Source organism: Rhineura floridana, chromosome 6, assembly GCF_030035675.1.
Source record: "Rhineura floridana isolate rRhiFlo1 chromosome 6, rRhiFlo1.hap2, whole genome shotgun sequence".
Taxonomy (NCBI): Eukaryota; Metazoa; Chordata; class Lepidosauria; order Squamata; family Rhineuridae; genus Rhineura; species Rhineura floridana.
This window is the reverse complement of record NC_084485.1, coordinates 149,800,252-149,872,340: the sequence shown is the minus strand read 5'-3', so window position 1 is coordinate 149,872,340 and position 72,089 is coordinate 149,800,252. Positions and strand designations below refer to the sequence as shown.

At 41.5% G+C, this 72,089-nt stretch overlaps 2 protein-coding genes across 6 annotated transcripts in view; one reads left to right on the top strand and one right to left on the bottom strand.

Moving 5' to 3' along the window:
* Window positions 1-11,613, top strand: part of DHX9 (DExH-box helicase 9) — a 29,591-nt gene extending 17,978 nt beyond the window's left edge. For all 3 annotated transcript variants that reach the window (XM_061634071.1, XM_061634069.1, XM_061634072.1), the window contains 10 exons: window positions 84-157; window positions 2,749-2,901; window positions 3,768-3,928; window positions 4,808-4,919; window positions 5,262-5,423; window positions 5,567-5,694; window positions 6,399-6,628; window positions 7,666-7,781; window positions 8,464-8,664; window positions 10,719-11,613. In XM_061634071.1, coding sequence (XP_061490055.1) covers window positions 84-157; window positions 2,749-2,901; window positions 3,768-3,928; window positions 4,808-4,919; window positions 5,262-5,423; window positions 5,567-5,694; window positions 6,399-6,628; window positions 7,666-7,781; window positions 8,464-8,664; window positions 10,719-11,046 — 1,665 coding nt within the window. In that variant the 3' untranslated portion in view covers window positions 11,047-11,613. The remainder of the gene's footprint in view (window positions 1-83; window positions 158-2,748; window positions 2,902-3,767; window positions 3,929-4,807; window positions 4,920-5,261; window positions 5,424-5,566; window positions 5,695-6,398; window positions 6,629-7,665; window positions 7,782-8,463; window positions 8,665-10,718) is intronic.
* Window positions 11,614-27,155: 15,542 nt separating this feature from the next.
* On the bottom strand, window positions 27,156-47,113 carry SHCBP1L (SHC binding and spindle associated 1 like). 3 transcript variants are annotated; one of them, XM_061630578.1, is made up of 10 exons: window positions 46,751-47,113; window positions 41,567-41,716; window positions 40,332-40,546; window positions 37,555-37,641; window positions 36,985-37,203; window positions 34,983-35,088; window positions 32,178-32,337; window positions 30,817-31,067; window positions 28,810-28,932; window positions 27,157-28,654 (listed from the first exon to the last, which is right to left on the bottom strand). In XM_061630578.1, the coding sequence occupies exons 1-10, from the start codon at window positions 46,979-46,981 to the stop codon at window positions 28,418-28,420; spliced, it is 1,779 nt and encodes a 592-aa protein (XP_061486562.1). In that variant the 5' UTR covers window positions 46,982-47,113; the 3' UTR covers window positions 27,157-28,417. The 3 variants fall into 3 exon arrangements, with proteins under 3 accessions (XP_061486564.1, XP_061486562.1, XP_061486561.1); XM_061630577.1 differs by having other exon boundaries at window positions 46,712-47,110; XM_061630580.1 differs by lacking the exon at window positions 28,810-28,932 and having other exon boundaries at window positions 27,156-28,654; window positions 46,712-47,113.
* Window positions 47,114-72,089: the final 24,976 nt, after the last annotated feature.

Below are 72,089 nucleotides of genomic sequence, written 5' to 3'. Positions count from 1 at the left end.
CTCCCTTATGGACTCTAGGCAGAGGATAATAGGCAGTCCTAGGTGATCTTGTATTCAAAATAAATTTCTGTTTGTCTTCCCAGGTAATTTTATCCACCAACATTGCAGAGACCAGTATTACCATCAACGATGTTGTCTATGTTATTGACTCTTGCAAGTGAGTTTTTGCTCCTCTTGTTTGGTTTGTTCAGCAAAATGCGTTCTGTGGTGTTATGTAATGTTGCCCTGTGTGCCAGGAAACGTAGGCTTCAAGAGCTTTGTTCACCTTTTACTGTTAAGTACCACCAGGTTAAATAAACATCTAGAGGAAAGGTGAAGATTGAGGGAAACTCGTGTTTCCTACCAGGTGGAACACATAAATAAGCGTATTTGAGGAGATAGGTGTATGTAGGGTGCTTGTTATGTGTCAGGGCAGCATGGATGTGATGCGGCAGCAGGATAGACGAGATTTAAAAGAAAGTGACTGGGAAAAGGATACTTGAAATGAGAGGCTTTTCTCCACTAGTTCATAAAATACAAATGAGGTATGAGGCAAGGAGAAGACTTAACACAGCTTGAAACTATACTTTATAAACTTGTATGGGAGCAGGACGGGCAGTATCGTTGCAAGCTGGGTTCGTCTCTCATTAAATGTGTCATGTAACAATGGTACTATACATGTGCACAAATTAAGAGGATGCATGAAACATCTGGCACTGTGAAGCTAATTCTACAGATTCCATCAGGCTTCTACATTTTTGCTCATCCTGGCAAGTGTACCACCGTGCTCTGGTGAATGTGAGGAGGAGCCTGCCTTGGAGCAACTGGGGATTATCCATGGCTATCCCTCCCTCCCTTGTCCCAAGGCGTAAGAAAAGCTGGGAGAGGTTCCACTGCTGTGTTGTTGAGTTGATTAGAGTTCCTTGGCAATGCAAAGGTAAACCAGCAAGCCCTTGCCCTTTCCTGGCCTGGAATAGGAAGGGGGGGAGCTGGACGGGCTTGTCTGCTGCTGGTGGGTGGGCCCATCATATTAAGCCAGCATGTTCCCCATTTTGCTTTCCTGCAGGGAAGGTAGGTGTAGGAGGCCATTATTTGGCTGCTTGTCTTCAGAGGTGCTTGTCCTCTGCCTAGCATCATCCAAACAAGCAGGGGTGGACAGTGGCCAAGAACTTTACAACCCCTGTTTCTGGCACTCTCACAAAGGGCAGCCCAAAACGGTAGGCCCCTTATCTCCAATGGCAGAGGCCTCATAGAAGGGCCATGGAGGAAGATCTTGATACCTTGGCTGGTACCCAGGTCCCAAGCTGCTATGGGGCTTTGAAAGTTAAAGCCATCACTTTGAATGGCTTCCCATGAGAGCACAAAGGGCATGCTGAGCCTCAGTCCCACCAGATGTGCCCTCTTCACCTGGTTGTATACAATTGCCTTTGGGTTATCCTAAGAATAATGTAGGAAATTGAGCATTCCTTTAAAATGTTAAAAACTGTTACTCATCGTGGAGTTCCCAATATTTTTTTAACCTAAAGCAGCTTTTCAGACTGCAGTCTCCATTGGCAAACTGGTGTGAGAGAATGGGGGGGGCATCTGAATACTGTCATCTTCACCAGTTCCCATCTTCAAATTGACTCGACCTCTCCTCCCCTTCCCAAGCTTCTTTTGGCCACATAGCATACCTGTTTGTTATACTCTGAGGGGCTAAATACAGCTTGGGGGGATTGGAAGAATCTACACTGACTTGGCAAACTGAGAAGGGGGGGGAGAGAGAGTTAAGATACTGCTTCTCCCTGTACCTGGAAACTGGGCCACTGTGGCTGCTACAGATTTAAAAGCATAAAAGCTAAAGCCAAGAGGCTTTGAAGTCGTGTGTAATTTCAGCCTTGGAAATTTGCTGGACTGCCTATGAATAGTTCTTAACCGCTCTGCTCTTAAACTTCCTCCTGCTTTAGAGTAGTATGGCAATCTGGATTGGGTACCTTTGCTGCTTAGAGATAGAAATCAAGTTAGGCTAGCTATGTCATCTTCTGGAGGGGAGGGGGGTAAAGAACTCCTCTCCAGTTTAGGACCTACCATTTCTCCAATTTTAATTCCTTCTATCCCATGCTATCAGTTGTATATGGTTGGTTTGCTAAAATTATATGTTAATCCCCCCCTTTCCTGGTATATTTATACTGCAGTCACTGCCACTTTAGTGGCTGATCTATAGCTGTCTCCTCGTCCTAAGGCAATATTTCCCCATTTTCCCCCCATGAACCACTTGAAAATTGATGAGGGCCTTGGCAGACCACTTAATGATTTTTCTGCCTGTTGTAGCAATTGTAATGTGCTGTGTTCGATGCTGTATGGTTGTTAATTGTATTTCAATTGCTTTTTTTATTTCTTATGTATTATATTCTATTGTATCCCATAGAATTTACTTTGTAATACAGTAATGTACAATATAGGAAATAAGAGAAGAGATTCAAATACAATTAAAATCCAGTATGAATGTGCAGTCTCCCATCTTCCACCACAAATCCAGTATGAATGAAGCTTGCAGGCCACAGTTTGGGAACCGCTGCCTAACACATCACAAGCCACGCTGTTGTTAAGGTGTCCATAAGGGAAGATCGGAGAGCTCCTTAAACCATCTCAAACTTGAACGATCCTGGATTGTATTACAAACTACCTCTGTGTGCTAACGCCTTGAAAGGTTTTGAGCATCTGATTTTACTTTGCTTTGAATTCAGTATTTGAGAACTTGGGAGTTATTTTTCTAACTTAACTTCCCAGACAAAAGGTGAAGCTCTTCACTGCTCACAACAATATGACCAACTATGCCACTGTCTGGGCTTCAAAGACTAACCTGGAGCAGCGGAAAGGACGAGCTGGCCGTGTCCGTCCTGGATTCTGTTTCCATCTCTGCAGCAGAGCTCGTTTTGAAAGGTAGGGTTGCGCTCTGCCACTCCATAAAACAGTTAAACTGAACTGGGAAAACCAGATGAACTCAACCCCGGAGAGATGAGGTAATAGGTACAAATTGTGTTTCCTTAGGGTAGAAATAAAGAGGAATGGTGGTAGCCTGTCATTTAAACCTGCACTGTTTTCAGTTAGGCAATTTTATATTCTATATTTGAAATGAACTTGTTCACTTTGCTATTACTACTACTCTGCAAGCTTCCACTAATGGATTGCATCTCCTCTACTCTCACTAAGAGCCAAACTATATAGGCATATCTGTTAAGTACTCATCCCCCATGTGCATGTTTAACTTTTAACAAGAAAAATGAAGAACGAGAGTACCACCACCACCTTAGCTCCCAGCCTCGGCTGCTTGGAAAAAACCTTCCTGCCTGCCTGATGCCAGAAGTGAGCTGACAGGGAGAAAATGGCTTAACGCAAAAGAGGATGGGTACCCCACACCCCCTTCATAGCCTTACTGGGGAGTGTGCGTTGTAGTAAACACACCACACACACATACCACACCTCTGGTTTGACTCTGAGATGTGAATGGGGACCCTGTGGCTCCCCAGATGATGTTGAACCCTAACAAGTTCTGTGTAAACAAGAGATTATCAGCTAGGCATCTACACAAATAAGCACCCCCTGCTCACACTTCTCTTTAGTTTAGTTCACATTTTGGGGAGCCCGAGAAGGATTGTTACACTGCTAAGCAGTAAGCTCTCTTGTGGCATATATAGGTGGTTTTAGGGATCGGTTTTGGCAGGAGTAGAGAAAATAAAAGTATTAGTATTATTACCAGTTGACATGAATATGTCCAAAATCTTTTCTCCTCTCCATTTTGTCTCCAGGCTTGAGACTCATATGACTCCTGAGATGTTCCGAACACCGCTACATGAAATTGCTTTGAGCATCAAACTGTTAAGACTGGGAGGGATTGGACAGTTTCTTGCCAAAGCTATAGAGCCACCCCCTTTGGATGCAGTGATTGAAGCAGAACACACACTCAGAGGTAGTTGGCTGATTCTTCCTGTCAGTCAGCATAGGAGGTAGTCTCCCTCCTTAAAACTCCCATGTCATACATTCTCTTATATAGTTTATTATACACACACACGCATATATATATATATATATATATACACATACACAGATACACTCCGTAGTTTATCATCTGATACATCTGTGAATTGGTTCGTGCAGTTGTTTTATACATGTTTCTTGCCTCTGAAATCTTCAGTTTTCTCCACGATATGGCAGCTAAGTCATTCACTGGGACTCAGTGGGGTGAACATGTTTTAAAATCTTAATTTACTCCTGCTTTATTTACAAAAACAAGTACTTGTTTTAACCTGTAAAGCCCTAAATGGCTGGACTGTGATGTGCAAAGGACTGCTTTCTCCAGTACAATCCTGACCATTAGTTGAGAGCTTCATCTGATTGCTGTCGCTTTCAGAGGTGAGATGGGTGGATACCGGGAAAAAGCCCTTTTCTGCGGTAGAGTCGCTAACCTCTGCAGCCTGTGTATATTGACTGTTGTTGAAAGAAGAGGCCTTTTTTCCAGTATCCTCCCTTCTAACCTCTATCAGATTTTTGTCATTTTTTGGTAACAGTTTTCAATTATACATTACATTTGCTTTTTTTATATTGGCTATTTTTGGTCTTTTTTCCACTTCTCATCAGTTCTCTAAGAATTGTCATGGTAAATTCAAGCAAGGTCCATGTAGTCCCGCATTTTATTTCCAACCACAGCCAGCCCTGATGCCTTTTTGGATGCTTGCAAGCAGGGCTGGTAGGCAACAGCTCTTCATTTTGATTCCATCAGCTGTGCAGATGAATGAACGATTACTTTGAACCCAACAGATTTTCTAATGCACACTTTTTATCTTTTCAGAGCTTGATGCACTGGACTCCAATGATGAACTGACACCTCTTGGGAGAATTTTAGCTAGGCTGCCCATTGAACCTCGCCTTGGAAAAATGATGATAATGGGATGCATTTTCTAGTAAGTGCCATTTCGTAAGATTAGAAGTATGTGTGAATTAATAGGAGGACTGAGTATGATTGTACTCTAAATGAAAAGGTGTGAATTCTGTTGGAGATCAACTTAAAAAAACATGAGACCAAATATTAATCTATGTAGATGTTATTTAAGATCCAAACTTGGGAAAATGAATGGGCTGAAATAATTGAGGCTAGCCTCCCCCTTTCTAATATCAACACCAGTGAATTCTCCTGTACATTATGACTGTTAATAACATAGTTAGGTATCTGGTTTTGTTGAAGTGGATCTCTAGCTGTTAGTAGCAAGGCCATGAGAAAATTCATTCTGTGGTTTCTGTTTCAGTGTGGGAGATGCTGTATGTACTATCTCTGCAGCCACCTGCTTCCCTGAGCCATTCATTAGCGAAGGGAAGAGGCTGGGTTACGTCCACAGGAATTTTGCTGGAAACCGGTTTTCTGATCATGTGGCCCTGCTGTCAGTTTTCCAAGCCTGGGATAATGCAAGGTAAATTGATTTAGGACAGTATAAGCTGTGAACAGCCACATTACCTACAAGGCATCCTGCTTTCTATAAAAAGTTCAGCGCATCAATCTTTACTGTGGAGTGACTTGCAAATCAGTCTGTCTTGTCCATTTTTCCTTTTGCAGAATGGGTGGGGAAAATGCAGAAATACGTTTCTGTGAGCACAAGAGACTCAACATGGCTACTCTTAGAATGACGTGGGAAGCTAAAGTGCAGTTGAAAGATATTCTTGTCAGTTCTGGATTCCCAGAAGGTAAAATGCCGTGTGAATGTAACAAAACTTGAAAAAAGTAATTTCAAGATTGGAGGGACTGAATATTGGGAGACCAGCCTAATAAACAAATATGTGGCAGTGCAGACCCATGATGAATGTTTCTGTCGCACATGATTTGGTTAGAGGTTTTTTAACACTTGTAACATTTGAGATATGGAGAGTCACCTGTGGCCATGCAGCTTGTATTGCAATGGTTGGTGGCAGGGGATGCACTCTAAAATGTGGCCCAACGTATCTTGTTTTCCTCAGAATTTAATTCCACCGTTCTAGATTAATTCTCCAGTAGTCTTAATCCCATTTTGGATTGAATTACATAAACACATAGGGAATTTTAAAATGTGAGACCTCTAGACATGCAGTTGCTAGATCTACTGTTGCTATATTAGGTCCCCAGCTGTGCTAGCTGCTTCTTCCTGATTGTATTGTAGGGAAGGAAACATGGTTTTCCAAGTAGTACTTCAGTTTTAAAGGAAATACTAAAAAAATCCTAAGTATTTAATTTCTCCATTGCAAACAAATATTTTATATTTGTAGAATGAGTGTGTACTTTGAGTTTACAACACTCAAGAAATAGATGTGAACTGAAAATTCAAATACTTAAACACTATTCAGCTTGAATTATTAGGTTTTCATTACTTTGTGCAAGATGCAGAGGTAAGGCAACTTTCTGTTTTCTTTTCCAGAGTGTTTGATGACCCAAACATTTAACAACAGTGGACCAGATAATAGTCTAGATGTTGTCATCTCTCTCCTGGCCTTTGGCTTGTATCCCAATGTTTGCTTCCACAAGGAAAAGAGGAAGATTCTAACTACCGAGGGTCGCAATGCACTAATCCACAAATCTTCTGTTAACTGCCCATTTAGTAGTCAGGACATGAAGTACCCGTGTCCATTTTTTGTTTTTGGAGAAAAGGTAGGCAAATGTGAAATAAATGCTGTGTTATCAAATTAGCATGCATGTTTGAGTATGGTTTTAAACAATAGGAGTGGTATGGTTGCGTTTGTTTTTTAATGAAAATTCTGTGACTGCAATGTGAGAACTTTCACAATGCCATCCCTGCATTGTCTAAGACATGGCCTACAGCTAGAGAGTTGAGACCCACTACGGTGTTGTAGCATGATCTAAGGCAGGTTGCAATAGCAGTACTGCCACCATATAAATATTTAGTAATAAATTAAGAAAGGGGGCACCAAATGTACACTTTTAAAGGTGGGTCCTGGGACTGAAAAAGTTGAAGACTACTGGGTATTCTGCTTATTTTGGCATTAAATGATATACGTAAATTAATAATTCAGGGAACCTGGTTTAGAATAATAAGTACAGCGTTCTTTATCAACAAGTAATGACTTTAAAGTCCAGTTGAAATCCAATTTTGTGGTATTATGCTACCACGTCGCTAGAGCTTTGTAACTTTTTAGTAGCTCTAGGTTTTTATAGCCACGGAAAGAAATAGTCTTGTTTCCCACTGTAGAAAATACTGAGCACTTAGAATAAATTTTATGCATTTCTGGAAATTAAACTTGAATAGGTGTGATTTCAGTATTTGAGATTTTTAGGGCAAGGGAGGAGGGGAGCAGACAGACTAGTTAGGGATAAAGCAAATCAGAAAGACATAGGAGCCATTCTTCTCTTGGGACAGTTTCAGTCTTCTCATTGTCACTATGAAACCTTTTTGTATTGTTTTATATAAGCCAGAATGCTGTCATGGGGTTCTTAGTTCAATGTAGTGCTAAATCCAGGGTCCCATCAGCACAAGGATTACTGCTAGAGCCATGGGACTTTCTCTGCTCTCCTCCCCCATATGCCCCCAAAATCTGTTCTGCTGGTTCTCCCAACCCTCTGGAGCAGATTTGGGGTGTTAGTAGAATACTGCCTATGATTTCATATCATGCACCATAATGCATGCTGCCATAATCCACACAGACCTCTGTATGTTTCTCTATCCACAGATCCGGACACGAGCCATCTCTGCCAAAGCAATGACCTTAGTGAGCCCTTTGCAGCTGCTTCTCTTTGGCTCCAAGAAAGTTGTATCTGATGGAGAGATTATTATGTTGGATGACTGGTAAGAACTTTTGGCTGACTGTGGATGTTAAATGCATGTGGGATGACTGTGAGGTACAACAGTTGGTTTCATAGCCTAAAAGGGCTGTATAAGGAAGTGTAAGAACAGATACATTTTGTTGGAATGTTATCTTAGTTTAAAGGGAGATAATAATTTGTTTAGCAATTGTCACTTGTTAATTTGAAATCTTGAGGTACTCAGTGAGAAGCCGCGTTCCTGCTCTTGAATCTTAACAAAAGCCACTACGCTCATGAAATTAATCTTGCATGTCTGCACCTTTGTACCAGTGTGAATACTAGCAGCGTTTCTTCTGCAGGAAAGCCTTTGACATCATGGTTTGTGTTCTTAACGGAATGGTTAGGGTCTGGTCAAGTATTGATCTGTAGTGTTGAGGTATCAGATGTGGGAGTGTAAGAGAGAAACCCAGCAGTTATTAAAACAGAGTTTTGAAGGCATAAAAAAACCCTTAAAAACAAAATTTGCAGTTGCACTCCCTTTCCTGTCAAAACGGCCCCATCAGAATTCTCAGTTTTCTTACAAAGTTTCAGTTACCAGACTTTATTGGAGAAAATGATAATACAGAGTTGATACACAACGGGTGGAACTGTTCTGCTAATTAAGTGGAAAGTGCTAGGTATTCAGGATGGATATATTCATTTGCTAAATTGCCTTCTTTCTTTAGGATCAAACTGTGTATGCCTCACAGTGCAGCTGCCTGTATCGCTGCCTTGCGCGCAGCAATGGAAGCCCTTGTAGTGGAAGTAACTAAAAATCCAGAAATCATCAGTGACCTAGACCCAGTGAACAAGCACATGCTGAATGTAATTTGTGAAATCTCCAAGCCATTATCTGCTGGCATCAACCTCACAGGAGGCACTATGAGGTTAGCTCCAAGTTATGTGCCCCCCCCAACACTCTTGAAACTGCTCCATCTTTTGTCCCATTATAGTTACTTCTGATTTGTTTCCTTCTTTTTTCCTGGTTTTCTTTCTATGTAGTTTCAACAGTTGGACGGGTATTTTATTTTATATAAATATTTTTTTCTTGGTTGCATGGCTTTGGTAAAAGAAGTCCCCCCCCTGCTTTTAGGGAACACAAATTGCTAGACTTCTTCTGTTTGCATGTGTGCACATGTCCATAGAAAGAAACCTCTTGCTTTTCAAAACAGTAGCTGCATTGGTCTGATGTACTAAAAAAAAAAAAAACCCTCTGTATACTTATTTGAAAGCAACCCCATCAGACCCAGTGGGGCTTATTTCTGTGGAAACCTATATAGGATTGGAAATTCTAATCTTGAGTTAGCCATGATGAAAATTTGAGCGGCATGATCATTAACTAATCTGCAAGAATCTAGAACAATTTTGTCTCTGGCATGTGGCCCCTGACAGATTACCCCCAATGGAATGCAGGCCTCAATAGAAAAACATTGTCCCACCTGTCTTACAGTTCTAATGCAGTATTTTCACTTGTTTAAATTTCCTGAGATGCAAAGGTGTTTTAGCCAGAAATATCGCAAAGATCAGCTGGAATAAATGGGCAATATTCACAGTGGAGTCCACGGGAATTCATATTGGAAAACTACTTAGTTCAGCTGGCCTTATTTGTGGATTAATACCGAAATTTCAGGATAGTAAAATAAGCAAATAGTATAGAAGACTCTGAAAGGGTGTCAGGGTGGTAAGTCAAGAAAATGGCAGATGAAATTTAATGGTAGTAAGTGCAAATAATGCACAGTGAAAAAATCCACTATTTTTGTTAAATGAATTGCTTGTAATTATTGGTAAAAAGATTATTAATCAAGGTAAGACGGGTGATGTTGATGAATAGCCTATCAGTTAGGAAAAGGTGTTTACACATTCTGGATAGGGTTGCATTTCCCCTTAAGCACCAGGTTGGAGGCTTAGAGATATGGCTTGGTCCAGGAGTACTATGGATGTCTAGGCTGCAGCAGTAACTTTCTGGGTTTTTCACCAGCTTTAGCTAGGATTCAGCTGCAACCCCTACATTGAGACAAGTGATCTGGCCACAGTTATCCATGTCCCAGAAATGTACTTCTGGCTACAAGTTTATTTCCTAGCCCAGTTCAAGGTGCTGGTTTTGACTTTTGAATTCCCAAATAGTCTGGGACCTGGGTATCTAAAAGATCACTTTCCTCCATATCAACCTGCCAAGTAATTTAAGATAGTTGTTGAAGGACCTTCTGTGAGCATCCTGACATCGAAAGTTAGGTGGGTGGCTACCAGAGAGAAGGCCTTGAGTGTGATGGCATCCATATTAGGGAATTCCCTAAGCATGTGCACCAAGCGCCAGATGACATCAGTCCTGTTACCTTGGGCTTTTACCTGATCCCTTTTAATTGGCTTCTTTTTGTTGCCTTTACTGTGATCCTTTGCTTTTTTTTTAATGTGGTTTTACTAAGGTTTTTTTTTTGTTAAGCCACCTTGAAATATTTGTTATAAGGCAGGATGTACATATATCTCATAATAAAATTCCTCAGGAATTATATTTTTGAGTTATAACAAGGACCATTTAAAAGTGCGTGCTGCAGTGAAGGGTAAATACAGCGTTACGAAGAAAAAATAATTAGGGTGATGGATGTTGCCATGCCATTATGTTCTCCTATGGAACATGATGTGCATTTCTTTTGCCCCAGCTCAAGAAGGTACAAAAAGACAATGCTGATACTTTAGGGGAGGATTAAATAGTTGAGGCTTCTTAGAGAGGAGAAGAATGTAATGTAGAGGAAAAACTTCACCCTTAGAATAAAATATTTAAGTGTCTTGAAATGGAAAGTTAACAGGAAGGCTATTTCTTTTCATGTTTCAAGTTATCAATGTGAAAAAACATTTCCTAGCGTAAGAGCCATAGTAATATATTTTTAGGGATTGTACACAAACTTTTATAGACATGAATAATGGTTCTCATTTTGTTTCCTAGGTATGGCGATGGGCCTCGTCCACCCAAAATGGCTCGATATGACAATGGCGGTGGCTACAGAGGAAGAGGAGGTGGCGGCTACAGGGGTGGATATGGAAGTGGAGGTGGTGGCTACAGGGGTGGATATGGAAGCGGTTATAATTCTTACCATGGTGGCTCTGGGGGAAGGGGATATTCAGGTGGTGCTGGGGGAGGTAGCTTTCGAGGTGGTGGTGGTGGTGGTGGTGGTGGTGGTGGCGGCGGCTTTCGAGGTCCAGGAGGGTACCAAAGTGGGGGAAATAGAGGAGGTGGGTTTAGAGGAGGATGGGGTGGTAGGGGTGGATACTGAAGAAACAATAGTACCACCCAAATATGATGCATGATCTTGTTTTCTTTTGTATATTTCTTTGCTTGTAATGTAGAAGTGTTTCTCATCCTAAAGTTGGAAATAAAAAAATAAACCCCCAAGATGCTGAAAAACGTGTAGTTTATTTTCAAAAAAAGCCCAATGCGTTTCAGCTGCTGGATAATCTGGCCTTCGTCAGGGGCTATGATTAAAATTACAAAGACACACTACATTATTACACATATAACACAAAATACATTGAAATATAAACTCACGTCTTACATAACTAATCTGTACAAAAATTTTACTTACATGGACTGGTCTGCAATGTTCTTTTCTAGCAAAGTGGCCGAAACACTTTGGGCTTTTTTTGAAAATAAACTACACATTTTTCAGCATCTTGGGGTTTCCCCCTTTTTTATTTCTGGCTCTTTGGGTGCTTGCCACTTTCTGTTTTTGGTTTTCGTCCTAAAGTTGACAATAGATTGAAACATTGATTTGAGTTCTGATATATATATAATATTCAGATTGTTACAATAGCATTCCATAATGTGTTCATTTTGATCCTAATAAAACAAGTTCTTTTTGAATGGATTGATGTACTAGACAGTGCTTCATTTTGACATCTCTAAATGTCTGACAAATTTTTGTACTTGCAGGAAATTCAGGACTTGCCAGTGAGTTTACCTGTCCTTTTCAAAGCTGATATGATCTGTGTGGAGCCTTCCATACCGAGTCCATGAGGCAGAATTTTAAACTATCTGCTTAAAATATTCTGCTTTTCTACGCTAATATTGTAATACACAACAGTTACAACCCCCCAAATGTCAGGCAGTTAAGAATAAAACAGCATCCCTTCCATTGTATACTTGCCAAATCAGCTAGCACCTTGCCTGCCAATCCAAAAGACAAACAAAATGTTACACCTTGCATACCTTTCATATAGTAAGCATCAAAGTAGAACTTTGGACCTCAGAGGGAAGAATGTTTCACAGCATGGGGTAATCACTGTAAAATGTATACTTCTAGGAATTACAGTTCTGCCTGTGTTAAAATATAAAAGTTAGTATGGAGACTCACAGAGGGAGGGAGAGTCTCTATCATATGTGTTTTCCAGGCATAGTGAGACTTGTCAAAAGACTTTCTATCAGTTTTCCCAGTAGAAACATTAAGCTAACCAGCAGGTAATTTCAGGGATCCCCCTCCAATCTCTCTTTAAAGATTGGTATTACGTTTGCCGCTTTCTAGTCCTTGGGTATGGAGGTAGGTCTGAGGAATAAGTTACATATTTTTGTTAGAAGATCAGCAATCTCATATTTGAGTTATTTGAGAACTCTTAGGTGGATGACCCCTGGACCTGGCAATTTGTCAGAGTTTTTTTTGTCTATTAAACCTAGAACTTCATCTCTTGTCACCACTGTTTTCCTCAGACGCCCTTCTTGCAAAAGTCAGTTCAGGCACAGGGATCTGCCTTGTATTATTGCTTTTGTTTGCCGCCCTGGACTCCTGCTGAGAGGAAGGGCAAGATATAAATTAAAAAATAATTAAATAATAAATCCTCCACTGTGAAGACAAATGCAAAGAATTCATTTAGCTTTGCTGCAATCTCCTGATCTTGCTTTAGCATGCCTTTGAGTCCCTTGTCATCCAAGACTCCAACTGAATCCCCAGACGGTCTCCTACTTTGAATGTTTTTTTTAAAAAAAATAATTGGTTTTTATGTTCTTAGTAATGTGCTCCTCAAATTCTTTTTTAGCATCTCTTATTATCTTCTTGCCTTTCTTTTGCCAGAGTTTATGTTCATTTTTATTCTCATTTGGACAAGACTTCCATTTTTTGAAAGAAGCCTTCTTGCCTCTAACAGCATTTTTTTTACTCTGCTTGTTAACCATGCTGGCATCCTCTTGGTCCTGGTGGTACCTTTCTTGATCGGCAGTAGACACTCCAGTTGAGCTTTTAATGTGTTTTTAAACAACTCCCACACATTTGGAGTGATTTGTCCCTCTTGACTTTGCCTTTCAACTTTATTTCTTTCTAACCCCAGCAATCATAGGCAAGACAGACGTCTCCAAAGGTGTTGGGGGATCCCAGGAGCATCAGCTCTGACTTCTCTAGCCACAGCTTCCAGATACTGGTTGAGAACCAAGATGGTAATTTGTGGATGCTTTGTACAAAAAAAGAGTTGGGGGTCAACAGCGTGCTAATAGCTTCAGATGGTAACTCCCAGCAATTTTATGTAGATCTCAAACATTGGTGCCAATACAAACCCTGTGCAACACCACCTAATAACTCAAGAAGGTTTCTCCAGTTGCTCCCACTAGCTGTCCGGACATGAGAGGAATCAACCCAACAAGATGTTTAAGGTGATGGAGAAGAATATTGTGGAATGCAATATCAAAATTAACATAATCAACAGCTGCATTGTTCCTTTCAGTCTTTAGATGAAGATAATCCAACAGAGCAATTAAGGCTGGTTAAATTCCATAAGTGCAGGATAGGATGCATCATTCCACACTTCCAGAAGCAAGCTCTACCATCACACTTTCTAATGAACGGGAGATTTTATATGGGCCTATAATTTAACTAGTTCCTCATTACATCATGATGGTTTGGGAGGAAGATTAGTCTCGCATGGATATCAGAGATTTTTTTTTTTTGGTAATAATTTTTATTATTCAAATTTTCATAAAACAAATCAAACAACAAAAACAATACAACAAAAATAAAAATAGATCTTCAAGACGGATTGGAAATGCCTAAGCTTCAACAAGACTTTGCTCCTCCTTTCCTGTTGAGACTCAGTCCTTTCTCTGCTCAGAGCACATTCTGTGTGGTCTCTTCCTATCTTTCCTCACTGAATTTGTTTGTATTATTCTTACTCTAGCTTAACGCCTTTTCCTCCTCACTTTCCCATTTTCTTCCTGCTACCTGTTCTCTCATTCTATCTCCTGTTCTTTAAAAAACAAACACTTTTTCCTTACTCTCTCCCCCCTCTGTCTGCCTCAGGAAGCAGGGAGAGGCTCGGTTCTTAAGCAGTAGGGAAGCCTGATTCTCAGCTGTGCTTGAAGATGCCTTATTAAAAAAGAAAAGCTGCATTTCAGTGTTGGAGTAGCGCTCGGTGATAGCAGCAAGCACCCATGCGGGAAGTACTCAGGTGGCTGCCATTGTGAAACTTCCTTTGCACCTGCCATTTTGTTTGGAAGATACAGGCGAAGGTCCTTCCTCACAGGCCTTGGTTTCCAGCGCTTTGGAAGGTGGAGTAACTGAGGCCTTATCACTCAGCCTCAATCCTGACCAGGTGCCCAGTGCTCAAATGGCTGCAAAGGCAGACCAGAGTGAAAAATTGGCAGCAGCCATGGAAGGGGCAATTCAAGTAGTGTCGGTCCCTGCGCCGTCCCTGCCCCTGGCAGGGCAAGCACATTTCCCCCAGCAGGCTCAGAGAGAAATGGAGTTCCTCTGATCTGATAACAACTGAACCATTATGGGTGAAAGAACCCCCCCCCGCCTAGTGCTGCCCTCTTCCACTGTCCTAAGAGCATTCCCTGACAAGATTCCTCCCTCGCAGTTGGCTCCACTGAACCTCTTGCAAAGCGGCCTTTCCTCCCCATTTCCCTTGCTCAGCAGCATAATTTGTGTCAGTGGTTCGTTTTCCTTCAGCAGGCCCTGCTATCACAGCAGAGTACAGGAGACTTTATTGGCTAATATGTCCTCTGAGGTGCCAGGGCTCCTACACCTAAAAGACCTAATGCTGATTCTGCTGTGGCTGCTACAGGCAATGGTCCAGCCCCCACACCTGCCAAATATGTGTTAGGACCAGGCATTGCTTAAAGGGGCATTCTCACTCCAGGTGGAAAGCAGCCAGGCAGGATTAAGAGATATTTCCAATACTTCTGACTTGTCAGGGCATTCAACTACTGGTCAGCAGTTAGACACGGTCAGCAATTCAGACCTTGAAGAAGGTGACTGGAACGGTGACTCAGATCTTGATAAGTTAGTTTCCATAAGACTGTTCCACCATTCTCACTAATTACCTCTGTTTTGTAAAGTGCTGGCTGTGTTAAGATTTAAATACTGATCCTCAAAGGCAACAAAAACCTGTGTCTAAGAGTGCCACGGTTTTTCCTGACTCTTAAGCCATCTTCAGGGTGTATTCCCCTTCCTCCCCCATTGAAAGCAATGGTACAATACCAATGGTCTTCATTACATTAAAAAGATAACCATACTAGAGCCTGAGTTTATGAATCAGCTTAGGACTCCTGCTGTGAACAATCCTGTTGCGCAGTTAGTATCTTGGGTGTGCCTTCCCCAGGACGGGGATGCCCAGCTCAAGGGCCCCAATGAACGCAGGTCAGATCAGGCAGTAAAGTGCTGTCATGAGGCCATTGCATTGTCTATTTGTGCTTCTATCTCTACTTCAGTGTTTGCTAGGGCGACCTTGTTATGGATTGATGACCTGCTTGATAATTCTGAACTGGATCCTGTTAGAATGAGGAAGACTTGAAAATATCCCGTGCCACCACTTTCTTAGCTGATGCCACCATGGATTCCATGCAATTTTCTTGCTATACTATGGCTGCTGAGGTAGTCATCTGTAAACATCTGTGGCTCACACACTGGGATGTAGATTCATCTTCAAGGGCCGACCTAGCTTCTGTTGCCTTTGCTGGGGCTAAACTCCTTGGTGAAGCAGCATTGAATGATGATCTGGTCGACACTAGAGATAAAAGGAAGTCAGCGCCATTGCAGAGGAAAGATGACCGCCATTCCCCAGACACTCTTTTGCATCCTCTAATTCCTTTTGGGGCTATCAGCCTTCCAATCACAGGTGAGATTTCCAAAGTGTTTAACCTTCCTGGAACAGCTCATATTTCCAAGAGGGATCTCAAGCTGCAAATCCCACCAGAGGTCCCACCATCCAACCTCACCAGGGACACCAGCAACAGTTCTGACTCCTCTTTCCTGCCTCTGGTGGGAGGGAAGCTGACATAATTCCTTCCCTGGTGGCAAGCTTCAACTAAGGACATCTCACAAGGTTACAAGATTCAGTTACAAGAGTATCTGCCTGCCAAGTTCCTTCCCTCTCCCATCTCCAGATCTCCACTGTAACATCAGGCTGTCAAGCAGGAGATTCAACACCTTTCGGACATCGGAGCCATAGAAGCTGTGCCTCCAGGTAAGACTCAGTGCTACATTCTTTTTGGTCAGGAAGAGGAACGGATCCTGGCATACAGTACTTAATCTCAAATTCCTTAATTTGGAGTCTACAAAAATTTCTGGATAGAATCCCTTTTGTCTGTTTGGGAAGCACTTCAACCACTGGACTTCATAGCCTCCAGAAACCTCAAGGAGACCTACTTACGTATGCCAATCTTACCGGCTCCTCTGCTTTGCCTATGACAACCAACACTATCAATACTGGGCACTCCCTTTTGGCCTGTCTTCTGCACATTATTTACAAATACTCTGCATCTTGAAGGAATACATTCATCCCTACCTGGACTTCTGATCCATTCAGCAAATGTCACCCAGGCTCAGGAGGACGTCCATGTGACTCTAGCACTCTTAAAGGACTGTGGCTTCTTAATAAACAAGCAGAAAAGCCATCTAACTCCATCCTGTCAGCTACAGCATCTCAGGGCTTGGCTGGATACCGAAGCGGGATCTATGTCTCTCTCATCTGAAAGAGTTCAGAAAATCTTACCCCTGCTGTCTCCCCTTCTAAGGTCCCACTCAGCGGATATGTTCGTCCTAGCCCAACTGCTTAGGATGATGAGCTCAGCGATAGGTCTCACACCATGGGCTCATCTTCATGCAAGACGCCTGGCAATGGTTTCTGCTGACGTTTCAAGAAGACTTAGCCTCCAGTCACCATCAACGCATCATTCTACCCAGGACAGTGAAAGAGTCCCTCAGGTGGTGGTCTATGGAACATCATCTAAAGAAAGGAATCTGTCTTCAAGATCCTCCATGGTCAGTCATCACAACGGATGCCAGCCAAACAGTACGGGGAGCCCACTGCCAGGGCCAGTTTGCTCAAATGGTCCAAGTGGGAGGCCCAGAAAAGTATCAACTGGCTGGAGCTTAGGGCAGCCCACTTGGCCCTTCGCCACTTTTAGAACATCCTGGATCTCCTGAACGTCCTGATCAGCACAGACAACACATGTACCAAAGCTCATTTGAATTGCAAAGGTTACACTCAATCTCAAGCCCTTCAGGCTGAGGCAACATCCATGCTACCTTGGGCAGAGACCCATTTGTCATCCATCAAGGCAGAGTACATCCAGGGAAAACTGAACACATCTGCGTTGGCAGAGTCTCTTCTCAGAGGAGTGGACCCTGAATCAGGATGTGTTCCTGAAGCTGCAATGCTGTTTCTCAGTCAACCTGTTTGTGTCACACCTCGGCCACCAAGTCAAGTGCTTTTTCGCAGGATACCCAGACCAAGGGGCAGAACAGGTAGATGCTGTTACAGCTTCGTGGCCCAAGGGCCTGCTCTGTACATTTCCACCACCACCAGATATGCAGAGTGGTAAAGATGATCAAATGCAAAAGGGCCCAGATAGTGCTGGTGGCTCCGCATTGGCCAAGGCACCCCTGGTTTTCAGAGCTAGTACATCTCTCCATATATCCTCCATTCTATCTTCCATTGTGACAGGACCCTTGTTGCATCCAGATTGGGAAAGGCTAGTTAGCCATTATGTAAGACTAACACTCTGTTTGTGTCCTTTCACCCTACCATTCTGGGCAAAAAGGTTACTTGTTCCACACTATTTGAGGTGGATTAAAGCCTGTACATCTTTGGTGTACAAAGTGCTTCACTTACCTTCTCCCTTGAACATCACAACACACTGCACCTGATCAACAGCCATGTCTGCAGCATTCCTCACTAATGCTCCCATATCTGAGATCTGTAGGGTGGCAACATGGTCCATGCGTTCATGAAGCCTAATCATAATTTAGACTTACATGCTTCTGCTGAGGCAGCTTTTGGACACAGGGCTTTACAAGTTTTAGTTCCATCTGTGTCCGAAGCCATCCTACCCTAGGGCCTTAGTCTTGGAGACCTCTGACATCCACAAGGAACAGTTGTTCTTATCATAAACAATATTTCTTTGTGGATGTCCAGAAGGCTCCAAGACCCACCCTACTTGACTACCTGTACACATCTTTTTTGCCTCGGAGTTGGGACAGCACCCGGGGTACTGTCGTGTCCAGGGCTGGACTCAGGAATCAGACCAGTTGATGAAAGCAATTCAGTTTTTATTAAAGTGATATCCAGACAGAGACTACGTCTCCTCATGAAGCAACACAATACACGTGTCCTGCGACATGCAAGAGAGTTGACAGAACAAGGAACTCACATTCATCCGGTCTCTTAAGGAGGGGGCTTTTTGGCGCGAATTCTCTCACTCCGCCTCAACATACTTTCATCCACGCCCCTTCTCTCTCTCCCCCTTGCGCGTTTCTGCTGTCTCCTAGTCCGGGGTGAAGGGGGAAGCTCTGCCCCCTCCTCTTCTGAGAGTTCAGACTCGAGGATGGGTGAGAGCAGGGGGGCTTGGCTTAAACTGTCGAGCGGGCTTTTCTCTGGCTGAGGACGGAGTTGCATTCCCCCTCCTTTCGCCTCTAACTGTTCTGGTCTGGTAAGGGGGGTGAGCGTGGGAAGTTCCTGGGAATCGTCTGTGCCTGGAGCTTCAAGGTCTTCACTGCTAAACAGTCCTGTCTCTGGGACTTCTCCCCCCTCCTCTTCCTCTAATGCACACAGCTCTGGGAAAGTGATCTGCTCCTCATCCTCATCCTCTGAAGTGCTAGGGCCCCAATCCTACATCCTGACACCATCCCCTCTCTCATGCTGTGCCCCCCCTCCACTGGTCGGCGTAGGACGATGGGGAAACCTTTGATGGAATTATTTCACTAATTCTGGGGCGTGCACATCCCTCTCATTTTCCCATGTTCTGTCAGCTGGCCCATACCCCTTCCAGTGAATTAAGTATTGTAATTGATTACGCCTCTTTCTGGAATCAAGAATCTGTTCCACTTCAAACTCTGGTTGTCCATCCACTAGAATGGGTGCCCCCGGAACCTCCACTGGTCATAAATTGCTGTGAGGGACTGCTTTCGTTAACAAGGAGCGATGAAACACAGGATGTATTTTGAAAGTAGCTGGCAGCTTCAGTCTATAAGCCACGGGATTAATTTGTGCCTCTACTTCAAAGGGCCCCACCCGCCTGTCCTGCAGCTTCCTATATTTGCCTGGCATCTGAAGGAAGCGAGTGAACAACCATACCTGGTCTCCTGGTTGGAGGGGGGCCCCCTCTCTTTGGTGCTGATCAGCAATTCGTTTATACTCAATTTTGGCATCGTTTAATTGTTGTTTAAGTACCTGCTGCACGGCCTGTAGTTCCTGTAGAAATTCCCCTGCTGCCGGCACAAGCACACTCTCTGTACTGCTGGGGAAGGCTTTGGGATGGAATCCATAGTTAGCAAAGAAGGTTGTTTGCCCAGTGCTAGTGTGCAAGGAATTATTATAGGCAAACTCTGCAAAATGCAAATAGGAAACCCAGTCAGTCTGTTGATAAGACACATAACAGCATAAATACTTCTCTAGAACCGCGTTCAGTTTTTCCGTCTGCCCGTCCGTCTGGAGGTGATGAGCCGAAGAAAGTTTTAACTCCGTCTGCAACTGTTTCCAAACTGCTCTCCAGAATTTAGCTGTGAATTGCGTTCCCCCATCCGAAACTAAGCTATTTGGCAAGCCATGCAACCGGTAGACTTCCTTTATGAACAGCTTGGCCATCTCTCTAGCCTCTAAGGCCCCTGGGCAAGGGAGGAAATGTGCCATCTTTGTAAGGGAGTCCACGACGACCAATATGGCCGTCATTCCTTGTGACTTTGGTAAATCAGTTATAAAATCCATGGATAAGTCCTTCCAGGGTTCGTTCGGAGTAGGGAGGGGCTCCAGCAATCCAGGGGGTCTTCCCGTGTCTGTTTTCACCAGCATACAGACAGAACAGGATTTTACATAGTTCTCAATGTCTCTGCGCATTTGGGGCCACCAAAAGTCTTTGGCTACATTCTGCATGGTCTTAAAGATGCCAAAGTGCCCAGCTGTGATAGAATCATGACATTGACGCAAGATTCTGAGTCTTAAATCCCCCTTTGGCACATATCTGTTGGCTTTAAACCACAACAATCCATCTCTCCAATGGAAGCTTACTTCTGGATCCTGACTCTGTCCTATCTCCTGAATATACTGTTGCATGCCTGGATCCTCCTCTTGAGCCCTTTTGAGCTCTTCTTCCCAAGAAGGCTGACAAGATCCCAACATCAGCTTCTCTGGCGGAACAACGTACTGGGGTTGGTTGTCAATTTCTCCTCCTTTGTATTGCGGTTGCCTGGATAGAGCATCTGCTCTCTGGTTTTTGGCATGGGCATGGTAAGTAATCTTGAAGTTAAACCTGGCCAAGAACTGCAACCAGCGTATCTGTCTCTGGTTCAGCTTTCGAGCCGTCTGTAAACTCTCCAGGTTCTTGTGATCTGAACGCACTTCTATCTGGTGCTGAGCTCCCTCTAAATACTGTCTCCAATTTTCGAAAGAATCCTTGATGGCTAGTAACTCCTTTCCCCACACTGTGTAATTCCTCTCCGCATCCGTTAATTTTCTGGAAAAGTACGCGCAGGGTTGTAGCTCCGTTCCTTCCCCATTCAGCTGCAAGAGAACTCCCCCGATGGCAAAATCTGAAGCATCCGCTTCCACGACGGAAGGACGGGTAGGGTCGGCAAAACGCAAAATAGGCTCAGAGGAGAACTTTCCCTTCAGCTCTTCAAAAGCGCTTGCAGCGTCCTCTGTCCATTGAAATTTTCTTTTTCCCCTTAAACAGTCAGTGAGAGGGGCTGTTAACTTGGAAAAGCCTGGAATGAACTTTCTGTAATAGTTGGCAAATCCCAAAAAACATTGTACATCCTTTTTAGTGGTCGGTTGCCCCCAATCCAATATACAACTCACTTTTTCTGGGTCCATTTCCACCCCTTCTGCTGAGATGCGATATCCAAGAAAGTCCAAAGACGATAGGTCAAACCCACATTTCTCTAACTTAGCATACAAATGGTTCTCTCTCAGTCTTCCCAACACAGTTTTCACATGCTGATCATGGTCTTCTTGGTTCTTTGAAAACACCAGAATATCATCTAAATAACAAATTACATACTTGTCCAGGAGGTCTCTAAACACTTCGTTCATGAACTTTTGAAATACGCCAGGCCTTCCACAAAGTCCGAATGGCATTACCAAATATTCAAATTGATCATAGGAGGTCAGAAGTGCTGTCTTCCATTCATGTCCCTCCTTCATTCTGATCAGATTGTATGCTCCTGTTAAGTCCAGTTTCGTGAAGATTTTTGCAGAGCGCAGTCGGTCTAACAACTCCGAAATCAGGGGCAGCGGATAGCTGTTAGGAATAGTGATTTGATTTAAGGCACGGTAGTCATTACAGGGTCTGAGCTCACCCCCTTCTTCACGAACAACAGGGGCGCTCCAGCGGGGGACTGCAAGGGACGTATAAATCCTCGCTTCAGGTTTTTCTCCAGAAATTCCCTAAGTGCCTCTCTCTCTTTCTCTGTGAGTAAATTCTTCCCGATGGAATGCTTGCTCCTGGCACTAAATCAATTGCACAGTCATAAGGGCGGTGGGGGGGGTAAGATCTCTGCCTCTTTCTCATCAAACACATCTTTAAATTCCACATACTTCGAGGGAAGGGTCACTTGTTCGACCTCCTGCACTGCCCCTGCCAGGGTGTTTTTGGTTCCTTCTGGTTGGCAGTTTTCATGGCAATACTGAGAAGTGAACCATACCACCGCATCCTTCCAACCTATCTTTGGGTCATGCTTGGCTAACTAGGGCATTCCCAGAACCACATCAAAGTTCGAGAGGTCTGACACATACAGCGAAATGAACTCTTCGTGCCCCGGGATTTGTAGTTTCAATTCCTCCGTTGCTCGCGTTACCCCCCCTCCTTTCAAGGGTCTCCCATCTATGGTCTCCACAGACAAGGGAGTCCAGTTTCCACTGGGAAATTCCATAACGCTTTGCTAGCTCTGCATCAATAAAATTGGTGGTCGCTCCACTGTCAATCAGCGCTGTGGAGTTAAACATGACCCCTTTGGGAGTTATAATCCGAATGGGTAGCACCAAGACTCCTTTTGAAGGAAGATTTGCCACCTGAGGCCCTTTGTACAACACGGCCCCCAGTCCACCGGCCTGTACGTGGACTGGGTTCTTTAGTTTCCCGCTGGCTCTGGTTTTTTCCCTTTCAGTTCGCAATCCCTAGCCACATGGTTTGGCTTGGAACAGTAAAAGCAGAGACGTTCTCGACGTCGCCTCTCCTTCCGACAGCTTCGGCCTGCCCCCCCCCCCGTCCTTCGGTTGCGTTACCTGGTGTTCCTGGGGTTGAAAGGGTCTTGCTGCGAGATGCTGAAACTGAGTATCTCTGGATCTCCTGCTTCTTTTCCAGGCGCCTTCCTTCCAACCGGTGATAGATCTGTAAGCACAGTCTGATCAGTCCAAGCAGATTATTTGGAGGGATAGTTCTAGCCAAGTCATCCAAGATTTCAGGACTCAGTCCACTCCTATACATAAACATCAAGGCTGCATCATTATAACCAGTTTCCTGGGACAGAATTTTAAAAGCATTGGTGTACTCCGACACTGTTCCTTTTCCTTGCTTCAAGGTGCCCAACTGCCTAGCCACAGTCTCAGCCCTTTGAGGGTCCTGGAACAATCTCAGTCATGGCTCGCATAAATTCTCTATATCTCCCCAGAAGGCCATCCTTTCTGACCAAGTACGGAGTTACCCATTTGGCAGCTTCTCCTTCCAAGAGACTGATCACGAAGGCCACTTTGGCCACATCACTAGGAAACTCTGCATTCCTGATGTCCAAATACAATTCACATTGAGCCACGAAAGTAGAGAGCTCACTCTGTCCCGCATATTTTGGTGGCAATCCTATAGGAATCTTCACCACAGTGGCCTGAGGGGCTGTTCGCATCTGATCGATCATGGTTTTCAAGGTCTGATTGTCAGTCTTCAATGTCCTGACAGCCGCTAACAAGATTTGAACATCTGCCTGTAGATCCGCCACAGTAGTCCTCAGTTGTCTCACTTCCTCCGTCTCAGAAGTGGGATTTGTTCCCCCTGCTCCCTTTTCCATCTTGTCACGTTCAAGCGGTGGGAGCGTTGAGGGTGAAATAGGTGGTTCTGTCAATCTGTCGTGTCCAGGGCTGGACTCAGGAATCAAACCAGTTGATGAAAGCAATTCAGTTTTTATTAAAGTGATATCCAGAGACTACGTCTCCTCATGAAGCAACACAATACACGTGTCCTGCGACATGCAAGAGAGTTGACAGAACAAGGAACTCACATTCATCCGGTCCCTTAAGGAGGGGGCTTTTTGGCGCGAATTCTCTCACTCCGCCTCAACATACTTTCATCCACGCCCCTTCTCTCTCTCCCCCTTGCGCGTTTCTGCTGTCTCCTAGTCCGGGGTGAAGGGGGAAGCTCTGCCCCCTCCTCTTCTGAGAGTTCAGACTCGAGGATGGGTGAGAGCAGGGGGGCTTGGCTTAAACTGTCGAGCGGGCTTTTCTCTGGCTGAGGACGGAGTTGCATTCCCCCTCCTTTCGCCTCTAACTGTTCTGGTCTGGTAAGGGGGGTGAGCGTGGGAAGTTCCTGGGAATCGTCTGTGCCTGGAGCTTCAAGGTCTTCACTGCTAAACAGTCCTGTCTCTGGGACTTCTCCCCCCTCCTCTTCCTCTAATGCACACAGCTCTGGGAAAGTGATCTGCTCCTCATCCTCATCCTCTGAAGTGCTAGGGCCCCAATCCTACATCCTGACACCATCCCCTCTCTCATGCTGTGCCCCCCCTCCACTGGTCGGCGTAGGACGATGGGGAAACCTTTGATGGAATTATTTCACTAATTCTGGGGCGTGCACATCCCTCTCATTTTCCCATGTTCTGTCAGCTGGCCCATACCCCTTCCAGTGAATTAAGTATTGTAATTGATTACGCCTCTTTCTGGAATCAAGAATCTGTTCCACTTCAAACTCTGGTTGTCCATCCACTAGAATGGGTGCCCCCGGAACCTCCACTGGTCATAAATTGCTGTGAGGGACTGCTTTCGTTAACAAGGAGCGATGAAACACAGGATGTATTTTGAAAGTAGCTGGCAGCTTCAGTCTATAAGCCACGGGATTAATTTGTGCCTCTACTTCAAAGGGCCCCACCCGCCTGTCCTGCAGCTTCCTATATTTGCCTGGCATCTGAAGGAAGCGAGTGAACAACCATACCTGGTCTCCTGGTTGGAGGGGGGCCCCCTCTCTTTGGTGCTGATCAGCAATTCGTTTATACTCAATTTTGGCATCGTTTAATTGTTGTTTAAGTACCTGCTGCACGGCCTGTAGTTCCTGTAGAAATTCCCCTGCTGCCGGCACAAGCACACTCTCTGTGCTGCTGGGGAAGGCTTTGGGATGGAATCCATAGTTAGCAAAGAAGGGTGTTTGCCCAGTGCTAGTGTGCAAGGAATTATTATAGGCAAACTCTGCAAAATGCAAATAGGAAACCCAGTCAGTCTGTTGATAAGACACAGACTTCAAGGTCTTCACTGCTAAACAGTCTTGTCTCTGGGACTTCTCCCCCCTCCTCTTCCTCTAATGCACACAGCTCTGGGAAAGTGATCTGCTCCTCCTCCTCCTCCTCCTCTGAAGTGCTAGGGCCCCAATCCTGCATCCTGACAGGTACCCCTTTTCCCTTTCTAACTCTTGATCACGTGTCTGCTGTTCCTTAAGTCTTTGTAACATTCTGTTAACCATAGTGTTCTATGTTATGCTAATGCGTTCTGCTCTTCTGCATGACTGTTTCCCCCCCCGCTATTATTAATTTTCCTGTTGAGATTGGTTTTCTCTATACCGTTTCATGAAACGGGACTTAGCCTCAACAGGAAAAGAGGAGTGAAGTCTTCTGTTGAAGTGTAGGTGTTTCCTGTCTCCAAGCTCCAGGGCAGGAAGCACAACCTGTCTTGGAGCCCTCTGGATATCCACAAATACCATTTATGGTAAGAAGAACTGTTGCATCACTGCCTTATTGGGAGAGGCCAGAACTCTCTTCCGGAGAGACATCACTATGGTCACACTTGAGTACACCTACTCCCCAAATTGACTCTGGATGGCTTTCCCCAGCCAGGATGGGCAAGAGTCTAAATTACATATGGTAGCCTTCACAACAAGTATCTTGTCAGCCTCTATGGGAGGCTAGACCAAAGTAATTCAAACTACAGCAAGCAGGTTCCAGTTTGAACTGTGGTGACAAGTTGGAAGAGAGCAGAGAGCTTTTATCAGCAAAGGATCATGATAAAGTATCACAATGGACTCTCTATGGGATCATACTTTAGGGTCCGTAAGTACACAGAAGAGCTCTGCTGGATATGATTCAATTGAGACAGTGGAGAGGAACGCCATCTCATAGGTCTTTGGTGTATATGTCAGATTTGGCCCAAGTCTTTCACCACTGTCTTTAATAGCCCCCTTCTCAAAAAAGCAAAGAAGTAGAGTCATGAAATGCGGAGGGGATGCTGGGGGGGGGGGTGAAGGTGTTTAGTAACTTTCTATTCCATACCTCCCCCAGAGCAGTGATAGAGCCATAGATGGAGCCAACCTATTTCATTCTCCAGAGAATTCTAAAATTCATCAGGATCCAGTTTCTAGAGATGGGCCATTATAACTGGCCCCCATTGTTGTGCAGGGAAATAGCCATGTTTGCATGTATCCTAATTAAGGCATGCTCCAACCACCATAATTGCTCCATGATGGTATCACCTATCACTAGAATCCTATCCGGTGCAAAAAAGTGTACTTGAGCCACACCCAATAATGTGATCTCAGTACAGATCTTGAAATCACCCAGAACAAATTTACCTGTTCCCAACACCATGACTGATCTCTAGCAGTTTAGTTAGACAGTCACAATTTCCTCAATTACAACACAAAATTCACGCAGTGAAAGTCAGGCCATCAATCATAGCTACGCCACCTCCCCAATCTTCAGTGTTAGTTAATTCAGACAGAAGAAGCCTACTGTCAGTCAAGCCAGATCATTTACTCATTTCAATTCCCTCAGGATAAGGGAGTTCTGAAGTTTAACATTCTACTTATGAACTTCACTTCTGGTGGCAACGTCAAGTAACTGATTTAATCCTATCAGCGTATATAGAGCAACAGTAGGAAAACAATTTGACATGTTCTGACCAAAGGAATTTCTTAAGTCTGGGACACTGACTGACTGGATGGGATTGGCTCTGTAAGTGCGTTGTACATCAGGGAGAAGCCAAATCAGAAGCGCATTGAAAACTGAATCTTACCTATTTCACAATCTCCAGATATATGAACTGGATGTGTATAGTATTAAAACTAGAGTGGGAAACAACTAACTTGAGTCAACAACAGAGCAAATATGACCTCTGGATGCAAGCGCCAATAATGTGAGAAGCAATAGGCAAGTTATGCCTTGGACGACAGATGCTCACACCCAAATATTCCTCCCAAATTCAGGTTCTGATTAAATAGTTGCTGTTCTTTCTTCCTGAAATATGAATCCTGTGCAGGTACATTCCATGGCCTGCCCAACATTCACGTGCCATTCTGGGTTTCCTAAAGTGGCTGTTTATTCCCAGCCTCCATCTCTTTTTGTCTCAGCATCATCTTACCAGGGGCACTTCACCTACTGGCTTAGGAGGACATGTGGTGGCAAGATGAAAAAGGGGAAAAGGGATTACTGTCTGTGGCACCATACGTGGGGGGGGTATCTTGCCAAGGGCCCTTTGAAAACCTTGAGCCAGCCCTGGTAGGGAGCATATGAGCAGTTTGAAAGCTTTATAGTAGCATATCAGAAGGGGTTCAGGTGATATTGTGTTGAGAACTGCAACAGAATCCTTTACATTTAGGCTACCAAAATCCCCTTACTCCCACACCTGGGCACTCCCCTACAGTTCTCAACACTTTGAATGTTGCACAGGAACAGTAGTTGTTCTGCTGAATGGATTTTGGTAGCCTAGATGTAAAGGATGGCAGAGTGAAATTGGATGGCCACTAGCAAGGGGTATTTTTAGAATGTAATTACTAGTTCTAGTCCCTTCCCAGTTAAAAAATAAATATAAATTATGTCCCTAAGGCATCTGCTGAGTGTAATCCATTTAATTTTGATCATTCTTCCCCTTCAAAAGCACTTGGTTACTGTATATTTGCTGCAAACTTATTTGATCTGCTGAAGTTTTTTTTAAAAAAGCTTCCTACTGGCATTCATATTTTTAAATGATCACTATAAAATAATATAATATTGACATAAAGCTGACTAGAACTAAATTGCAGCTTCCTCTATTGAAGTAATGTCAAAACTTACTTTGTATTGCTAGTTTGCACCTGTCAATCACATGATTTAGCAAATAATGTTCAGTGGAAGAATTGTTCCAGAAGTGTCTGCTGAATGCAAAAAAAAAGCTGAAAATCAATGTGAAGGGCTGCAGCAGCTAGTTAACATGGGCCAAGTGATTAAAATTGAAGGATCGCAAGTGGGACAAGCCATAGCAACACTCTCTCTCTCTCTCTCTGCATATGCACGCATATTATATGTATATATGAGGTGCAATTACACTGGATGTGGAATAGGATAATAAAAAGGGCCATAAAAAACTGACAAGTGACAGTTAACCTTTGATGTTGAATTAAATAGGACTAACACCATTTGAAGTCTGGCATTCCTTATTTCTCACATAATCAATTTTGGCAAGGCAAGATTAGCTTTAGCTCCTGAAAGATATTGTGCTCTGACTCCCATCCGTTACCAACCAGAAGTTCACTTCTATGTAATGGGGACTGGTATTCAAAATATCCTACTTTACTGCTATCCATACTGCAGTAACGGTTAACTTGACAAGACAACCTTGTATTGATAAATCAGCAGTTAACTATTTTTCAGGAAGCAACCTAGGGGGTTACTTCCCCAAACAATAGCTACTATACTGGGTTTAAAAAAAAAATTCCTGAGTTGGAATAGCAAGCATAGAATTCAAATTATAGTTCAAAATACAACCCTTTGAGGCTACCAATTATAGTTGTGGGTTTTGGTATAGAAGGCTGTTAAATGGAAATTCAGCTTAAATGTTCTATTCATCACAAGCTATGAAGAGCTTTCTCTTCCCTCAGAAATGGTACTGACAGTTCTATTCCAGATTTTAATAGTATTCATAATACCAACGCTTAGTAATGTTTTTTAATAAAGCAAACATTCCCCTTGTACCATTGCAAGTGGTTAAAACTATATGAAACCTACAGCTTCAGTTAACTATGCTGATGCCTTTAGTGTTGTCTTCTACTATGTTTGTGCTTATCTCAAGGCTCAGTTCCTGCATTAGTTTGGAAATGGAATCTTCTCCATCTCCCGCAGCAGCACATTCCACTGTTCCTTCAGTTGAAGCACACAGCTGATCAGAAGGCTTAATAATAGTCACTCCATAACCATTGTTACTGTAAATATGATTGTTCTTCATCCTCAATTTAGGAGCAGGAAGAACCTGTTAAGGAAGTGAAAGTTTATTTAAAATCTCTGATCCGTATTAATCAAATAATCTACTTAAACTTAGAAATATTTGCAAGTTTACTAGTTAGTCTTCCCCTTCCACAGATATTTGACTATTACAGTGGCATTCCATTATTAACACTAATTTACCTTAATATTAATTCCACCAAAACTACCTCGTGAGGAGTCACTGGTTCTGAAGTTATTGCAGTGATGAATTTTGTTACCCTCCAAAGTAGCTGTGCTTCCTGGGTATAACTCAACACCGGCCCCCTGAGTGCAAAACCAAAATTTAGATTAATTTTGCTGTGATAACATAAACAGAAGAAACAGTTGACCGCATCATGTTAATTTGTGTGGATGAATATATGTCAAGTGATGCAGATCATGTAGAGTAAGGTGGGCCAGAGCCTCATTCTCATGCCTCAAAGTGGGCTGGAATAAACTCTTGTTGTCATATTTACCATTCTGTCCACTCATACCTCTTTCCTACTGACTGGCAACTGGGGGCAGAGGAAAGAATTGGTAGTATTCAGGGATCAGATTTGGTCCAGGAGGCTCCAGCTACTTTATTTAGAACTGCTATAGGACAATTCCTAATTATACCCTCGCTTACAGATTTAGGTCCTTTTTTTTTTAATCTTGAAAGAGAACCAGGAGTATATGCACCTTCTTGCTCAAACTAAGGATCAATGTATATAATCAGCAGGATCCAAGAACAAGGCTTTTCCTGGACTTCAGATTAGGAGGGGGCTGCAAGTCTGACTCACGTATAAAAAAAAACTGCTCACACATAAGAACAGCATGAACAGATGAAGGCCTGACTTACAACCTTTGTAAATGCAGGTAATTTTTTTCAGGAGATTGTTCACACATGCACATGGGCAGTTTGGAAGTAGTTCAATCCAAGAAAGACTTTTATGTCTTGATTCTGCTGACTGTATAAAGTATCCCTTCTGCCTATTCAATCAAATAAAATATTTTTAACATCTCCAGTTGCAATTATAGTACAGCCTATTCATCTGGACATTTGTTAGAATTGTCCAGAATGGGAAGCAACTGATTCTATTTACAGGGAAGACAATACAGCTGTTTGAACCTCTAGTGTGGTTCAACAGAAGAGCCTTAGGAAATCAAAATCATTTGCACCAATAAAAAAGGTATTTACTGAATGTATACCCTGCCCTTCTTCTTGAAGGGTCCTGGAGTGGCAAAAACTTCAAAACAGTTTAACAACATATGCTTATCTTTGTTTACCACAAAAGTTAGGACAAAATAGGCATGAGAGATCTGCATCTGTCCTGTCAATATTTTAATTTAAAATAAGCCACAGGAAGCTCAAATTGGATTAGGGCAGCTACCCTGGGGAAGGGGACACCTCTTTCCCTGATCTAAATTCTCTTCCATTAGCTCTACAGCAGAAAACAGAAAAAGCTGAAGAACCAGAATGTTTTCAACACATCCTCAATATACAAATCACTCAACTTTAAATGTTTAAAACTTAGCAAAAGCAGTTTTCCTCTTCAGCAAAGCAAGCAGCTGTTGTCACAAAGTAACTGACGTGTATGTATTTCTCCCCCTTTTATGCAGACAGTTCACTGGATCACAAAGAGGAAAAATACAGCAGCTGTGTTTTAATTTGGAAGCTTTTCAAGTGTCCTTCTAGATAACAGCTATAAGATAAAAATATGGTCCAAAATGAACAAGAAAAAAAGTCATCAGCTCTACAAAGCTGAAAAATGGCAGCTCAAATAGTACGTGGGAAGGTATAAATCCACTGACTTTGATGTAGGATGATTGAGGTGGGAAGTTGATCAGCCTGCATATAACATGTACACAAAACAGGGTCTGAGAAAGGAGCTGCAATTTAGACCTCCTTTAGTAACTGTCCTGTATCTTGCTTGGGAGGGAGATTTGCCTCATGATTTGAGAATCTTAGATATATTAGCATCATGTGAAAAAACAAAAAAAATTGCACTCCCCAAACAAACCCTTGCTAGCAACAGAACAGGGTGGTGATCTAGTGTCCTATTAACCTTGAAATTTGTGCTCTATCAGTAACCAGCATCAAGTTTTTCCAATACAAGTTATTTCACAATTAAACTAGGCCACTTTACATTCTCATACATATACTGTATCTTGTTTGGAAGTGAGTACCTGAGCTCCAGTAATCTCACTGTTTATTATTGTCAGAGAAGCCCCAACAAGTACACAGATGCCAGTTCCTTCACACTTCAGTACACAGTTCTCCAAAACTGTGTGTCCAGACTCAACTACTATAATACCATCAACAGTCCCTTGCTGTAGCAAAGTAATATTAATTAATTTTATGTTTTGAGCCCTGGACACTACAAAACTCTCATGGGCAGGGTCTGAAACAATCACAATTTCCTCTGGTCTTCCAACACCTAAAAAAAATTGGGAAAAACCTTATTAAAACTAATTAAATGTAGAAATACACAGAAATGGGGTGGGATAAAAGGAGCAGAAAATAACTATGAAAGAGCAGGAAATGTACAAGTGGCCAAGTAGCTTCCTAGAAACTGATTCCTATGTGTGTGTGTGTGTTTTTAAAAAGTACTCAATACTACTAGGAATATAGGATGCTGCTTTATACTGAGTCAGACCATTGATCCATCTAGCTCAGTTCTGTCTACACTGACTGGCAGCAGCTCTTGAGGGTTTCAGGCTGGGTCCTCTCCCAACCCTACCTGGAGATGCCACAGGGGATTGAACCAGGGACCTTCTAGATGCAGTACCACTGAGCTACAGCCCTTCCCTTATGTTGTTGTTATTACAGATAATAATAATTTGTATCTAACGTCTCTGCAAATAGAATGGAGTTCTGCTTTCCACTCCTCTCTGTACCCCACTCCCCACTGGCTGGCTGATGGCTAACGAAATCATAGATCTGATCATGCCTTGGGTTTGCCCTAATCTAGAGCCCATTCTGATCAAGCTGGAGGAAATGCACATGAAAAGTTAGCTAGACACAGAACTCTGCATGCACACTGGTGCACTGTGCAGTCCTTGACCTGATCCAGCATGGAGGGCTGCATATGTGTAGTCCCAGTCAGATCAACAACAAAGCATAGTTGTAGTGTATTGTTCAAGATGGGGAGGGGTACCATGGAAGTAGATCCACTCTCCCACAACCCCCCTAACTGATAATTTTTCCTATTACAGATAATCTAATAATTGTAGGTAATATATACCTACAATTGCTTCAGAACTTGTGTATTAAGAAATTTGTAATGTCTATAATAAGACAAACACAATAAATATTTTGATAGGAAACCTTAAGTGGTTCAGTCAGTCAGTCTTTAATGTTTTAACCATAGATTACAACTGATTAATTATCCTCTACATTCTGAAAACCTGGGAAAGCCTCATGTTTAACCAACCTTTATTCTAATGGTTTATGTTAGTTTTCTCAATCTGTTTAATAAAAATCACAGCAGCCGCATCTAATTTGGCAACTGTAAACAACAACAAAATTAGGAAGGCAGACTACTGACCTTTAATAATAATATCTTCAGTTAACATGGAAAGATTTGCTGCTTTATATTCTCCTGGAAAAATAAGCACATTATCTCCACTGTAACAGCTGTCCAAAGCCAAGTTTAAGTTATCATGCTGTTGAAGAAGTGTGTCTGAGGCTAATTCTTTAACCTGGACCTGGACATATGAGAGATACAACATAAAATAAAATCAGGAATAAAGTCAATTTTGCACCACTTAAGGGTACGATCCTATAACCAGTTACCTGGGAATAAGCCTTACTGAACTCTGTAGAACTTACTTTCAAGTACATATAGGACTGAGCTGCAAATCTACAGAATAAAAAACATCATGAGCCAATTAGCATTTCTGGAAAGTAAAGGAATTCTGTAACTCCTATGAATTACTTTACTAACCTAGCATTAGGCCTATTTTGCTAAGGCATGTTTTAATGCCTTGTGTAATGGGATATGTTTGCCTGATTTATTTATTTATTTATTAGATTTATATCCTGTACTTTCTCCCAGTAGGAGCCCAGGGTGGCTATCAAGACAGCTGTCACAGATGTAAACAGGCAGTTGACAGGCTGCCCTGAAAATCAGCAGAAGCTAAGGCTGGCTTAAGAGCTCTACCCTGTGTAGTCAGGGAAAGAGGTTCACTATCTTTAATCCTGAGGCACTAACATTAGTAAAGGCCTGTCTATAAAAACATTAAAGCTATTTAACAGGAAAATAATGAAGAAAGTTGATTAACAGTAATTTTGAGATAAGATTCAAAAGATTTACGTTGACAGATTTCAAACTTAAAAATCTGGGGGGGAAAGAGAACATGTAATCTACCAAAAAAAGTGGCAGATTTAAACAAAAGGGTAGGAGTTTTAATTTGGGAAAACGTCCCAAGCTACAAAAGGAATTCAACAATGGAACAAACAGCATTGGGAAATTTTAGAATCTCCATTCTTTAGAGCAAGAATAGGGAACCTGTGGCCTTCCAGATGTTGGACTCCAACTTCCATCAGCCCCAGACAGCATGGGCAATTGTTAGGAATGGTAGGAGTTGTGGTCTAACAACTTCCTGAGGGCCACAGGTTCCGCATCCCCACTTTAAAGTCCAGGTTCAAATCCCCACCCAGCCAAGAAGCTCACTGGATAACCTTGGGAGAAGCCTAGTCCAACTCATAGGGTTGTTGTGAGGATAAGAGAGAGAACCATGAATTTTGCACTGATCTTTTTAAAGAAAGGGTAGACTTCTAGTTGCCTTCTGTTAAAATGGCAGCCATGTGCTTCTCAAGACGTTTGATTGCCCTGATGCCTGAAGTTTAATGAGGTTTTTTTAACCCATACTTTCACTACTGCTGCTATGCAGCTGCATACTTCTATGAACTCTTTGAGCTTTACATGCTGTTTCCTACCTACAAAGCACATTAGTTGCCTCCTGTGTTAAATTTGCCAATGGATTTAGCATTTCTAAAAAAATAAATTTGGGCACAATCCCTTTATAGCAAGATGGGGGACCTGCAGCCTCTGTGCCAATCATGGCATCCCAAGGGGTCCAATTTGGCCCATGAGGCCATTTCCCCCAAAGCACACCTACCAGCTAAGTGATCTCACTAGTGATCTCAACTGATGGGTGGGGAGGAGGATGGTTTAATACTGCCTTTGGTGCAGAATCCTGTTCCCAGCAGGAATGAGATTGCATAGCCAAAGCAGCCCCACTCACCAGCTGAGCAGAGATTAAAACCCTGTGAAAAAGTGTCCTTTGAATACCTGGGAGCTACTTCAAAGAGGCTTTAATCAGCTCCTGTCTTCCCATATGCTTCAATAGGAGTGTGGGGATGCCTTAAAGTATCCACTACTGGAGAATTAAAGGGGAAGGGAGAAGACTTGGAAGAGGCTTTTCCAATTCTCCCCCCTCTACGTCTTCAAGTCCCTGATCGCAGAGATTTAAGGGAAGCAAAAGGCAGGGCTGTGGAGTCGGAGGTGTGAGCTATTTTGGGTGGAGTAGGAGTTGGCAGAAATGTACCAACTCCAACTTCAAAATAAAATTAATATTTTAATATTAATATTAATTTATTAATATTAATATACATTTGCCATTTATGAAGGAGTCGGACAGTAGAAAAATAGAGGAGTCAGAGTGGAAGGTTTGATGTACCAACTCCACAGCCCTGGCAAAAGGGATGTTGTTAGGTAAACACCCCCACCAATCATGTGATGTCATAAAGGCATCGTATGATTAACAGGTGGGCAGCTGTGCCCACCTGTCAAATTTGGCCTGCAAGGCAGATCCTGATAAGGATCTGGCTCACAAAGCCAAAAAGGTTCCCATCTCAGCTTTACAGTTTGAATGTGTAAAAGTGCCAACAGATGTGAGCAGAACAGGCATTCTGAAATGATAGTTTCTTTCCATAAATCCTTAAAAACCTTACTGAAAAAACTTAACCTTAAAAAAACTTACTAAAAACAAAATTGCCGGCCTCCATCTACTTTACTAGTGCTAAAGGAAGCAACAACCTATTAGGGCAGTTTTAACAAAACAAGCTGAAATTGAATTAAAAGACCCTACTGATATTCCATCTTTTTCCTGCCAGACTGCTTCCAAGAGATACTCAAAAGGAGAAACAACAACTAAGCGTACATCACTGCAAGGGAAAAGAATCCTGCACATTACCGTTCAAGTAAGGGACCACTAATGGAAAAGCTGTTTGGGCACAGTAGGTTAGAAAGGAGAAGAAATATCAATAAAGGTTTGTTGAAGGAGAAGCAGTAGGGGAGAGAGGTTATCAGGCATTTGACAATTTCTTCAAATGAACTTTTCCTTACCATTTCTGCTGTTGCTGTTTTTGCAACAATGTAAGTTACAGTTTTTCCAAAATCTCTGTAGCCTTTCCTACGTTTCAAAATCCTTGGGGTCAGAGGTCCATGAGCCCTAAAATTTAAAATGAACTGTGTACTACAATACGGTTTAGACATAGCATTCTGTAGATGTATGTAAAGCACACTGGCTTCTAGTATGCTTAACACTGCATTTGTTTCAGATTTAAACAGATACAGACATTTAAGCCTCAACAATATCCCTATACAAAATGAACATACCAGAAATGTCTGGCATGACAAAGCCTTAAAAATGCAAAGTGAACAAAATATGAAGCGGTCAGTATTTTTATTTTTTGCCAGACAACTTCATTTACATCTGAAATAAAGCACCCTAGAAAATATATATTATTAATATTGGCATAGAACTGTTTCGCTGTGAAGGAATAAAACTTGAATTTTAATGATTTATAAAGTTTAAACAAAATTTAAAAAACAATCACTAGATCATGCTGGGCCATAGCTGGTTGAAAACATTTTTGATCAAACATCTTGAAAGTGAGGTTAATATTTAAAAGCAGAAACTAATATATCCAGATTATTAGTATTAGGAAGTTAACATTTACTAGGATAAGAAAAGCTTTTTAAAAGTTTTCATGCTCCATGTCCTCTGTTCTCCAGTAATTTCTACCTAATTCATTCAGAGTATCTGCACTATTAAATGTTTTTAATGAAAAAGAAACACAGAATGCAGTAATTATCCAAACTAAGAGTAACATATTTAAATACACTTACATAATCTTAAATACAAAAAATATAACTAACAGTCTCCGGACTGACTGAACATCAGTTTGGCAGTGTTTATATCACGGAACTGCAGAACTAAAGCTGCACTCCTAACCACATGTACCTGGCAGTAAGCCCCATTGAATTCAATAGAACTTACTTCTGAGTAGATGTGGTTAGGATTTAGGATTGCACTGTAATAAACAATTTTGCTTTTCTACAACTAAATCTTTCTAACTCTTCTTCTGGATAATGAAGAAACCTGAAATGCATTTAATAGGTTTTGTATTTACAGTGGAATTTTGCACTGTGGCCCTTCCATATATTATTAAAATATGTAGAACAATTTATGGGGGAAGCGAAGTTGCTAGTAACAAATGAGGGCAAATGCCTCCATGACTTTACAGTGTGTTAGCAGCAGCAGCTCTCCAATGTCTCATGCAGGAGTTTTTCACATCTATCAAATGGAAATGCCAGACACTGAAACTGGGAGTGTTACACATGCAAAGCATGTACCCTACCCCTGCATTGTAGGCTCCCACCTTTCAAAACATTAAGCAATCCATTACAAATCTGTAACTACTGCTGACCTGGATAAATTTGTACTGGCATTATGAGAATTATATTAACTAATTATATTACACTGTTACTTAGCATATGGAGCTGTGAGTTAGATGCTGATGGCTCTACCCCATCAATTTCAGTGGAACTTGCTTTTGATAAGTTTTTTGAGAATGACCGCTTTTGTTCTACCCGCTGAAGACAAAAATGATATGCGAATTTAGTACTGTTTCATGTATTTTTTACAGTAAACATTTCTTACCAATAAAATTACATACATGGCAGTTTTCTGATTTAATATTTATTCAACCATTCCACCAAAGAAAGCAAAAAAACAGAAATTGAAAAGCAGGTGTGTACCCAAAGATCCAATCCTGTGATCACAAGTGTCTGTCTCAATGGCACAATCTGATAACATACTAGGAGAAATTATAGGCCAATGCTGCAAGGTTAGTGACATTTCCTTCATCAGATATGAAGTTATGAAAAACAATTGATCAGTTCTGACCAGGAAATATAGGGTGGGACTGGGAACTCACCGGTACTTTATTTACAATAAATAAAGTGATACCTAATTCAAACAACGCATTTGGACAGCAAGCAAAATCATTTATCTTTCACAGCAGTTTTTAAAATTAAAAAATCAGATGTCAAATGAAATTACCTTAAGCGTAAATCTTCCCATATTTTCAACAATCCACATAGCATTATCAGTTCATAATATTTTTTCCAACATTCAACAGCTTCTTCTGCTGTGGGTTCTTCCTTAATATTACTTTGGTAATGAATCAATTCCAAATGCATCCTTTTGTACTTTTCAAGATTTCTTCTAAAACGATGAGCAATCGGAGCAGGGATAATCCCATTCTGAATATCACACCAACTAGGAAGAGTTAAGAAAATGAGAACTTCTCCTTTTGAAACTTTATACAAGAAAACTGACCCCTAGTTCTGACAAACAGCAGATGGAGTGGTTAATCTGGATATGAACTACACAGTTTCAAACTACAGGTGAAGTTGCTCACAAGATAGGATGCTCCTCTAGGAAAAAAACCCTTCCTAATTATAGCATCTTAGCACATTAGGGAAATGGCTTCTAGCCTAGCCTCTTCTCTTCTAGTCTTCAATGGTTTTTTAGTGAGCTTCCACCGGTAATCTGAAGTGGTGCCAACCAAACACAAATTTACCACCTCGCCTGCCGTTTGTGAGAACCATGCCTGAGAAGCATACTTACATCTTAATTCTCTCTTCTATCAATGCAGCATAGGTCTCACTGTTTTCATCATCATCCCAATCTCTCCAAAGGAAGTCATAGAAAAACCTAAATAAAATCCATAGTGGCATTACATTAAAGGTATTTTTTAAAAACGAAACACCTAAGTATATACTATAACAAAGTTTAGAAGACACCTGGTAGGCCGGGGAAAGGGGCTACCATCTTTGCTACTCCCAGTACTTCCCTTTTGTTGCTGCCAACCTCCTCTGGAGAAAACATGAGGGTACCGTCTTGTCTGTGAACCAAGGTCTCCTGGTGAGACCTTGCAGATTCTGAATTGTATTTAAACCAAGCTGTTGTTGTTTCATGGAGTGCAGCACAGCTAGCACTTATAGTGTAGGGTCAGAGGGTTTTTTTTTTTAATTTGGTTTACTGACATTTTAATTTTTGCTCTGTACCTATGTATTAAAACTAGATTACTTAATTATTATAATAAATAATAATTTATAATAAACCACCCAGAGAGCTTTGGCTATGGGGCGGTATATAAAAGTAACAAATAAATAAATTTCTTATGGGTTATATCTAATTGTTGAACAACAGCCATTCCACTAGCAGGAGCCTTATTCTTAGTGTAGCGCAACCACCAAATCCAATGGGTGCCTTGTTGCACAACCCTTAACACCACCGTTATACTCTCTGACAATTAAGCTTGTGTACTAATGCTTGCACAATAACATCAACTCTGAAACTTCTTGCACTAACATTGTTAGCCTATGTTTACTGATTTGTTTTTTTCTTACTTGAATTTGTTATGTTTTGTGATGAACTGTTTTTCAAATGTTATGCCTTTTGTTAGCAAGCTGATATTTGTTTTGTGAGTACATTTGGCATGTACAGTGAATAAACTGACATTCATTGCCAGAATGCATCTAATAAAAATAAACAGTAAAAAAAACATTCAAAAAGCAAGAGAGGGAAAAGTAAAACAAACATTTAGAAATTTAGTTTTGTTAATCTTGCTATTGCATCTTCTCATGTACACTGCAGAAAAATTGCATTGTACAGCCTGCCTCTATTGTTTTAAGTCAACTTTTAATGTACTACTGATGCTCTACTAGAAGCACAATATACTCCAACCTTTTATCAACCAAAGCATCCTTTTAAAAATTGTTTCTGGGGGGGCTGTGCCAGCTTAAATGTATTGTCTTCTTTTATATCTAAACACCTAATACTTTGCTTGAACAGATGTCTTGCTTTGGTTAAATATATTGACATTCTGCTTTGTTATACTAAAGTGTCCTTATTTTACTTTTAAAGAATTCAACCATGTTAACTAAACGAGTTCTATAGAGGCTTTTGTTTATACCAAGTGTGGGGAACCTTTGGCCTTCCAGATGGTGCTTAGCTACAACTCCCATCAGCCTCAGCAAGCATGGCCAACAGCCAGGGTAATGGCAGTTCAGCAACATCTGGAGAGCCAGAAGTTCCCCACACCTTATTTACGCAACTATTTCCTCCTTTCTTGCTGAAGCCTACAGAAATAAAAACTGCTACTGTGTGTTCAGCCATTTGACTGATTGACCACACTGGTCCCAGGATACTGTTTCTTTTTAAAAAGGCAAGACAGCAATTCAGGGTTCCTTTCTATAAAGATTAAAATGAAACACAGAAATGACATGAACTCACACTGAACAATAAAGAAGCTAGAATTATTTATCATGTTGAAAAAAGGCACTTCTTCCAACCAAGTAGAACAGAATATCAGTTGTTCCCACATCTCTACTTTCAACCTCCCAGAAACATGGGACCAGTTATTGGATGGTTCTTGTTTGTTTGTTTGTGGCTAAACTTCATTCCTATAAACCCAAAGCTTGGATGAAATAGCAGCTTACTTATTTACAACAAAACCTGAATAGTCTGTAGTCACTACTGAAGTACAACGTCTGTTGAGATTCTCCTGGAAACAGTATTTTAAACTGACATATATAGCTACCAACCAAGAAGCATGAAATTAAAGGTAAGAATAAAAGCAAACCCCCAGAGAAATGATGTTCCTATATCAACCATGGCTCCAAATGACAGACCAGTAAGTCAACAAAGATCTGAGATAAAATACTGCAGTCTTCAAGAAAATACAATTGTTGCAATACACACATAACTTCTGGAGACCACAGGTTCATAAAATCAAGGCCACAAATTAGTTGGCCCAAATGGCTAATAATGATTAAGAGAATGCCAGCAATTCACAAAACCATCATTGGTACATAGCTTTCAAAATCTTTATTGCATTTTAATATATCCATTAATCATGCACTTCTAATACCCACGAGTTGCTAATAATGGGGAGAAAATAAGGTACTGAAGAATGGGCAGGACATGTATTAGCAAGGCTTGTTAGGTTTTAAGGATTTTAGGGCTCTGTAGGTTAGGAAGTAACAAAGGAAGCTGTCCTTTATCAGGTCAGATTATTTGTCCATCTCTTCTATTATTGTCCACTCTGACTGGTAGCAGCTTGTTAGGTGGGATTTTTCACACTACCTATTACCTGGCTGGGATGCTATTAACTAGAGATGCCAGAGACCGCCTGCATGCAAAGTATATGCTCTACTATGGTCCCTCCCTAACTTCAGAAATAAAATAAGTCTGTACAGTATTTGAATTTTACTGTAATAGTTTCCATCCTTAACCTAATATTCTTACATAAAGGATATATCTTTCAGCTGTTTCTAAGAATTAAACATTCTTTTAACTGTTTAATATCCTATTGAATACCAAGTTTGAGAAAAACATACCTCACAATTTCCAAAGTCTTGGCTATATCATACACTACATTGTCTTGTCCTTCTACTGGATACACTTCCAAAAGAGGCACACAATGATTCATTTCCTCCAGAACTTCATCAACTAATTGTCTTGGAATATTTGCAATATTAGAGGAAAAGGGTTCAGATACAGATACAGAAACTTTGAAGTTTGCAGACGAATTCTGGGGCAATTTGCAAGTAACCTGTAGCACAGAAATGAACCATTACAAGGCAAAAAGAGATTAAGATACACATTTCTCAGCATGTTTCCCAACTCTTTTGACTAGTAATATGAACCCCAATTTATGGCAGCAATCCTATAATAAAAATGAGCCAACTGAGAGGCTATAGGATATGGCACAAGTTATACTGACATTGCAACAGCTTACCTCTTCCCCTCCCCACTCCCTGGTGCTAATGGAGTATGGTATTGTTCTACGCATTATGCTAGAATAAATTTAAATTATAGCTTTTCTAAATGCCAAATTATGTCAGGTATAAAGACTGAAGAAAGGTGCTCAACAGCTACTATGCAGGAAACAAGAGAAGAGTAGACAGCAAATATAGCATTAAGTCAATATAAAAAGGAAACACAAGAAGAAAAATAAGGAATCTGACCTAAAATTGGATGTTTCATTACACAATGATGCCCCATCTATAATCACATCCTTCGAAAGAATTATTGTCAGCAAGCAAAATATGCTAGGTCAGAGCTAGGCCTTCTCTGTTTTAACCCCAATTCTATAGAACTCCTTAAAGTGGTTTGCCAGTATTCTTCCTCAGTTATTTTACTATTATTACTGAAAAGGGAATACATCATCATCATCAAATTAATAGTACAATGTCTACACTAAGTAGTATTTGCTCATGTGTTCAATGTGTCCCCCTGTCCCCAGTAAGACTGCAAAAATAGGGTATTCTCTAAGTTATACGGGACCCAAGCCATTTAGTGCTTTAAAGGGAATCTGAAACTATTAACTGTTACAAAGAAACAGTATCTTCAGATAGTTGAATTTCAATAAGACACTTGGGATAAAGCTCCAGGTGGCATAGTTGGACTGGTGGGAGCTGTTATGTCTCAGACTCAGTAATTAAAGTATCAAGTATACAGAAACTTTCCCCAAAAAAGCAACTGTATAATTTTTAATTTTAATATATATAATTTTTAATGTTTGTCATAGAATCTTTTAAAAAACTAAAATATTAAAGATAAATGTAGTTACCTCAACAAGGACACCAACATATGGTATGGGAATTTCTTCAGAACTAACAAAAAAAAGTTCTGGATTGGTCTTCCAGACTCCAAGCCATTTTTCCTTCATCTTCAACTTTTCCAAAAGATATTTACTAATGGCCTCATTGGCGTCTTCTGCCTTTTATGTGGAAAAAAAAGGGGGGGGATGAACATTATCCAAATTAGTGTTTTTATTCCATGTCAGAAATTTATTTGGATATTTCAGAAACAAATAAAACATCACCTTGCATTATTAATATATAATACAACATTAATCCTTCTTCACCCTCCTACGGCCAGTCAAACATAACCTCTTAATAGAGACACTAATAAGTCAATTACAAAAAAAAAGAGAGAGAGAGAAATTATTCTGCAATAATAGAGTGTCAGGTTGGGTACAGATCCCTATCTCTGCAGGGCCAACCATAAAAAATATAAACTGCACGTATTACCATTTGAAACCAACACTTCCAAACTACAGCCCTATACCATTCTATGTAAAAATATGTCTGACTGAGGTAAATGGTGTACAGGATTGCACATTAAAGATGTTATTTTCTAAATAAGCCTATCTTGTTCTTTGGCACCACTAACTATATAATGAATGTGATAAATTCAAGAGAAGCACATTGTGTGATTATGCAATAAAAGAAACACTACTGATGTATTCAGGGATCAGGGTTTGACCACAAAAACTATTAACTAAACTTGCATTTAAAAATTTTCATGAACTTTAGATTTTAATACAGGAACAGAATAAACAACAAAAGGAGAAATCGCAGTGATCTAAATCAACAAAATGTGACTACAAAGATGGATTTTAGACGTATCACATACATATACAAATAGTATAAATTCTGCCACTATAATAATCGAAAATGAATTCACTAACAGGCAAAAAAAACCCTTGCAGTTTAAGAACATATCTACAGCCAACAGATATTTTTATCAAACTTTAAAAAGCAGGGAAATTGGGCAGCTATACTGAATGCACCAAGGAAGCAGGAGACCTGACCTCCTCTCTGAGGTATTCTACTGCCCTACACATTTGTAAAAATGCAAATACAATCTGGGTTGGTCTTTCAGTCCAATCCACTTCCTGTGTAGCTTGGAAGAATTTGATAACGTGTCTCTGGGCACATGGTGAGTGGTGGCAACACCTGCAATCAGGACTGCATCTCCACAGATGGAGTATTAATTTTTTTGTATGTCTGTTGGTGTTCTTACTTTGATTCTTTCCTGTGTTACTACTGTTTCTACAGAGAATCTAACCTAGAAAATCATATTTCTCTTATTATTCACTCTAGAAATCTATGTCAAATTTATTTTTATTAATTTCAAAGCCTTTTAATTGGTCAATGTCATATGATGGTGAAGACAGCCTTTTGTGTTTCAAACTGGAGGTTATGTTCTATTTCTATTTTACATCAAACTGATTACAATATGTTGCTACTTAAGCAATGAAAAGGCTTAACTTGGCCTGCCCAAGATGCATGTGTTCAGTCTGCTATGCTTAACCATCCCACTTAAGGGTGAGCATGGTGAATTAAAAACATAAAGCACATCTAGAATTTTGCTAGAATATATGTCACCTCCCACTGTTTTATCTTGTGCAAAATGAGACACTCCTCATCTTCACTGGAGACTATTCTGCACAATAGTTAGTGCCATTATTCCACAATTGTTTTTGGAGTTTGTTTAGTGTAAATTATGCAAAGTGTTGCTGTTCTTCACATATTCACAGAAACAGAAGCAAAAGAAAATGATTTACTATAGGAAATGTCACTAAAATTGCAAAGTAAATCAAACATATTTAAAGCGACTATCTGAACTATATCAACTGCCTTAATATTTTTCCTTTCTCCTTGCTAAAACAAGATCGGCACATATTTCTGTTATTTGGGCTGATTGCAGGTGTTGCCATCACTCACCATATGCTCAGAGGCACGTTACCAAATTCTTCCAAGCTAAACAGGAAGTGGATTGGACTGTGAAAGACCAACCCAAATGGTGTTTGCATTTTTCCAAATTTGTAAGGCAGTACGCTATCTCAGAAGAGGTCAGGACTCTAGCTCTCCTGGTGCATTCACTATAGTTGCCCAATTTCCCTGCTTTTTAAAGTTTGATAGAAATATCTGTTGGCTATAGGTACGTTCTTAAACCGCAACCTTTTTTTGCCTATTAGTGAATTTCTCTGCTTTTTAATCCGGGAGGTAAGAAATGGGATCCTTGCAAGTTTGCTGAGAATGGATTGATCATTTGCACGCTTACTGAGTTCAGTGGGATTTACTCCCATGCAATAATGCTTAGGAAAGGTGAAACTGACCATGGGGGAGAAGAAGAGGGAGGGAGGGCTGGAGTGGGTAGGGGAGGAGGAAGAAGGGAGGAGGAGGGGAGAGGGGAAAGGCAGGTCTGATCATTTGCATGCTTATGAGTCAATGAGAGTTACTGGCCTGCAATCATGCTTAGGATAAGTAAAACTGACCATGGGGGAGGAGAAGGGGGAGGGGATAGGGGGGAGGAGGAAGACAGGACAAGCTTGATCATTTGCATGCTTTTTGAGTTTCATGGGATTTACTTCTGTACAATCATGCTTAGGATAGGTGAAACTGACCTGGGGGAGGGACAGGGAGGAGGAAGGGGGAGAGAAGGGGAGGAAGGGGAGATTGGGTGGATGGGCACTGGGCAGAAGGAAATCCTCTTTTCTTTCTAAAAGGAAAACATTGTGAACAGTATCATTGTTTTTCAGGTTTTCTCCCATCTTTTTGTTCTCCAGCAGGCACACATAGTCTTCCGCCGAAATTTAAACCAAAGCTGTCCCTGGCCACATCCACACCAGCCATTTTTTTCACTTTAGACGGTCATGGCTTCCCTCAAAGAATCCTGAGAAGTGTAGTTTGTGCAGGGTGCTGAGAGTTGCTAGGAGATGTCCTTTTCCCCTCACAGAGCTACAATCCCTAGAAAAGGGGCTGTTAAACCACTCTGGCCACTAGAGCTGTCAAGGGAATAGGAGTCTCCTAACAACTCTCAGCACCCTTCACAAACTACACGTCCCAGGATTCTTTGGAGGAAGCCATGATTTACTCCTGTACAAGTGAAATAAAGGTCTGGCCATGATTTACTCTGTACGAGTGAAATAAACGTCTCTTATGGTTGTGGCTCCAATTAGCCAAGCCATAACAGCTGTGAGCCTGGCTTTTAGAACACTGACAGTTGGTTCTTACTGAGCATGTAGAAAAAGGGGGTCAAAGACCAGAATGCTGAAGTATTTTATAGAAAACTGGTTTTATTGCGAGATGTTTTTCAAAGAAGCCCAAACTGGTTTTATTGCAGAATATTTTTCAAAGAAGTCCAATATTCTGCAATAAAACCAGTTTGGGCTTCTTTGAAAAAAATCTCGCAATAAAACCAGTTTTCTATAAAATACTTCAGCATTCTGGTCTTTGACCCCCTTTTTCTACATATCGAATTGGATGCTCACCACTCTTTATCTGTCTTACTGAGCAAGCCCAACGTTATAATAGAGTTCAATGTTACAATTCTTAAATTAATTAAAAATCAGCCAGGCATTTTTTTAACTTTTAAAGTGCAGAAGATGAAGGTTGGAGTATGGGGCAAAGTCAATAATAGGATTACAGGCACTCTGTGAACATGGCTGATTTTTAATTAATTTCAACAAATTATGAGACCACTGAGAGAAAAAAGTCCAAAAGGGGTCTGGATTTTTCTCTCTTATTTTACACTTTGAACTCTCGATTCTCTCCGAGTGTCTTGTGTATCACCATGAAAACTTAGAGGGTTGTTAAGCAAGAGCTTCTGAGGTCAGGACATAAGTTTTGTAAGGTTTTGTTTTGAAATGAGCTTATAGGAAGCAGAATTGTATGGGGGCTATTTTCAATTTAACATTGCAAAGCAAAAAATCCATAGTGGCTATAGTATACAGCCACTATTGTGGCTGTATAATACATTTAATCACAATATAAGAACTCTTTTGTTAGGTCACACCTAGATCTACTCAAGGCTCCAACTGAAGACTTTTCTTTACTGACTCAACTCTGTATTGCCACAGTCACTGCTCCAGTGTTCCAGCAGCTCCAATGTGAGGCTATAACCAACATCACAGCGTTTCTTCTTTCCTGGAAAGTCTGCAGTTATAAGTGTAATGGTGGTTGAAGATAAAGTAACAAGAAGCTGCAGTGATGTTACCTGACAGCTCCTATATTATTGACTGGTCTGGCTCAGTTATTAATATATTAATATGATTAAAGTGGCAATCCATGCTTACTAGAATGTAAGCCCTATTGATCTCAATAGTATCTATTTCTAGGTAAACATAGTCTTGCTTTCTGTTGTACATTTGAAGTTAATTATGAAGATGTGGGCTATGAAACTTGAAGCAGTACAAAGGGAACTCATCCTGTTTTCCCCTGCACACGTGTCTATCTAACATGAGAATTTGCACTCTGAATGTGCCCCTAGCTAATTCTTATACACACAACTTAGGTCCATGGTACCTTACATACCACCTGAACCCTTATATCCCAGCTCAATCACCAAGATCATCGGCAGGAGCAGCGCCGGTTGTTCCCAAGTTGGCGAGGCTCACGTAACATCCACACAAAATCGAGCCTTTCAGTGTCATCCACCCAGTTCTCGGCAATGCTCTGCCAACAGAGATTCAGCAGGGGCCTTCTGTTTAAATCTTTAAACACCTGCTAAAAACCTTTCTGTTCCACCAATGTTATGGAGGCAACTAAGATTTATTTTTACCATAGCTGACCTTTAGTTTTACTGTACTTTTAAATGGTTTTTACTGCTGGTTTTTATTTGTTGTAAACTGCTTTGATGTTTCTAAAAAATGAAACAGAGGTATATAAATTGTTTATAAAGAAAGAATATGTATTTCATGTAGTATTTGCTTGTCACTGATGTAATGATTTGCATTTTTGCTCTGAGTCGCTTTGAGCATATTTATATGGGGAAATGGCATAATAATAACAGATTCTGTTGCATGTGGCATGGGAGGAAGGCTTACTTCTGCACTCTACTCACTATGACCATCAAACGCCCTACGCCCCACCGCCACAAGCAGGCTCGCCCCTGAAATCGAACAGCAGGGAAACCCTTTGGTCACCTTGCAGTTCTTTAGGAGGTCGTCGCAGTATAACACCACCTTTTCCCTGCCGTTCAGGGCTCCCAAGTGAGACGGGAACTGCACCGGCAACGGCCCGGCCTCCTCTTCCCCGCTGTCCTCTTCTGCGCTGACAGGGACGAGATGGCGACCCCTCGCGTGACGAGGTGCGCTTTTCGCTTCGCTCAAGGCAGAACAGGCGCCAGAAGACGCGCAGGCTCCCCCTTCCTCCTCCTCCTCCTCCTGTTGCTGCTCACTAACACTCTCCGCCATCCTATCAACAACCGGCGCCTTTTTGGCCGCGCCGCCGTCACTAGGCGCCCACGAGCTCGGTTAGACGGCTTTATAGGCCCAACAGGAACGACTTACTAATGGACAACTGCGCGCCGACAGAGGCAGCCAATGGGAGAGGCAGGAGAGACGATCCGAGCGGTCACAAATGACCGTTATACCTTCAAAGCATGTCGTCGACGCACGGTCTTCTTCCGCAGCAGATGTAAGCTCAAATATCGTCATTAGTCGAAAATAGTACCGACATGTCCCCTTGAGACGGGTTGCATATGGAGAACGTGTTCTTCCATTGAGCGCCTATAGAAGGTGATATGTCCTCGGGAACTTTCATGCCCACACCGAAGAAGACTAGAGTACCCAACCCACCTGCTTACTTGTTTCCTGCACACACCACATAGTTGTCAAGGAAAAACACATCCTTGAATGCAGCGAGCTTACATCAGAAAGCTGTAGTCCTGCAGCCAATCTCTGTTCTCTGGTGTGTGTCCACCATATGTTTCCAAAGTACTTAGGAATATATGCTTTTCCTTCATATCTTACATGTTGCAGAAAGCACTGCTGTAATCCAAGTGCCTTATGAAGTAGTTCATATTCTGAAATGAATGCAATGTGTCTTCACACCAGGCTTAAAGTGGCTCACGCTCAAAATTATTTTTTAATGCTAATTGGCGACAATGCTCACTCGCATGTCTTCAGGTGCTTCCAGACTGTCATTGTTTTTGGGTGGGATTCAATCACACACTGGTAAATTCAAGCTGCACAGTTATACTTTATTGGGAGGCCTTGCACAACATACCTGTTTCCTCAAAAGATTGGATTTTTATGATAAAAATGTTCATTAAAAAGGCAGCATCTGTAATCTCCCCAAAAACAAATCAGGATGAATGCCCAATAAATATGTTGTCTACAAGTGCCCTCAGTTTCCTTTTCATCAGACACAACATTAAGATAATAGCACAAGGAAAGCCTACTGTGAAAATCCCAATGTATTCTATAAGATTTCTGTAGAAAAAGTAGTTTGTGGATAGCTGTCTTTCATATCTACCTGTTTTTCTCACCACAGACATATCTGCACAGAAGCTACCTGTGCTTTTGTTTGGGCGCTGCAGGAAAAACAGGAAAATCATTCTGGATTAATTAATATGGAGTGATTATGTGTTGTGTGTATGGTAAATACAAAATCATTATGGGTATGAAAGGTGTATTAAAATGTAACTAATCCTCATTAAGAAGTAACTAATCCCTTAATAAAGGTCTCATATTTAACTCTTTAACCTTTCTTGTTCGTGAAGATAGGAAAGCTTACCATTAGGAAAGCTACTGATGCAGAATATCACTTTCTTCTGGAAGCAACAGAAAATATGCAGCAATAGTAACAGATCTGCCAACTCCAAAAGAAACACTTTTATTAATGTATTATGCATACATTAATATCATGCCCTTCAAGGAGCACTAGTACACACAGTTATCTCATTTTGTCCTCACAACAACCCCATGAGGTAAATTATTTTTTGCTTGTGCTAATATTTTTACCAGCCAAAAGGCTCTCATAGCAGCTCACACACAGCAAATTAAAACATTCAATTAAATAAGGCATGCAAACATTTAAATCTCTCTTTTAAAAAATCACTAAAACAAGCCTCAGTGATAATACGCTAGGATGAGAAATGAGGACTTCACTGAAGTCACCCAGTGAATATGATGGTTGAACAAGTATTTTAAACCAGGTCTTACCTCTATACCATGCTGGCTCTATGTATGTGCAAACTGTACACACAGCAAGAAAAAAGGCAATGCACCCATCTTCTTATTTCATTTAAAGGAAAAAAGAAGAAGCTGAGAGATGGTTTAGGGAGCAACCCAACTTGTATTTGCGTTGGACTGGGGGGAGTTGAGTGTGGTGGACCTCTGGCTAAGCAGGCAGGATCCTGGCACTGATGGGCTCCACCGGCTAAAGCTCCTCATCCCTGCTTAGACATGGCACCTCCAAGACCCTGCCAGCTCAGCCAGGGCCAGCATTAGACATGACTGGGACCTTGGCCACCAGCCTGCCCCGGGCTGCAGTGTCGTAAGCCCCAACCCCTCCAATACAGGCAATGTGGGGCTAAAAAGCTGGCCCACACACTACACCTGCTTCTTGTGTGAATAACATGCTCATGTAGTGTGCATGCCTGCCATCAACCAAGATGGGGGGGCATCAACCCCTTAGGGAAACCCCCACCACCACTTCGGGTGATGGAAGGCATGTGCGCATAGTGCACACGGCACACTGACAGGAGAGGTAGGTGGGGTGTGCCGGCAGACTTATTGCAGCCTTCACTGTCTGTATTGGGTGGTGCCTGGGAGTTCCCTCCCCGTGATCTGTGGCAGGGTCGGGTTGCAGGACCTGCTGCTGTTATGGATCACGGAATGGGAGTGTCATCTTCCTACCCTCTGGGCCACAGGGGCCCCAACCTGGCTGCCCTCTGACGCCAGCCCTGGGCTCAGCCAGGGGTCTTCCAGGAACAGCCAGCCTAGCGGATGGAGAGCTGGTGGAAGGCCTGAAAATGGGGTATTCTGGGGGCATGGCGGAGGAGGAGCCGGGGGGGGAACTTACACATAATTCTTGTGTTCAGAGCACTCCCATGGGTCTTGATCTAGGTAAAATTTCCACCAGCCAATAGGCCAGCAGAGTAAAATAGTTTCCATGGTAGTCAATGGGGATCACTTACTCCCTGGTAGAGGTATTCATGGGAGCCGATTTTTGCTTTTCTGGCCCTTGCATGTGGCTCCCAACTGAGCTGGCATTTAGCTCCCAAATAGGGAGTGGATGCCATGGAGCTTTCCGCCAGCTCCTTCTCTGCAGGTCCCCCCTCTCACGGGCATCCCATGATTTTGATTGCTCTGCCTGCCTCACAACAAGTCTGTGAATTAAATTAGGCAGAGAAATACATGCCCAAAGCTGTCCTATGAGCTTAACATAAGAGCCTGCTGGATCAGGCAAAGGCCCATCTAGTCCAGCATCCTGTTCTCACAGTGGCCATCCAAATGCCTATGAGAAGCCAGAAAGCAGGTCCTTCATACATGAGTGTAGATTTGAACCTGGGATTTTCACATTCAGTCTGGTCTAACACTGGTAGCTGGTACCTAATAATATTTGCCACACTATCAGTCTGACAAATCTGTCTTACTTTCATAGCAGAGCTACTATTCTCTCAGTGTATATGTAAACTTATAAAAACATAAGATCACTGTTTTTATGTTTGTATAAAGCCTATCCAAAGCAATCTGGCTGCATTTTCCTCTTTGAACAGAAATTTCGTAGTTGGACACGTTCCTAGTTATATTCTTGAATCTAAATACATTTGTAGTCGGGTCACAATGTTCTGAGAAGCGGGACAACAAAATGGGAACACCTGCCATCTCATATTCTCATCTAGAGGGAATCTTTGAGACACTGAGTATTTGGACTCAGCGGGAGAAAAGCATTAGCTGTGTATAGTAGTCATGTACCGCATGGGAGCCGTCAATCATGTTTTCACCTCTTCTTGCCTATTCCAGCCCTTGTAATTAAAAACCCAGATGTTGTTAGAAAGACAGCTGGATCTAGTCCCCATAAAGTAAGAACAAACAGCTACTATTGTCCTGTGGCTCAGTAGAATTGTGTCCAAAACTTTTAATTGGGGTGGACACTGTGGGCTTTTCCAGGTGATTAAAAAAGAAATCCACCAGATTTTATTCTGTACTAACACTAGAGCTGATCCCACGTTGAGATTTGACTTGCTGGTGTTTACCATTCAAAAAACTGGGCTGGATAAATGCTGCAGAACTGACTGTGCAGAGGAAGGGGGAAGCCCATAATTAAAAGAACTTTTTAAACAAACCACTCCTAAAATGGTATAGTGTGAAAGAAAGATAGCCTTGCCATATTTTTTTCCCTTTAGAACTAGCATTTTGTGAAGAAGTACTTTCTTTTCTGCCCACCTCAGTGCCACAATAAGGGAGGGGGATTACCCCCTCCTCTGTTGCTCTGCATGGATCAGGGGTGGCAGTATCTGTGTGTCTATCTACCTATGTATATGTGTGACATTTGTGTATCTGCCTGTCTGCATATGTGTGTATGTGCATGTGCGCATCTGCCTGTCTGTGTGCAAATGTGTCTGTCTGCATGTGAGACCCCACCGACTTCAGCATGCAACCATTGTTTGGCATAAAACAATGTGGCCCTTAAAGCCAAAAATGTCAGCCACCCCTCTTTTTCTGCATCTACTGGAAATTTAGGATATTGTGAATAGCAGCAGATAAATGTATATCCTGCCTTTCCATTATATCCTGCCAAAGGCAGCTAACAGCAACGGAAATAGCAACAAAATAAATATATAAATACAAAGCCTAGTATAAATTAAATTAACCTAACAAGCCAAAGGCCTGTCTAAATAAAACATGTTACCTGTTGGAGGAAGGCCATCAGAGAAGGGGCAAGATGAGCCTCACTAGAAAGGAAGTTTCAGAGCCTGGTTGCAGTGACTGAAAAAGCTGCTCTCTCAGCTTGTAACAAATACTTGTCAGATTTTGCGATGCATGAAGTATGGGTTCCCCTCTATTCAGCACTGGCTAGGCCTCATCTTGAGTACTGCATCCAGTTCTGGACTGCACACTTTAAGAAGGATGCAAACTAAAACGGGTTCAGAGGAGGGCAACGAGGATGATCAGGGCACTGGAAACAAAGCCCTATGAGGAGAGACTGAAAGAACTGGGCGTGAGAAGAAGACTGAGGGGAGATATGATAGTACTGTTAAAATACTTGAAAGGTTGTCACACAGAGGAGGGCCAGGATCTCTTCTCATTCAGGACGCAGAATAATGGGCTCAAGTTACAGGAAGCCAGATTTCAACTGAGCATCAGGAAAAACCTCTTACTGATAGAGCAGTACGACAATGGAATCAATTATCTAGCAAGGTGGTGAGCTGTCCAACACTGGAAGCCTTCAAGAGGCAGCTGGATTAGCTTCCTGTTGGGTATGCTTTAATTTGAATTCTTGCATTGAGCAGGGGGTTGGACTTTATGGCCTTATAGGCCCCTTCCAACTCTACAATTCTATGATTCTATTACATTCTGCATCATTAAGTAATTTCTGGGTTACAGTTTCCCACAATTTTTACTTTCACAAGACAAATTAAGATACCTGACATAGCTGCTCCCACATCTTAATACAACGTTTTTCAGATTTTATATCTCCAGGGAACCATTTCCATATCATCTTCTCTGCTGTGGAATTGCTAAGAATCTGCCATGAAACCCATGCACATGTTAGAGGACACCTGGTTATATTCTAGGACCCGTGCTTAGTTTACATGAAGACACTGAATGGTTAGGCTTGTTGGCTTCATTCTCACCATGTGAAATGAGAGGGCACTCTAGAACACACCCAATATTCTCCTTAAGTAGCACATTGCAGGAGATTGATAGTGCTGGGCAAAAAGAACTGGCTCTGCCATTAGGCAGATGAGGATAATGCCTCAGGTGCCTCATGCAGAAGGGCTAGGAATGGTGGCAAGGTGTTGAGGATATCAGAGCTATGTGTACCACTGCCATGCAGCCTGGCCTGCACCTCCTGCAGCCTAGCCTGCTGCCCTCAGATGCAGATTAAGATGGTCTGCCACCGGAGACTAATGGAGACCCTCCATTGGATGGATTCCTGAATGCCCTGGGGGAGTTCCCAGTAGACAGAGCAGGTGGCCCTGTTGAAGCCCTTGCCACACTATGGGACAATGAGGGATGTTGGGCTCTTAACACATTTGCCCCAAGGCCCTCTCCGGCATTGCGGAGCCCGGTTTGCACCTTGGTACACCAGTGAACTAAGGGCAATGAAACAGGCTGGACGACAGCTTAAGCACAAGTGGCGAAAGACGTGCTATGAGGCTGATCAGGCACAAGTAAAACATAATAACCATGCCTACTGTGTGGTGGTGATGGTGGCAAAGAAGGCTCACTTCTCTGCCACCATTGCATCTCAAGTAGCTGTCCAATGGAGCTTTTCCATATTGTCAGGGGTTTGTTGACATCAGCTCCAGGACACATGAACTCTGGAGACTGACTCTGAATTGTTTGCAAGGCACTGTGAGGGTACAATTGCTTGCCTCCTTAGCAATCCTGATGCCCCATCAACATCTACTGTAGTCCCCCCAGTAAGGTGTCCAGTGCAACCAGGGCTGGCCTGAGACATGTCAGGGCACTTGGGCACAAGCCTGCCCCGTGGCCCCGGTGTCCTTCCGCGATTTGCGGCAGGATGGCTGCTGCGGATCGCACGGCAAAAGCTTCAGATCCCCTGCCATTCCCTTGCTCAACCTACCTTTCTCGTCTGTTGTGCAGTTGTGGGCGCAGCGCTGCCCTTAACCAAGATGGCGGCCGAGGTTTCCCTAAGAGGCTGTAGCCTCTGCCACCATCATGGCTTATGGCAGGGATGCGTGTGCATAGCAGGAGGTCCATTCTGCACAACATAGGAAGTAGACCTTTGGTGTAGTGGCACCTGACCTTTGGAATTTTCTCCCCTTAAATATTAGACACCATCTCTGTTATCTTTTCGGCGCCTCCTGAAAATCTTCCTCTTTCAACAAGCCTTTTTAGTAAAGACCTTATCCCAGCCTGTGTCTGTGTTGGAATTGCTTTTAAAGATTTTTTAAAAGATTTTTTTAAAATGATGTTTTCAAAGATGTTTTGTTTTAATACATTTTAAAGCCTGTTTTTATGATATTTTAGAGCATTTTTAGTATTTTTGTTTGCTGCCCTGTGCTCCTACTGAGAGGAAGGGTGGAATATAAATATAATAAATAAAATAATAAATAAAATAATATTATCCCTGAAACCAGCAAGGTGGTCTCTTTCTTCTGAATGCATAGGATTAAGAGTTCTTGCTTTCTTCCCTTAGCCTGTTGGCATTCAGAGTCCTTATATGTCAGATATCGTGTTCACCTAAGCTTTCATAGTTTCACAACAGCAGTCATCTGAACAGGCAGGCTAATGGTTAGAGTTCTCACCCACACATCTGTGGGTCTTGTGAGACAACAAGAAAATAAATGGGAAGTTGACAGCGGAATATCTTTATAAAGTTCTGTTTATTCATGTCTTACACACTACCATTATTAAATGCACTCTAGCTCTGGCCAACATGTCAGAATCAGAAATCTGAAATATATATCAGAAGCAGGTATATTGCAGTACATAATAAATATAGAAAGTATAGAAACTTTCAACTTTAAAGTAAAGCATTTAAGGTACAGCTTCAAGGTCCGAGCATGCTCAGAACAAACATGTGAATCCGCTGCCCTCAACTAACAGGTTCAATGCAGTTCCCTGGCTGTGACTGAAAACAGGGAATTATAAAGAGGGACTTGGCAAAGATAATCATCTGGTACAGCTTCCTTGGTTTTCTGGGATGAGTAGGAAGTGCTTGAATTCAGAGATATTGTACCCTGAAGCCCAGGGGGAATAGTAACATTAACAATACAATTCTATGCACGCCTACTCATTAGGAAGCCTCATTGAGTTCATTGAGATTTATTCGCTGGTAAGTGAGTAGTGGTAGTGTGGCGTAGTGGTTAGAGTGTTGGACTACGACCTGGGAGACCAGGGTTCGAATCCCCATACAGCCATGAAGCTCACTGGGGGACCTTGGGCCAGTCACTGCCTCTCAGCCTCAAAGGAAGGCAATGGTAAACCTCCTTTGAATACCGCTTACCATGAAAACCCTATGCATAGAGTCGCCATAAGTCAATTTGAAATTGAAGGCAGTCAATTTCCATTTTTTTCCTGTTAGAATACATTGTTGCAAAAGACTGATTCCAAGCTCAAACTCGTAGGGCCCCACTCATACAGCAGGTTAGGTTCCAGACCCATGCCGAAAAACGAAAACCGCCAAAAAGCGGATCAGCTGTAGCACAGGGGTCTGGAACCTAACCCACTGATTGCACCAGAGGAGGAGAAGATCAGATCTTCCCCATCTCAGGCGCAATCAGCTCGAGCAGGGAGTCTGATCACGCCAGAAGAGCTGATCTTCCCCTCCTCCGGTGTGATCAGCTGGAGTGCGGGGAGCTCCAGCTGATCGCCCTGCTGGTGCCATATTAGCAGAACGCCGAGAAGCGGGGCCCTACTGTACTATGACTGAGTTGCAAAGTAGTTGGAAATACAGAAACATACAAAAATACTTCTCACCATCAGATGACATGGATAGGACACATGCTTCTTGCTTCTACCAGTGCTAAAAAAGTATTGGTACCTTACTGTCTAAACTCACCTCCTTTTATAGGAGTGTTCAAGGTCATATCTTGGTGTCACAGCTGTTTGAGCTCTATCCCTGAGCTCTGTCTCTGAGTAACATCCCTGACCACCATCTGCAAGCAACACATCTGAGCAACTTCTCTGATACTGTACTTAACTAGCCAAATTACCTGGCAGGCAGATGCATTTTCCAGATTCTCCAAATAAAGTATCTCTCACAGTCCTCTGCCCAGACAGTATCTTATATTTTCACAACAATGTGTGAGCACTGGCTGCCTGCCCGGACATTGGGGGGGGGAGCAGAGGAGGGGGAAAGTATATTTTTAGCTGCAGTTGCCAAGAATGGAGAGCCTCACACTTTAATATCCCATGCATAAGGACTAATACATATATTTTCAGGACTCTTGGAGGATAAATTTATATTAAATATGGGGTCAGCCAATAACATTCCATTGCAGGTGCTGAAGTAAGATTCAACTGCCAGAGTCTGGTCTACCTCTGCACATGGAAAAGGATGGAGTAAGTGCCAACTTGTCCTTTACCACAAACAGAAAAATGTATTGGGGCAGTCCAGTGAACAACCTGCTTTTCAGGGAAGCTGGTCTGTTATTATTTATCTTTTTCCAGAAGAACACTTGATAAGCTTTTGAGGAACCTCAAGACACTCCAGGAAACAGTTTAGAAACATTTTTTTTAGACAAATGGCAGTAGCAGCACTGCAGTAAGGGCACATGATGAACAAGAGAGAGAGGATTTTAAGGAACATCTATCCATGCCCCTTAGGACCTCCCTTTGCTGCCACTGCCTTTGAGGAGAGGAGAGCCAGGAGAAGCAGTTGGACAATGTCAGGATTGGTTCATTTTACACTACCAACAGAACCTGGCATTCCAAAGACACATAGGTTAAAGAAAAATAAACAATGATCTATCCAAAAATCTGATTTTATTATTATGAACTGCTTTGTTGCAGCATAAATAGATACCCTGGGAAAGTATCATCTGTGTATGTGTGTGGTGGGACTCTCAGTTTTACAGCTGAATGTATTTCTAACAAAGGAAGTAGGGAGAAATGTATTCCTGGTTTATGATCAGCTGATTCTTTTTATTTAGCTAATCTTAACTGTAAATGTTAAAATGAATGTTAGGGGATCAAATTGATATGTTAAATGTCTTTCCTGGACATTTTTGTTCTTAATGTTATTTGTTATTTATTTTAATTTTTGTAAATTGTATTGCTTTCATTGAGGTATTTTTATACTTGTGTTTATTTTTCTTTGTAAGCCGCCTGGAGGGCCTTTGGCCGAAAGGCGGGGTATAAATAAATTTATCATCATCAACTTCCAAGGAAAGGTTTGTGTGGGGCAAACGTCTGGAAAGGCAATCTGATCCAGTTGCCAATGTACAGTATAGGCATTCTGTGCACTTTTAGTTAAGCAAAGTGGAGTGAAACTCCTTCCTAAAAAACAATTAAGACCCAGATAATTTGAACAACTATCGACCGGTAGCGAATGTTCCATTTCTGGGCAAGGTCTTGGAACGGGTGGTTGCCGCCCAGCTCCAGACGCTCTTGGATGAAACCGATTATCTAGATCCATTTCAATCCGGTTTTAGGCCCGGTTTTGGCACAGTAACAGCCTTGGTCGCCCTGTATGATGACCTCTGTCGGGAGAGGGACAGGGGCAGTGTAACTCTGTTGATTCTCCTTGATCTCTCAGCTGCTTTTGATACCATCGACCATGGTATCCTTCTGGACAGACTCGTGGAGTTGGGAGTTGGAGGCACTGCTTGGCAGTGGCTCCGCTCTTACTTGGCGGATCGTCTCCAGAAGGTAGTGCTTGGGGAGCATTGCTCGATACCCTGGACTCTCCATTGTGGAGTCCCTCAGGGATCGGTTCTGTCCCCCATGCTTTTCAACATCTACATGAAGCCTCTGGGTGCGGTCATCCGGAGTTTTGGAGTGCGTTGCCATCAGTATGCTGATGACACGCAGCTCTATTTCTCCTTCTCATCTTCTTCAGGTGAGGCTGTTGATGTGCTGAACTGTTGCCTGGCTGCGATAATGGACTGGATGGGAGCTAATAAACTGAAACTCAATCCAGACAAGACCGAGATGCTGTTGGTGAATGCCTTTTCTGCACAGATGGTGGATGTTCATCCCGTTCTGGATGGGGTTACACTCCCCCTGAAGGAACAGGTTCGTAGTCTGGGGGTTCTTTTCGATCCTTCCTTGTCACTGGAGGCTCAGGTAGCCTCAGTGGCTCGGAATGCGTTCTACCACCTTCAGTTGGTAGCCCAACTACGCCCCTATCTGGACAGTGACGACCTCGCCTCAGTTGTTTATGCTCTGGTGACCTCTAGATTGGATTACTGTAATGCACTCTACGTGGGGCTGCCCTTGAAGACGGTTCGGAAGCTGCAGCTAGTGCAAAACGCAGCAGCCAGACTGTTGACGAGGACCAATCGGTCCTCACATATTACACCTGTTCTGGGCCGTTTGCACTGGTTGCCGATTTGTTTCCGGGCTAGATTCAAGGTGCTGGTATTGACCTATAAAGCCTTACACAGTGCGGGTCCGCAATACCTGATGGAACGCCTCTCCCGCTACGAACCTACCTGTGCACTTCGTTCGACATCTAAGGCCCTCCTCCGAGTACCGCCTCATCGAGAAGCTCAGAGGGTAGTGACAAGATCCAGGGCCTTTTCGGTGGTGGCCCCCGAATTGTGGAATAGTCTCCCCGAGGAGGTACGCCTGGCGCCTATGTTGTTATCCTTTCGGCGCCAGGCTAAAACCTTTCTATTCTCCCAGGCATTTTAATTCATGTTAATGTATTTTAATGTTTTAATGGTTTAGTGATCTTAATATTACATTATTGTTATTATGTATCTGTATTTTTTATATTTCATGATTTTTGTTGATTTATTGTATTATCTTATGTTGTACACCGCCCAGGGAGCCATTGGTTATGGGCGGTTTATAAATGAAATTAAACTAAACTAAACTAAACTTGTATAAGAAGCTGAAGTCAAATGGTGCTAGTTAGCGAAGCAGAAAGTCTTAGGCACAACTACCTTTCCTATCTCACCCTTTACTTGTCCCTTTCCTTTTTGCCCCTCTATGAACCAGAAGCCTTGTGCCAGTGCCAGGTCTGGCACTGTGATCCTAAGCTACTTACATGGAAATAAACTCAATTTAAATTAATAATACTTACTTTCACATAATGTGTTTAGGGTCAGGGTGTCAGATAGATTAGCCCAGATGTTGGGCTAGTCCTTGTGCTAATGCCTGGATGGCAGTTCAGCAACATGCTAGGGAGCCCATCTAATCTGGAAGTAGCTTCAGGGCTCCATCTGTCCACAGCTTCTATTATGCTTCTGGCTGCAAGATATCCTTCTTCCAGCATGGCTGCTTGCTCCCAAAGAGAACTATTTCAGATTAGTTCTTGGTTTTTTGGGTAATATATGCAAGGACAGAAGACGTGCAAATTATTAATTTAAAGTATTCATTTTGGTCTGAAATGCATTTGCAGTAATTAATATCCATTGATGTTTGTGGCAAGTTACAGAAAAGTGAACTCAAGGTCAAACTGCTTATCTGATCTCTTCTGTAGTTGCATCTGCTTAGATTAAAACCTGCTAAATGAAATCACTTCTTCTGAAACCAAATCTTCTGCACCACAAGCTATGACATATTAACAACTGTTAAAAGAAAAGGAGATTTTATGCTTCTAGAGTTTCAGCATTGTGCTGTAATATCTCTTTAAGGTCTTGGAATTGTCAGTTAAGGGCAGTTGGAGTTCAGTTGAGATGGGTGAAGCATATGTAAAGACTGTGCCCTATGGAATGGTGATTAAAGTATACTATTCTTATTGATAAAGAAACAAGATGTGTTTATTGTGAAATACAACACATTATATGGTGTCAGAAGTCAGCAGTGGACTCATTCCGGCCCCCACCTCCTCTGGTATTACAAGGTAATCTGGCTGAGACATGGAAGCGATGGGAGCAAGCTTTTATTTTATATCTTTCTGCAGCTGGAGTTGATAATGTTGCTAAGAATCGACAAATTGCTATTTTATTACATTGTGTTGGAGAGGAAGCATTAGCAGTTTACAATACTTTTGATTTACCTGAAGAGGGGCCACAAGACATAGAGGAAGTTCTTGAACAATTTAGGATATATTGTACTCCTCGTAAAAATGTGATATTTGAACGCTATGCTTTTTGGAACCACTCTCAGAGATATCAAGAAACTAGTGAACAGTTTGTGACTGAGCTTAAGCTTAAGGCTAGTAAGTGTGAGTTTGGTGCAACAGTTAATGATATGATACGAGATAAGATAGTGTTCAGTGTTAAAGATGAAAAATTGAAGAAAAGATTGATTGCGGAACCTGAACTTACTTTGGAGAAAGCGATTGAAATATGTCGTTTAGAGGAAATAACAAGAGTTCAACTACAAGCTATGTCAACTCCTTCAAGAGATGGTCAAGAGCTACATACAGTATCTGTGATTGATAAAACCCATGGAAAAAGTCCAGTACAGGCTTTTGGATCTGATAAGTTTCAATCTAAAGATAAATATGAGCAGATTAAATATAGTAGACGCTCCTGTTGTGGTACTATGCATCCACCTCGAAATTGTCCAGCGTTTGGAAAAACCTGTTATAAATGTCATATGAAAAATCATTTTGCTAGAGTATGCAAAGTAAATTTAGTCAGTGCCAAAAAGGGGCAACAGAATTATTTGATGCATGAGCTAGATTTAAACAGCTAGATTTAAGCTCTATCTTTCGTTTAAATCTTCACCAGAGTTGGCTGTGGAGACCTTGTCCAAGTGCCTGGAATCCGTGAGTGGATGGATGGGAAGGAACAAGCTGAAGCTGAACCCCGATAAGACCGAGGTGCTGCTTGTGGGGGACAAAAGAAGGTTGGGAGATGTTGACCTGAGGTTCAATGGGGTGAGTTTACCCCTGAAGGACCAGGTCCGCAGCCTTGGGGTTGTACTTGACTCCAGGCTGTCCATGGAGGCTCAGATTTCGGCAGTGAGCCGGGCAGCCTGGTATCAACTACACCTCATACGAAGGCTGCAACCCTACCTTCCTGCTCATCAGCTCTCCCTGGTAGTACATGCCCTGGTCACCTCTCATTTGGACTACTGTAATGCGCTCTACGTGGGGTTACCCTTGAAAATGGTCCGGAAATTACAACTTATACAAAATGCGGCGGCTCGACTACTTACGAATAATCGCCGCCGGGATCACATCACACCAGTGTTGCTCGATCTACACTGGCTTCCAGTTGTTTTCCGGGCCCAATTCAAGGTGTTGGTATTAACCTTTAAAGCCCTATACGGTTCCGGCCCAGTTTATCTTACGGAGCGCCTTCAACACCACCAATTATGCCACCCGACAACATCAGCCACACAAGGCCTTCTCTCAATCCCGCCGACAAAAACAGCTAGATTGGCGGGTACAAGAGAGAGGGCATTCTCAGTGGCGGCCCCCACCCTCTGGAACTCCCTCCCACAAGATCTTCGGCATGCCTCTTCCCTAAATGCATTCCGTAAAGCCTTAAAGACCTGGCTCTTTCAACAGGCCTTTGGGATCTCCGGGGAGGGTTAATTGCTAAGACTGAAATGCCTCCTACCCTGTTTTAATATTGCTGCTGTATTGTTCTTATATTGTTTTTATATTGTATTATTGTATTTTATCTTATTGTGTTTTAACTGTTTTGTACGTCGCCTAGAGTGGCCTCTGGCCAGATAGGCAACACAGAAATTAAATTTATTATTATTATTATTATTAAACAGTTTGTTTATAGGAGAATTAACTCATGAAGCTGGTGAAGATTTGGTGAATGGATGGTATGTTGATATAGTTCTGCAAGGACTCTCAGTAAGGTTTAAGTTGGATACAGGAGCTGAAGCAAATGTTTTGCCTATACAAATATTTCATGAGTTACCAGACAAAAAGGTGTTGTTTAAAACTGATGTTTGTCTTGTGTCTTATGGTGGGACTCATATAAAGCCTGTGGGAGCTATTGTTCTTGATTGTTGTACTTCCAGAGGGGCAGCAAAGCTGATGTTTTATGTAACAGATGGATCCTCTCTTCCATTGCTTGGACGAGCAGCTTGAGAAACTCTGGATTTAGTTCGTCGAATTGATAATGTGACTACAGTTCAATCATTAACGAAAGAACAGCTACTTGAGAAATATTCTGATGTGTTTGATGGGCTTGGTGAATTTGAAGGTATCCACCATATACATATTGATCCTACTGTGACTCCTGTTATTCATGGATGTAGAAAAATTCCTTTTGCCATATTGAATAAACTGAAAGAGACTTTAGGACAAATGAGAAATGCTGGAGTGATATCCAGGGTTATAGGTCCTACGGAGTGGGTCAGTAGTCTTGTTATTACAGAGAAGAAGAATGGAAAGTTACGGATATGTCTTGATCCTTGGGATTTGAATAAAGCAGTTCGTCGACAACATTATACAATTCCTACAACAGAGGATGTTTTGAGCCGTCTAGCAGGAATGAAGTTTTTTACTATTTTGGATGAAAAGGACGGTTATTGGCAAGTCAAGCTAGATGCACATTCTTCACAGTTATGTACATTTAATATACCTTGGGGACGATATTGTTTTAATCGTTTGCCATTTGGGCTTAAGTCTTCTAGTGAAGTGTTTCAACAGAAAAATGAGGAAGGTTTTATGAAGAGGTGTTTATATGATAGCTGATGATATGATTATTGCGGCAGCAACCTCAGAGCAGCATGATCAGATTCTTTGTCAAGTTATGGATACAGCACGTACTAAAAACATCAAGTTTAATATGGATAAAATTCAATTTAAGGTTGATTCTGTAAAGTACATGGGTCAAATAGTTACTGCTCAAGGAGTATGTCCCGACCCTGATAAAGTGAAGGCTATTGTTGAGATGAAATATCCGCAAGATAAACAAGGTGTTCTTAGATTTTTAGGGTCTGTGCAGTATTTATCCAAATATATTCCAGGTGAGGCAGAACTGACAGCACCTTTGCGTAATTTATTAAGAAAATATATTTTATTTCAGTGGATGCCTGAACATAAAAAAGCTTTTGAGTCGCTTAAAATGCAACTATGTCAAGCACCTGTACTGCAATATTTTGATATTACCAAACCAGTTACTGTGCAAGCAGATGCATCAAAAGATGGTCTTGGAGCATGTTTGCTTCAAGGAAATAAACCTGTGTGTTATGCGTCAAGGTCACTTAGTTCAGCAGAACAAAATTCTGCTCAAATAGAGACAGAGTACTTGCGGAGTTATATGCAATGAGGAAGTTTCATCAGTATGTATTTGGTAAAGTTGTTTCAGTTCATACTGATCATAAGCCTTTAGAAATAATTTTTAAAAAGTCAATTGGTAGTGCTCCTGCTCGTTTGCAGTGCATGTTACTACAGCTTCAGCGGTATGATCTTAATGTGATATATATCCCAGGTAAGCATATGTATATTGCTGATACGTTATCTAGGGCTCCTGTGGGAGAGAGAGTAGTACATGGATTGGGCACACTTGTTATTCATCCAAAGGGGGTGGCTATTATACAAGAAGCTACAAAGCATGACTCCCAACTTCAAGAAGTGGCAGTGTTTATAAAAAATGGATGGCCTCAGTATTTGAAGGATGTTCCCAGTGCTGCAAAGTCTTTTTGGCATATTAAAGACTCTTTGCGCTATCATAATGGCATTATTTACTTGGGAAACAAAGTAGTTATCCCTGCTTCCCAGAGGCAAGGTGTTCTTTCAAAGCTTCATGTATCTCACCAAGGTATTCACAGAACTAGAGCTAGGGCAGCATCTGTGATGTATTGGCCTGGCATGTGCAATGATATTGAAAAGGAGATTGGAAATTGTCTGGAGTGTGCTCGTTATGCTCCATGTAATCAAAAAGAGCCACTTAAGCCGCATGAAATTCCTAAGTTACCATGGCAGAAAGTGGGTGTGGATATTTTTGAATATAAATCTTCTCCTTTCCTTCTTGTAGTAGATTATTTTTCAAAGTATCCAGAAGTATTAAGTTTATCTGACAAGACAGCCAAGAATGTGATTGTTAAACTGAAAACTGTTTTTGCTCGTCACGAAATTCCGAGCATGGTTGTGAGTGATAACATGCCTTTTTCTAGTAGAGAGTTTCAGCAGTTTGCTTATGAATGGAGATTTGAACAGTGTTTTAGCAGTCCGGGATATCCACAGTCTAATGGAATGGTGGAAAGAGCTATTCAGTCAATTAAACAACTTATTAGGAAAACAGAGGATTCAGGTGTAGATACACATTTGGCATTACTGGAATATCGTAATACCCCAGTTACAGGAATGTTATATTCGCCTGCTCAAATGTTAATGGGCAGAATGCTTAGGAGTACGCTTCCAATAACAGATGCTTTATTGTATCCTAAAATACCCACTGGTGTGCACAGAGATCTGCAAGAAATACAAAATAAGCAAAAATATTTTTATGATCGTACAGCAAAACCACTAAAGGATTTACACAAAGGTGATTCAGTATTTATTCAGTCTAATGAAGGCTGGCTTCCTGCTACAGTTATGGAAAAGTGTACACAGCTACGCTCATATCAAGTAGTAGTATCAAATGGTCAGCAGTATCGTCGCAATAGGTGCCATTTGAGGTTTCAACAACAACCACCTGACACTTATAATAAGATAGATGATGTAAGGCAAAATGAGTCTGGAGGGCAAATAGATCAGTTCTGTGATAATGATACTGTTGCTGTAAATGATGATATAATAAATAAAGAAGTCAGTGTTTCTCATTTTGAAAATAAACCAGATGTATATGTAACATCTAGAGGTAGGACTATTAGTCCTCCATTGAAATATAAGGATTATGTGTGTTAATGTTATTGTTACAGAAGAGATGTGCTGTAATATCTCTGTATTTGGTTTATTGTTGCTGTATTGCTTTATTTGTTTTATTTGTTTTATTTGTTTTATTATTTTATTGTTACAGAACAGAGATGTGCTGTAATATCTCTTTAAGGTCTTGGAATTGTCAGTTAAGGGCAGTTGGAGTTCAATTGAGATGGGTGAAGCACAGCATAAGCATATGTAAAGACTGTGCCCTATGGAATGGTGATTAAAGTATACTACTCTTATTGATAAAGAAACAAGATGTGTTTATTGTGAAATACAACACATTATAAGCATGAACCAATGAATTTTGGGCAGAATGCCTTGTTAAAGCTATATACCATCAGTCCATTTGGTTGTTGTGTGCCTCCAAGTCGACTACAATTGATGGCAACCCTATGAATCAGCAACCTCCAAGAGCATCTGTCATGAACCACCCTGTTCAGATCTTGTAAGTTCAGGTCTGTGGCTTCCTTTATGGAATCAATCCATCTCTTGTTTGGCCTTCCTCTTTTTCTACTCCCTTCTGTTTTTCCCAGCATTATTATCTTTTCTAATGAATCATGTCTTCTCATGATGTGTCCAAAGTATGATAACCTCAGTTTCATCATTTTAGCTTCTAGTGATAGTTCTGGTTTAATTTGTTCTAACACCCAATTATTTGTCTTTTTTGCAGTCCATTGTATCCGCAAAGCTCTCCTCCAATACCACATTTCAAATGAGTTGATTTTTCTGTTACCCACTTTTTTCCCTGTCCAGCTTTCACATCCGTACATAGAGATCGGGAATACCATGGTCTGAATTATCCTGACTTTAATGTTCAGTTATACATCTTTGCATCTGAGGACCTTTTCTAGTTCTCTCACAGCTGCCCTACTCAGTCCTAGCCTTCTTCTGATTTCTTGACTATTGTCTCCATTTTGGTTAATGACTGTGCCAAGGTATTGATAATCCTTGACAAGTTCACTGTCCTCATTGTCAACTTTAAAGTTATATAAATCTTCTGTTGTCATTACTTTAGTCTTTTTAATGTTCAGCTGTAGTCCTGATTTTGTGCTTTCCTCTTTAACTTTCATCAGCATTCGTTTCAAATCATTACTGGTTTCTGCTAGTAGTATGGTATTGTCTGCATATCTTAAATTACTGATATTTCTCCCTCCAATTTTCACACCTCCTTCATCTTGGTCCAATCCTGCTTTCCGTATTATATGTTCTGGGTATAGATTAAATAAATAGGGTGTTAAAATACACCCCGTCTCACACCCTTTCCGATGGGGAACCAATCAGTTTCACCATATTCTGTCCTTACAGTAGCCTCTTGTGCAGAGTATAGGTTGCGCATCAGGACAATCAGATGCTGTGGAACCCCCATTTCTTTTAAAGGATTCCATAGTTTGGACTTTGCAATATGTATACTCAATGCAACTGTAATTGCTACCATTGTACATAGTAAAAGGTAAAGGTGTCCCCGCACTTATAGTGCAAGTCGTTTCCGACTCTTAGGGTGACGTCTTGCGACATTTACTAGGCAGACCGTATATATGGGGTGGGATTGCCAGTTCCTTCCCCGGCCTTTCTTTACCCCCCAGCGTATGCGGGGGACTCATTTTACCGACCACAGATGGATGGAAGGCTGAGTGGACCTCGACCCCTTTTACCGGAGATTCGACTTCCTCCTTCCGTTGGAATCGAACTCTGGCCGTGAGCAGAGCTTCGGCTGTGTTACCGCCGCTTACCACTCTGCGCCACAGAGGGCCTTGTTGTACATAGTACAGTTTACATATTATAAAAAGGCAAACTTATATTCTCTTTCCAGCCTTCAGAAGAGGGTTCTGGTGCTTTTGTAGCCAAAATAGCAGGATGCACACACGCACAACCATGGGGAGGTAGCAGGAGAACCCCATGGATTGCAGAAGTACAAAAAAATTTGAGAGGAAAAAACCTAAGGGGGAAAAAAACAACAGAATAATGCATTCAGAATTGAGAATGCTCAGTGGGCACAGAATGCTGACTGACAGCATGAAGAAACCCACCCCTGACTTTTTAATAGGCTGTGTAGAAATACCTAAGTTTTAGGACTGGCACATTTTATTTTAAGCATGACAAGGTCTGAGAAAAGCTAATAATAACTTAGGAACTTTTTGTTTTATATTTCATTGTACATAAGAAGTGTTCAGTGCGATATCTGTTCCCTATCTCCCTTATTTTTTAGACGAGCACTTGAAAAGCAGGCAGGCTGATCTTTATACTTTAAAATGGAAACTGTCTATTTTTAATACAATTGTATAGTTGTTTCCATTGTTGCTGGCAGCACCCACTTCAGTGTTTAAAAATAACATTTCCTTCCTTCATAATCTTGTCAAATGGAAAAATAACAAAGTGGCTCTCTTACAATTTTTAATACATATATCTTCAAAGTGTTGTCAAGTTATTAAAATAAGACATGTATTTTGGAACATACATAAAAATGACTAGGAACCTCTGTGTTCCAACATGAATCAAAACTTATTTGCACATGCGGATTAGTATCAAATCCACAGGTTGAAAGTTATTTGTTATAAACTGCAGTGATTATTTGTACCTTTAACTTTATCCTAAATCAGTGTCACAAATCTATATTACAGGGTAGATGCTATGACCCACAATCCAGATACTACACACGCTGTGTGATGGACTCACAGGAGGACAAAGCTTCAGCCTTGGGGGAAGAACTGCCTGGACTATCTTCAGGACCCTCCCCACTAGAAAACACAGCCTTGCCACCCTCCTCTGATACAGAGGAGGCATCCCTTGTCTCCTCAGTCCTGCAGGATAAAGTGAGGGCCCTTTAATAGCCAGCCAGTTCCTCCAGGGAAGCAGGGCTTATACTACCTTCTAGAGTCTGGACAAAATATATAAGGGTTCAGTTGGAGCGAGGTGATTGCAAAGCTACCTAAACAGAATCTAGGGGGTCCTCTTAGGATCTGCTTTGAACTCCAGCTTCCCCTGTGAGCTCTTGTAGAGTACGTAGGACACTAACCATCATAGACTCATTAAATTCAGTCCAGATTTGGAGAGGCGGGTTCCGTCACAGAATAATGTTTCTGAACAGCATCTATAAGTCACTGGCTGGGTATATGGTGCAAACAGCCCATTCTTTGCATCTAGGTTCTAGATGGAGGCAAAAATCAGAGCTTGGAAGTAACTAGTTACAAGTAACGAATTACTCGTAATTTATTACTTTTTTGAGTAATGAGTGGGTAACTTCATTACATTTTGCTGGTAATAAAAGGAGTAGTAACTTCATTATTTTTGAGGAGTAATTGTAATGTTTCCAGCATTACTTTTGCGCATTACTTGGGGAGGAGCAGGGGAAGTCTTCTGCTCCTCTGATTTGTGAATAAAAAACATGTGCTTCAAATTGGGCTTCTGTGCAGCATTGTTCTTCCTTCATGCTCTATGGGTGCTTAAGAGGCAACGAGGGAGGAGGTGGAGAGCAAGATGAGGTGGAGAAAACAATTGTTTAGAAATTTACAGGAGTGGAAGGAGAAAAGAGCTGGAGGCAAAATATATATATACAAAAAATATGTGTGTTGGGGTATCATCATTGCTGGGGGTGGGGTGAGGGGATGTGAGATTCTGTTAGGCCATTCTGTTAATCTTATGGATAAAAAAATTATTCTACTACCCTCTGTGTGTGTGTGCTTATTTTTAATGTTGTTTTAGGCTACTTAGATGTGCAGCAGCCAAGGCCAGCACCTTGTAGGCAATTTATTTTAAAAAGTAACTAAAATGTAATTGTAGCAATTACTTTTGAGCAAAAGTAAAGTAATCAGTTACTTTCAGAGCAATTGTAATTGTAACGGTAATTACTACTTTTTGGGGCCATGTAGCTGTAACTGTAATTTATTACTTTTTAAAAGTAATCTTCCAAGCTCTGGCAAAAATATATAATAAACTATAAGAACTCAAGTTTATTTTCATATTTTAGCTTTGTACAATTAACATAATATATCAATATCAAGATTTCACCTTGCTCACCTTAAGGGCCTGGAATAATTTTGCAATCTGCTAGGTGACAGCAGAGGTATCAGATGAGAAGGGGTAAAAACTCTGCTAAATATCGGTAGACTCTTCAGCAGTAGATGAAGAACTGAATGGTCATGTCCTAATCCTGCCAACCACATGGAGGGCATTTGAAGTTTCTGTTGTTGCTGGACAATTATGAAGAGTATATTTTCTTGAAACCACTAATAGCTATACCAATATTTTTGTTCCTCTACCTATTGAGTATGCAATTAATGCATTTATGGGAGTGATGCTAAAAACTGAGAGTTAGCAGAGATTTCCATTATGGGGTAAGTTGAATGTTGAACTAATAATATTCTGATACGTTATCCTCAAATTTGAGAAATCTGATCAGCACCTAATATCCCATTTAGGTCAGCTTACTTCTGACTAAACCTGTACAGGATCCGGCTGTTGAATCGTAACTAACAAGTCCCATTGATTTCAATGAACCTTAGTTATGACTAACTTTTGCTTTTCATGCTCTAGAGATTTTATCAACTTTAATAGCGTGTACCAGTAAGACTAGACAGGGATATGGAAGGTGCCAATGTACTGGTGTGATGGCACTTCAAGTACCAAGGGAAGGGAAGAAGCAGACCTCTGTCCCTTCATATGCAGGCAGTATGCCCTCTCACAAGGGAGAATTATGCATTTAGCATGTCGTCCTTTTAAATGTTGCAGCAAGCAAATACATATATTTCTTGTTAATACTGCATCTTTCAACTTTTTGCAAATACAGGATTCTCATATGGTGTTTATATAAAATGTCAGAATATGGAAAGGTTGTGTTAGCTGCCTCTCTATTACCCCGTTCATGCCCAGAAAAAGCTAGTAGTATCAGTGTATATCTCAGTGCGGAAGAAAGTCCACAGTCTTTTTGCTCTGTCTGGGTAACTGGTGCAATCAGTACTTTGCAGTCAGAAACTCAACTGCCCTGATGTACGCAGAAGAATGTGAGGAATGTCTCTGTGGTAGGGATGTTGTCAATGCTTTTCTAGAAGGATTAAAGTTTTATGCATTGGTATTACATGAAAATCTCTTGGAACAGGACCACCAGTTCATACTGTCTCAGGAAGCAGCAGCTGATGCAGCATCAAAGATACTCTAGGCTTGAAATATTACTGAGTTAAAAGGACATGTCCAGTTAAAAAAAGTAGAAAGAGAAATTCATTCTTGTGTTGAATTACCTTTCACCTAAAGGGACTGCGAGAGGAGTGAAATAAATTTTTGAGACCAGAAGCCCTCTGCAGTTTTCCTAGAGCAAGACCCATAGGTAATATCTATGGCAATAGGTAAATAATATGCACAATAATCAGCAAATTCAAGGGCTAACACAAGGAGATCTGCTAAAATTTAAAAACGAAACTGATCTACAGCAGATCTATGACTCTTCCAATTATATCTGAATAAACTGATTTATTGTTCTATTGAGCATTTTTACTACTACTGTTTATGTACAGAATTTTTACCTTGTTTGTCAGCTGAAAAAAGGCTCCTAGAGTGGATTACAAATATCATTACTAACAGTTCCTACTCTCAGGCTTACAATCTAAAAGACATGACACAAAAGGAAAAGAGATTGGAAAGAGGAAAAAATAAAACGCAGAAACTGGGTCTTACTAACAGAGTTCTGTAATGATTAGCTGGAATGGAAACAGATTAAAGGAGCAAAGCAGCCAAAAGCTGGGGGCTCTGCTGAGTAGGGTTGCCAGATCAGAAGCATCCCAAAGCCTGAGATTTCAGGGGCAGGCCCTAGAGACAGGGCCGGTTCTAAGAGGCGGCCTGGTGGGGCAACCCAAGAGCCCCTGGAGCTACAGGGGGCTCTCCGCTCTCCTTCCGCGATCAGCGGAAGCACCCACAGACCGCCATCCTCCCGCTTTACCTACTTTTCCGTTGTTTTTTGTGGCGCGCAGATTTGCCATCAATCAAGATGGCGACCAAGGTTTCCTTAAGGGGCTGAAGCCTCTGCCGCCATCTTGGCTGATGGCACGCATGCGTGCTACATACACGTGTTGCTGCCATCAACAAAGATGGCGGCAGAGGGTTCAGCCCCTTAGGGAAACCTCGGCCGCCATCTTCATTGATGGCAAACCTGTGCGCGCTGCAAAAAACAACAGAAAGGTAGGTGAAGCAGGGGGATAGCGGGGGGATGGCGGGCAGTGCGGAAGCTCCTGTGTTTTTTTTTTTTTTTAATAATTTTTATTCAAATTTTTCAAAAGACAAACAAAACAAAGTCAAAAAAACATAGCAATACATCAACAAAAAATAAAAATAAAATAGTTGACTTCCGATTTGTCGCAGATCAGCTATAAGTATATAATATACATCAAACCTGTCCCTTAATGTATACATACAGAATCCCTTTTCTCCGTAGGCTGTCTTAATTAATCGTCAAATCCCAGTATCATCATTTTATTTTGATCTTTCAACAAAAAGTCTAAGAGAGGCTTCCATTCCTTAAGAAATGTATCTGTCGATTTTTCTCTAAGTAAACATGTCAATTTGTCCATTTCTACTAAATCCATTAATTTCAATAGCCATTCTTCCATTGTTGGTATTGATTCCATTTTCCACTTTTGTGCATATAATAATCTTGCTGCCGTAATCATATATAATATTATTCTTCCATATTTCTTTTCTATTTGTTTATCCATAAAACCCAATAAAAAAAATTCTGGTTTTGACTGAATATTTATCTTTAGAATTTTTTGCATCTTCCTACCTATCTGTGCCCAAAATGATTTTGCCTTTTTACATAACCACCACATATGATAAAATGATCCTTCTTGTTGTTTACATTTCCAACAAACATTAGAAACATTACTATACATTTTTGACAACTTTTCTGGAGTCATGTACCAACGGTACATCATTTTATAAAAATTTTCTTTAAGATTATAGCATAGTGTAAATTTCAAACCTTTTTTCCACATATTTTCCCATTGATCCATTTGTATATTATAACCAAAATTTTTTGCCCACTTTACCATACACTCTTTTACTTGTTCTTCCTCCATATCCATTTTCAATAAGAGTTTATACATTTTCTCAATTATATTTTCATCATTTGTACACAGTCCTATTTCAAAATCAGATTTACTTATTTCAAACCCATACATTTTCTTGTCCATTTTATATCTTTCTAACAATTGTAAATAGGCAAACCATTGAAAACTATATCCTTCCTTTGTCAGTTGTTCTCTCTCTTTCATTGTATATTCTCCATGTACATTTTCTAATAGTTCTTGATAAGTTAACCATTTCTCTTTTCCAGCCATTTCTCTTCTATAAAACGCTTCTTGACTTGAGACACATAATGGTATTTTCGAATAAAACCTTGGTTTATATCTATTCCATATTTTCAACAGAGGACGTCTTATAAAATGATTGTTAAAGTCTACATTTACTTTTACTTTGTCATACCATAGATATCCATGCCATCCCCACTTCAAATTATGGCCCTCCAAATCCAATAGTCTTTTATTCCTCAATAAGATCCATTCCTTTATCCAGACTAGACAGCAGGCAGCAAAATAAAGTCTCAGATTTGGTAATCCCAGTCCTCCTCTTTCTTTGGCATCTTGTAGTAATTTAAATTTGACTCTTGGTTTTTTTCCTTGCCATACAAATTTAGAGATATCTTTTTGCCATTGTTTAAAAGGTAAATCAGAGGACATTACAGGTATTGTTTGAAACAAAAACATCATTCTCGGTAATACATTCATTTTTATCACAGATATTCTACCCATTAATGACAGTTGTAGTTTATCCCATCTTAGCAAGTCTTTCTTGATCTCTGTCCATAATTTTTCATAATTATTATGAAACAACTTTGAGTTTTTATTTGTCATAATGATACCTAAATATTTCAACTTT

Coding starts and splice junctions, on each gene's coding strand:
- SHCBP1L (XM_061630577.1), bottom strand. CDS start 46,981: ATGGCGGAGAGTGTTAGTGAGCAGCAACAGGAGGAGGAGGAGGAGGAA. Junction 35,089..36,984: donor TGGGAAGATTTACGCTTAAG/GTAATTTCATTT, acceptor TTTAAATTTTAG/GGCTCATGGACCTCTGACCC. Junction 28,933..30,816: donor GTGAGATTACTGGAGCTCAG/GTACTCACTTCC, acceptor TTTTGCACTCAG/GGGGCCGGTGTTGAGTTATA.